At 37.0% G+C, this 69047-nt stretch overlaps 1 protein-coding gene and 1 pseudogene across 2 annotated transcripts; one reads left to right on the top strand and one right to left on the bottom strand.

Annotated features, from left to right (window-relative positions):
- The first annotated feature begins 41620 nt into the window (after positions 1–41620).
- Positions 41621–60331, top strand: Tra2a (transformer 2 alpha homolog). 2 transcript variants are annotated; one of them, XM_047560998.1, is made up of 9 exons: positions 41627–41828; positions 43987–44092; positions 51904–52037; positions 53900–54065; positions 55047–55235; positions 57295–57410; positions 58652–58780; positions 59868–59935; positions 60079–60331. In XM_047560998.1, the coding sequence occupies exons 2-9, from the start codon at positions 44036–44038 to the stop codon at positions 60087–60089; spliced, it is 870 nt and encodes a 289-aa protein (XP_047416954.1). In that variant the 5' UTR covers positions 41627–41828; positions 43987–44035; the 3' UTR covers positions 60090–60331. The 2 variants fall into 2 exon arrangements, with proteins under 2 accessions (XP_047416955.1, XP_047416954.1); XM_047560999.1 differs by lacking the exon at positions 43987–44092 and having other exon boundaries at positions 41621–41828.
- A 7691-nt stretch (positions 60332–68022) lies between these two features.
- On the bottom strand, positions 68023–68598 carry LOC124991645 (60S ribosomal protein L9-like; annotated as a pseudogene).
- Positions 68599–69047: the final 449 nt, after the last annotated feature.

Raw genomic sequence — 69047 nt, 5'->3', positions numbered from 1 at the left:
TATAAAAAAAAATTTGAACAGACTCCTCACTAAGGAAAAATCCAAATAATCATTAAACAGAAAAAAATGTCAACTTCATCTAAAAACAGGAAAATTCAAATCATAAAGAGAGAATACTACATCACCCACTAGAATGGCCAAAATGAAAAAGGCTGACAATTGCAAATGTTGACCTGAAGTAGAACAATGGGAATTCTCATACTTTAATACTTTACTACAGGAAGCGCAAATTAATAGAGCAGTTTGGAAAAAGGAACAAGCTACATACAACAATATAGATGAAGTCTTAAAACATAATGTTAAAAAATAAGCTATTTACAAGAGAATACATACTGTGTAATTCCATTTTATAAGGTTCAAAAAAGAAAAAAAGAATGCATACTTGGGTGTTAACCATAAAAGGGTGAGTAATGACTACCTCTGGAAACCCTAAGGGTAGGGAGTTGAGATTGGGAAGAGGCAGACAGGAAGTCTACAAATCTTCTATTTCTTGGTATAGGTGGTAGTTACACAGTTGTAAACTTTATAATTTGTTAGACTATAGTATATTTATTGTTTATACATTTTCCACATGTTTCCCAATTTAAAAATAAAAGAGCAGCTGGGTGTGGTGGTACACACCTGTAATCCCAGGGACTCAAGAGGCAAAGCTGGAGCTATAGCTCACTGGCAAGAGCGCTTACCTAGCATGTGTGAGGCACTGGGTTTGATCCTTAGTACAGCATAAAAATTAATTATTTAAATAATTATTTTTAAAATGGTTAATAGTCTACCCTGTTTAAAAAAAAGAGAGAGACTGAGGAAGGAGGATCACAAGTTCAATGACAGTCTGGGCAACTTAGCAAGACCCTGTCTTGAAATTTAAAAAGAAAAAAAAAAAGGGTTGGGGGATGTAGCTCAGCAGTAAACCCCTCAGTTTCACAGTGCTTGGCCCATGACAACTCCTCAGGAAGTGTTGATTGTTGTCATTTTGATCACACTGAAGTAGGTAAATCATGAGATAAACCTGTGTGGTAGAGAATATGGAGGAGAAAATAAATGTAAAAACAGCCTCAATAGAATGTGATATCTGCTATACATAGAGAAAAAAATACTTGTATCTGAACAGGGAAACTCTGCATGGTAGGCAGGCACAAAGAAAGAGAGAATAGTGGCCATGTGCCAGTAATCTGGGTACTGATTTCCCCCAGTACAGTAGTACTAACCACATGTGACTCTTGAAAACTGCAATGAAGCTAGTCTGACGAGTTGTGCTGTAAGTATAACGTACACACAAAAATATTGAAGATTTAGTATGAAAAAAATAATGCAAAATATTTAAGGGTTTTAAAATATTGAATATAGGTGTCAAATGATACTATTTTTATACAATCAGTTAAATAAATACATTATTAAAAGTAATTTATCGGGACTGGCCTGTAGCTTAGTGGCAGAGTGCTTGCCTAGCACACATGAGTACTGGCTTTGATCATTGGCACCACATAAAAGTAAAACAAATAAAATAAAGGCATGCTGTCCATCTACTAGTACAAATTTTTTTTTTAAGTAATTTATCTGCTGGGTGCAGTGGCATAAGCCTATAATCCCAGTGACCCAGGAGGGGAAGGCAGGAGGATTCCATGTTGAAGGCAAGTCTCAGCAATTTAGGGAGGCCCTAAGTAACTTAGCAAGACCCTGTCTTATATTAAAAAATAAAAAGAACTGTGGATATGGCTCAGTGGTTAAGCTTCCCTGGGTTCAATTCCCAGTACAAAAAAAAATTAATTTGTCTTTTTTTTTAAGTTTTTAAAATACAACTATAAGGAAAAATAAAATCACATTTGTGGCCTGCTATATGTATATGTACGTAGAAAGAAATGGGTAATGGGGATTGAACCCAGGGATGCTTAACCACTGAATCACATCCCTAGCTCCCCCCCTCTTTTTTTTTAATTCAGAGACAGAGTCTTGCTTGGTTGCTAAGTGCCTTGCTGAGTTACAAAGACTGGCTTTGGACTCGAGATCCTCCTGCCTCAGCCTCGAAAGCTGCTGGGATTACAGGCTTGTGCCACCTCAAAGACTTCTTTATTTTATTTTGAGACAGAGGCTCACTAAATTGCCCAGACTTGGAATCATCCTGTCCCAGCCTTCCAAGACCCTAGGATTACAAGCATGTGCTACCACATCCAGCTTGCATTATATTTCTATTGAACAATGCTGCTATAGAGATATTTGAGAAAACTAAAAAGGTAGAGAGAATAGGAGCTTGGAGTGCCTTAAATGCCACATCAAGGAATAAATTAAAGAACTTGATTTGAGAAGTCATGAAAAGTGTTAAGATGGGAAGTGACTTCTATATTTGATTACCTCATATTTATTTATATTAAACTGATTTTTTATGTTAGATTATAAATGCCTTGCTATCCACTCACTATTCCAGACACTGGCAGGAGCACTCAATAAATACATGGTGAATGAATGAATCTTTTTTTAGACCCTAGTACACAAACTTCTGGACACTCTGTTTAGTAGATGCTATTTGACTCTCTGACAGTTTCCCTCAATTTTAAGTGTTCGGTTAATTCTATTTTCAAGCTTCCTGTCACATACATTCTAACCTGCATCTTAGTAGACAAAGAGTAAACTAATTTGCAAGTCTCAAGAGATTTAAAAAATAATAATTGCTATATCTTTTATAGCACTTTCCAACTTAGAAATAATTTTCTTAGTAGGGAGAAGCATTGCCAAACTCCTCCCACTCATCTGTCAAAGAGAGACCTAGAATTTTTTTTTAAATATAATTATCTGCTCAAATGAATTTAATAAGAGTTGAAAGTATTACTTTCTGGAAAAAAAGAGAAAACCCACAGCCAACTAGGACCAGACTTCTGCTAGGAAACTGCCACCTTCCTAAGCAACATAATAGAGGAGAAAGTAATCTCTTCCTAAAAGGTAAGGCTAGTAATACGCTAACAAGAGAAATAGCCATTCCCAAGTTTAATCGTGCAGTCTCTGAGGAAAAGAGTTAACAACCTGAGGGATAAGGAAGTAGAATTAGAGTTTCTAGTTCCATTCTTATTTCTGAGGCAGAACATAATGCTCAGACCTACCTGAAGTATCTCAGATTTCCTAAAACCATGAAAAAAATCCTGCACTAAATATGTAGGGAAATGGTGATTCTTTCCTGTGGGCAGATTTGATTCTTTTCTGAATTTGAAGTGGGGAGTACAATGGTAGGAGAGACAGAAAAGTCAGAAGTGAAGGAAGCCTCCCTGGTAGAGGCCATTGTTGGTAAGGTCTAAATCAGGAAGTAACTTCCGTTAGGCTATAGGGCTGCCTGACTTCATGGACAGCTCTATTTTTCAGTATGATGATCCAAAATATTTTATCTGGAGGAGTCCAACAGGCTAGGGAAGGATGGGACTTGCCTTTCCCCTCTTCTTTGGGACTTCAGAATATAAAAGTAACCTGCTAACCACAATGAAAGTTTCTAAAATGGATTCAATTTTAATATTTTTTTTTGTAAATCCCAAGGATTAAGTCATTTACCTGGCTACGTTTTAGTTTATCCTCCCAATGCAACAAGGTTCAGAGGTGGGGCTTTTAGGTAATGATTGGATCATGAGGATTTGGACCTCATCAGTGGATTAATCCATTTGATGGATTAACACATGATAGCTGAATGGACTACAACTTGGAGATGGAACCTAGTTGGAGGAAATAGGTCACTAGGGGCATGACCTGAAAGGGTTTGTCTTGTCACTGGCCCCTTTCCTTCTCTTTTCTCTGCTTCCAAACTGCCATGAACTGAGCACCTTTCCTCCACCATGCCCTTCCATCATTATATTCTCCCTCACCTCACACCCAGAGCAACAGAGTCAATAAACCACGGACTAAAATCTCTGAAACCATGAGCCCAAAATAAATTTGTTAAACTCCTTTAACTTGTTCTTGTTAGGTATTTGGTCAGAGCAACACAAAGCAGCTGACTAACATAAGTATCTCTCTACTTACACATTCTCAAATGGATTATGAGATGTAATCAATCAAGATAGATGACACTGAGAATTTAAAGAAAGAAATGCAATATGGTGCTGAATTGTATTAATATTTTAGTCTAAGCATTATAACTTTATTACATTTAATTCTAATAATCCCAAGAGCTTTGTCTGTCATCTGTTCCACTTAAACACGTTCTATAAAATTCACGTATCCTGATACATTCCCCATTATACACGACTCAGATCAATCCTTTAGCGGAATAGATAGTCCTTTAGCAGAACAGATAGATGCAACATTGAAACTCTACTCCTGTCAGATCCATCTATTCCCACCCACATCCTGTCAGCCATCTCTCTCAGATTCCACAAAATGTGAGAGGGAGGAAAAGAAGGGGGGAAAAAAAAACAACCCACCAGGCATTTAACTACACTGTCTCCTCATTTGGCTCATGATAACAAGTAGGACACACACTTTCAGTTATCATACAAATAACTTCCTCTATTCAGTCACTTCATCAAGTATTTCTAGAATACCAACTGTCCAGGTTTACACCTGGTGCCTTAGAGAACACATGGCAAGAACAAACAGACCCACCCTTGGTGATTTTATAAGGAGGTTAAGAAAACAAGTCCAACAAGAAAAGCAATGAAAGAGCAATATAAGATGTTACTAAATGATATGGTAGTGATAAGTATTGTAGAAATTCAAGATTATACAATGTTTGTCATATAAGACCAGGTGGCAGATAGATGAAGTTCAATTATAAGAGGACATTGTTAAATTTGGAATCCTATTCTTCTATCAGTATGATTACTGGGAACTCATAATCACACTATTCTATAGAACCTGTAGGATCTATAGAAACAACATTATGACTGACTTGTATAATTTTCAAAGCATTTTTGTATGTCTCATCTAATTGTTTTAACACCCAGAGAAATAAACAGGAAAAAATCCTCTTAACTTGTTTTTGTTTTTTTTTTTTTTTGTGGTGCTGGGGATCGAACTCAGGGACTTATGCTTGCAAAGCAAGCACTCTACTGGCTGAGCTATCTCCCCAGCCCTTAACTTGGTTTTTGTCAAGGAAACTAGGGCTCAGAATAGTGAGATGACCTGCCCAAGAAGACAGCATGCAGGTGGCAAGAATAGAAACTAGAAATTTTGATATCTCATCTAGTATTCTTCTTTTTCAATAATACTACCAATCTGTTTTCTGGACACTTGTGAAATTGCATCGGTAAAATGAGGGAATTTCCCTCCCTTTTCCTGTGTATGGGATCAAGCACAGTATATCAGCTACATGAGATCAGGGACTTAATTTTTCCTCCCTACAGTCTCCCAGCACCTGCACCAGGGCTGGCTCATATGCCACGGTCCCAAAGAACATTTGTTGACAAAGTCAACCCCATGCAATATTTTGGGAAAAGTTTAATTTGTTTAAAGCAGAAGTTCTCAGAAACCTATATACAATTCAGTGCCTAGTTAGCTAAATATGAATTTCAAAACTAGAAATTCCAAAGCCTTATTCATGGAAATTTTGAGTCTTGAGCAAGGCTCAGGTATCAAAGTTTGAAATACAATCCTGCAGTGATTTTAAGCCACCACGTTTGGAAGCCTCAGGTTGAAAGTGTTTATTTCTCTCTATTCCTCCCTCTCCATTCTAGTCTGTAGATAGAAGTAAAAAGCAGATGAGAAAGTAGAGATGAACAAACATGTAGCCCTAGAAAGAAGCCCTGGGGAGAGAAGTTTGCCCCAGGTCCTGATGGCTTTCCAGTCCCTCCTGAGCTTTTGTTTTGTTTCTTCCTATGGATTCATTTCTTCATTCAATGTGGCCAATGCTGGGAGGGAAAAAAAAAACCACCAAAAGTCCCTGCATTCAAGGAGCTGATGGTCTAGTGAAAAGAGATAGGCTATAAACAAACAAATGGATGCTATGTCAAAACATGATAAATATTCTGAGAAAAAGTAAAACATGGTAAGAGGACAGAGACTGACAAAGGAGGGGGGAACTATTTTATATTTGGCAGTCAGGAAAATCTACTGAAATGAGTTCCTGAAAGAACTCTGCATCCCTATAATCTATTTGTATTGCCTGAAGCCACTTTGATTGACGGGATCAGTAGGAGTCCTTAATTGCAACCAACAGAAACTGACTCTAATTATTGGAAGGAAGGAAGGAAGGAAGGAAGGAAGGAAGGAAGGAAGGGAGCGAGAGAGGGAGGGAGGGAAGGGAGGGAGGGAGGGAGGGAAGGGAGGGGAAGGGAAGGGAAGAAGGGAGGAAGGAAGGGAGGAAGGGAGGGAGGAAGGGAGGAAGGGAGGGAGGAAGGGAGGAAGGGAGGAAGGAAGGAAAACATCAGGGGTTTCAATGAATGACTAAAAACCTACAGGACCAAATTGAGATGGATAGGAATTGAGACATCTCTAGAGAATCCACTGATCCAACTGTCTATTTTATTGTTATTTTTTGTGATGCTGGGGATCAAACCTAGGGCTTCCTACATGGTAGGTAAGCACTCTACCACTGTACTATACTCTCTAGCCCCCAAATGCCTTTTAACAAGGTAATCTGGTCAGAATACCTCTACCACTGCTGTGGATCACCACTAACCTGAGCAGAAGTATTTACTGAATCTAACTAGCTCCTCACCTTCCATCATTTGCTCTGGACTTAAAGCCCCAGGTAGGAGAGGCTAAATGGTCAAACCTCAGTCACCTACTAGTACCCTGGCTGCAAATGGCAGGCAGGAAAGAACTCCCTTCTGGGGTGGGGGGTACCCTGAACAGTCTCCCTAAAAAGCTGCCATCTAATGAAGAATTCCTCCAGGAAGGAAGAGCTTGAATGTGGACTACCAAAAGAGGAACAAATATAATGACAGCTTCAATTTCCTGTAACTAAATGAACACTAACGTAGCCTCCAGAGAAGGACTATAGCCTAAAATCAAGTCTGAACCCAGAGTGTAAGATTCTGTTCTATCTCATGAACTTTCTAGTGCACTAACATGTCACAATGGCAGGGTGTTAAATAGCTTAAATAGCCAAATGTGAGGCAAAACCAAAAGAAAACCAAAATATGATCCTTTGTGGGTGAGGGAGGACTTGGGGATGTAGCTCATTCACAAAGTGGTTACTGGGTTAAATCTCCAGTACCACCAAAAAGAAGAAGAGGAGAAGGAAAAGGAAAAGAAGTTGTTTAAGAGCTCAAATGCTGCAATTTTATTAACTGAAGGGACAAAAAGCAAGAGGCAATAACTTACACAGATGTTTGCAATGAATCATCTCTGTTGTTGTAAACTTTGGAGAAAACTGTTAAAATTATTACTATAGTGAACTTAAAAGAAAAACATTTTCAGTACTTCCAGGCCAAATATATACAGAAAAGTTTTCTCAGAATCCCAAAATTATAATTGTGGAGGGACCTATACAAGACATTCTACATCATCCCCAACCTGTAAACAGTATTCAGTCTATTCAAACAAACAAACAAATAAATGGGGGAAACTCCTCCAGTAAATAATAAGCTCATTACTTTGAAATGAAGTTTATTTCATCTTTAGAAAAATTCATTTAATGAAATTAAACCCCTATCTCTCACCATGTACAAAACTCAATTCAAAATGGATCAAGGATCTAGGAATTAGACCTAAGACCCTTTAACAAACAGAAGAAAAAGTAGGCCTGAATCTTCATCATGTTGGCTTAGGACCAGACTTTCTTAACAAGATGCCCAGAGCAAAAGAAATAAAAGCAAGAATCAATAAATGGGATGGATTCAAACTAAAAAGTTTTTTTCTCAGCAAAGGAAACAATAACGTGAAAAGAGAGCCTACAGAGTGGGAGAAAATCTTTTCCACACACACTTCAGACAGAGTACTAATCTCCAAAATTTATAAAGAACTTAAAAAACTTTACACCAAAAATACAAAGAACCCAATCAATAAATGAGCTAAGGAAATGAGCAGACACTTCACAGAAAAGATATACAGGTGATCAACAAATATATGAAAAAGTGCTCATCATCCCTAGTAATTAGAGAAATGCAAATCAAAACCACCTAATATTTCATCTTACTCCAATTAGAATGGCTATTATCAAGAATACAAGCAATAATAAGTATTGGCATGGATGTGAGGAAAAAGGCACACTCATACATTGCTGGTGGAGTTGCAAATTGGTGCAACCACTCTGGAAAGCAGTATGGAGATTCCTCAGAAAACTTGGAATGGACCCACCATTTGACCCAGCTATCCCACTCCTCAGTCTATACCCAAAGGACTTAAAATCAGCATAGTACAGTAAAGTAACCACATCAGTTCATAACTGCTGAATTCACAATAGCTAGCTTATAGAATCAATCTAGATGCCTTTCAACAGATGAATGGATAAAGAAACTGTGGTATATGTACACAATGGAATATTACTCAGTCATAAAGAAGAATAAAATTGGGGCTGGGGATATAGCTCAGTTGGTAGAGTGCCTGACTCGCAAGCACAAGGCCCTGGGTTCAATCCCCAGCACCGCAAAAAAAAAAAAAAAAAAGAATAAAATTATGGCATTTGCAGGTAAATGGATGGAGTTGGAGAATATCATGCTAAGTGAAATAGGCCAAGCACAAAAAAACCAAAGGCCGAATGTTTTCTCTGATAAGTGGATGATGATACATAAGGGAGATGGGGGACAAGAGAAGAATGGAAGAACTTTGGATTGTGTAGAGGGAAGTGGGGCAGGAGGGGTGGGTGAAGGAAAGATAGTGGACTGAGACAGATATCATTACCCTATGTACATGTATGATTACACAAATGGTGGGGAATCTACATTGTGTACAACCATAGAAATGAAAAGTTGTATCCCATCTGTGTATAATGAATCAAAATGCAGTCTGTAAAATATAAAAATAAAAAAAGAAAAATTTATTTAAAGATATTCCATATATTAAAAAGAAATCTTACATCCTGTTCCATCCACCTCTTAGCCTGAAGTCCCATCTTTTAGGATGATAACCTCAGGTACAATCATTCTTCATAACCCCTGTGTCTGACTTTTTCCAAGGTCTATCAGTTTCAAGGGCTGAGTCTGGAATGCTTTGGGCTAGGCTCAGCTATATGGTTTTTCTGCTGCTCTTCCTTGGAATCTCTTATGCAGCTGCAATCATCTGGAAGTGGACTGGGACTGAGATGGTCTGAGTGGTCCAAGGGCCTCACTCATATGTCTGGTGGCTATTGGTTGTCATTTTGACCTCCCTCTCCACATGGTTTCTCATCCCCAAGAAGTCTAGACTTTCTTACCAATAATGTGAGTGTTAGCACAAAAAGACCGGGCAGGACACAAACCTCATGCCTCATCGCGGCTCTTTATTCAGAGGGATGAAATGGTGCCCATGGACCCACTCTCTTGGTAGAAAATGAGCCACTGAACAAAGAAAGGGACTGGATTATATAGGTTATTTTGAGAGGTGGTCTAGTGAACACATATCAGTTTGCTTGGGCACCCAGGAATGTGGGCCTTTTTTTGGTCAAGGTCTGTGGAAGTGTCTGAAGAGGATTTACTTTGGAGGGAATTAATGCCTCCTAGAGACCGTTTCTTTTAAGGGTGATAAAACATTTCCTCTCTTCCTGCAATCAGTATCTGGAAAACATTTGTCTTGGGAGATGAAAGTTGTCAATGCATGGCCTTCATTTTTACTCCCTTTTCTTTTTCTCAGGCCTCATTATTATGGAATTTTTTTTATTATCCATATCCGTTAGTGAGAATAGAAGGAAAGAGAAGAAGATGCAACAATTTCTGAGATCCAAATTAAGAATTCCCACAGTTACAGCACTGCCACAGTCTATTAGTCAAAACTACAAACAAACCAGTGCGGATTAAAGATGGTAGAAAAATAGACTACCTCTTGGGAGGAGCAGCAGGGTCAGGAAGCAAAGGCAATGAATTCTGCAATAGAAGAAATCTATGGTCAGGACTGGGGATCTAAAGTAGTGGTATAGACCTTGTCTAGCATATATGAGGTTCTAGGTTCAACTACAAGCATGGAAAAAATTTTTGCAGTTATTTTTGTAACTAACACACAAATTAATAATCCTAATTTTCCCTTTGTGGGTATATTTTTTGGTCTACTCCCCAAATGTCCACTGCCTTTTCAATATACTCCAATTGTCTTTATTCCTGCTAAAAGTAAGAGGCAACCAGATTTGAAAATAAGATTTTCTCTAAATACCATTTTTCTCTTCAGAACTATTCACATTATAGGTTTTGTTAAAGTTAGAGTCAACTAAAATCTCTAAATGCCTTTAAATATATATACTACTATAATTAAGGAATACTGCCTCTTTTATTCATGCTGATAATTTTTTTGACTCAGTAATAGTAGTAGTAGTAGTAGTAGTAGTAGTAGTTAGCTACAACACTGAGAGTTAGTTAATGTATGTCTAGTATTTTACTTAAATTACCTCACTTTCCTCATCAACCTATGGAGTAGGTGCTATTATTATGTCATGTTAGATGTAGCTGATATACTGAATAGGTAGAACTCATAAGTTTTCATTGGAAAAACAACTGTGGTTCTTTTCTCCACTTTCCAATCAAACCTGTTCTTAGGCATAAAATCTAAAGCACATCCTACAAACTTATCTGCTCACTTGTAGATAATTAAAAGTCTGATTTTTAAGTTTCTGAAATAGTCTCAATTCATAAATTAAACATGTCCATCCCCATGTAATAAATTAACTTCCAACTTCTCATTTTGCATGGCTACAGATATAGTTCAGTGGTAGACTGCTTGCCTAGCATGTATGGGCCCATTCCCAACATTGCAAAATAAAAAAGAAATAAAAAGCCAATTTCTCACTTTGCAATCATTACAGTACCGATCGATTCAGGCAAGAAGCATCAGTGCATGCTAAAATTAGTGGGTGAAAGTTTGATATGCAGCAGGAAATTTAAATTGTTTCAAAGTATCTCCCTCCAAGATACTTATTAAATTTTTAATGATAAAATTGTAACTTCATGATAGAGAAACCTAGCAAACACCACCTTATCCAAATGATCAGTTAAAATGAGCAATTATGGCACAAACTGACACCAGGCATCTCCTGATGTAATGCATTCAAGAAACACAGTGTCAGTTATGAAATTCCCTGCTTAAAATGCAAAACTTGAATCTAGTCACCAGGAAACATTGATAAACTCAAATTGAGGGATGCTCCAAAATAAATTACCTCTACTTAAGCTTATGAAATATAAAGACAGACTGAGGAACTTTCAGATTAAAGAAGAAGAAAAAAAAAACATGAAAGTGAATGTAATGCATGAAAGGGACCCCCACTTTGGTGATAGGGTCTCATAGAATACTAACAATGACAGCTCTCTCCCAAACATTCTCTTCTTTCTTCTCTGGAAAGAGGGGTGTGGTCAGCTAAATGCTGACAAATCAACTATCAGCCACTTCCTCTTCAACTCCAGATTTAGTGATCTCACTTATCATTGGAATTTGGAAATGCTTAGTAATCATTTTTAGGGTGCTCATTTAAAGTGGGAACAGGAGTTCTATTTTAACATTTCATTATAAGAGGAAATTAAGGCTTTAAAAGTTTAAATAAGTTCTCCTAGGTCACAGACAATGAAAAGGAGAGTTGGGTAAAAAATTATTTTCTTACATTTATGCTTGGTAGAATTAATCTGTTGTTCTGGGCTATTGTATCATTTTAGATCCTGATTAAATCATTTAAGGAATTTACTCTGTCTCTTAATTATTTACAAAGTGCTTACCATAAGTGCTTTACATACATTGTCTCAGTTAACTTTTTTTAAAGTTTTTTTTTAATGTTTTGTATTTTTTAGACCTTTATTTTATTTTATTTTTTTAATGTGGTGCTGAGGATGGAACCCAGTGCCTCACACATACTAGCCTAGCGCTCTACCATTAAGTCACAACCCCAGCCCTCAGTTAACTTTTATAGCTGTATCATGTAGCTATTATTTACAATCAACAAATGAGAAAATTGAGTTTCAAAGAAGTTAAATGACATCCCCAAGAGCTCACAGCTAGAAAGGGTAACGCCAGGATTCACAACCACATCCCTTACCTTCAAACTCAAGTTCATTTCCACAATGCTATTCACGTTCCCATATTAACTTCTCCAGCTTTTACCTTATTTTTTTGCCAAAGGATTTTAAGCAATTTTTAATGAAATGTGTGGACACATATCAGTCTCAAAATACAATGGAGTGAAAGGTTCATCCCAGGATGGGGAGGACAGAGGCCATTTGAGTTGAAAGAGATTAAGGAGAGGACTATACCAAAGCAAAACAAACAAAAATTCAACAAAGAGAAGCTCAAAATGAATACAAAAGGGTTCTGAGTTTCCTGGAGATGACAGCTGAAAGGAAAATCACCATGATCAACAGCTTTCATGGTATGGAGAAGAAACGGCAGAATTCTTATCAGACCTTTAACGGTATGTCCCTTATGTATTGCTGCATTGCAAGCCACCCCAAAACTTAGCAGGTTTAAACAACCACTATTTATGCCTTTTGAGCAGATGGGTTAACTGGGCTGAGATGGGAGGTTCTAATGTTCTAGTCCAAATAAATCCTAGGGCTCCATTGGGCTGAAAAGATTTCAGATGATTCACAATTCTAGTATCTTGGTAGGTAGCTGGGAATATTGTTCAGCTGGGGTATTGGGAAGGTGGACTTTTTCTCTAGCCATGTAGTCTCAGGGCCTAGATCTGTACCTCTCCATGTAACCTCTCTACTAATCCCTTCATGTTACCTCTTAAACAGTAACTGGGCTGCTGATGGGGAGGCTCAGTGCTCTTCAAAGTGAGCATTCTAAGAAAGTGGAAGTAGAAGCTGCTAGTCTCCTTAAATGATTGGCTTGGAACTGGCACAGTGCCATTTTGTCACATTCTATTTGTTAACACAAGCTACAGACCAACTGGATTCATGTGGGAAGGGACTACACCAGGGAGTAGATAGTGGGAGGCATGGTTCATTGGAGGTTATCTTTGGAGAAAAGCTATCAGAAAGACAGAACAATTTTTTCTAGCACTTTAATATGAAATATTTATATGCATTTGTAAAGATACTTTATAGAAAATGCAAGGTACCATGACTTTTTATGTTGATTCTTAAGAAAATAACAATATAATGTAAGAGAAAGGCTCTCTTACATTTTATTGTTATATACATTTCAAATATGTAGCTTTATAATTTGAATTGATATCAAAATAAAACTTTGGAAATTTAAAGAAATGAGAGGTTAAGAATTTTCTCACTTGAATACTATTGTTTCAACAGGAACTTTTTTTGAGGTACAATATAACTAAAGATTCAAGAACTAAGATGACCATACCAATGCCTCCAAGTCAAAAATCATCAGAAACATTCCTATATTTTGAACAAGTATTAGATGATGGGAGGAAGCAAAGCTAATTATGTATTTTTGTGTGTTAACAAACCTTATGCAGAAGTGACTAAATAAGACTAGAGCTATAATTAGTATAAGACACAGTAATCACTGATATGTTCCATGATAGGGAGATGTTTGGTTATTTTTGTGGCTTTGGAATAGGTACATGTTTTCTCAGTGTTCATTTATGATAAAGGACTGATGATGTTTTGTCTTAATCCATCACAATCACAGAGTGGTTTATCTAATGTTGGCATTCTATGGACATATTTTTGTTCAGCAGGAGATCACCAAGGCCTAATTGTGAGTTCCAGGCCAGCACATAGCAAGAACAGTGCTGAAAGGAGAAAAATTACCAGCTGACAGTGCCAGCCTAGCTTCCTGATATCAGGTTTACTTCTCTCAACTGAAATAGCAAAACAAGAAAGAAAGAGAGAGAGAGAGAGAGAGGAGAGAGAGAGGAGAGAGAGAGAGAGAGAGAGGAGAGAGAGAGCAAGCGAGCTGCGGAGGGAGGAAGGGAAAGAAAGAAAGTCTAAGTATAAAGGACTAATAAAATACCTAAATTCATTGTGGTATTTTGCATCCATAAAATACTTGGCAGCCATTAAAACACAATGGAAGAACATTTTATCACACACACACATACAAACACACACATTCATGTACAAACATACTCAATATACTGTTAATTTAAAAGACTGATTGCAAAACAGTATAATATAATTATATTTTGGAAAATAATCCACATATATACATAAATACTAGAATATAAACAAAAATGTTAATATTGCTATAACTGGTTTCAGAGGTTTCTTCATTTTTAATTTTTTTGCAGTGCTGGGGGTCAAACCCAGGGTCTCTCACACATTCTAGGCAAGTGCTCTACCACTATGGACAAATTTTATTTTCTTTCTGCTCATCTATATTTCCCAAAGTTTCACAACATAGGTGTATTACATTTGTAAAGAGAAAGTCCAGGGTTGTTGTTCTTGTTGTCGTCATCTTAACAAGGTTTAGCACATGAGTGAAAAACCAGAAGCACAGGCTCACAATAAGACTGACTGAAAGAACATTCAAGGGCTTCAGACACTAGTATATAGGGAGCAAGATTTACATTCCGACATGTAAATTAAGGATGATGACTTGTATTTCTCTCCAAATGAGGGGTCAAAATAGTTTGAAATTTGCCCCCAAAAGATTGGCTCAAAGTTCTAGATTTCTGTATCATTAAGCAAGAAACAAGTGACCAAAGAAACAAGTGACCAATTTATTGTATGCCAATACCATTCTAAGCATTTCATATGCAGTAACGAAACAAATCTTCACAGTAACCCTAAGATACAAAGCTATATTATTCTTCCCATATTACACAGGAGAAAACTTAAACACTGAGATGAATCAAGTCACTTTTCCAAGGTCCTATTGTAACAAGTTGGTAGATGACAGGATTTAAACCCTGATCATCTGTTTCAAGCGTCTATATTCTTAATTTTTACTTGAAAGGTGATGAAGGCAGAATTTAAACATAAGCATCATAAAATAGTATAAATATTTCTGTGCTTTCCTTAGACTGCTAAAAATCTATATTGCATCTCAATGGACCAGACCTAAATTTCATAGACCAGGGGGCTGGGGAGATAGCTCAGTCGGTAGAGTGCTTGCCTTGTAAGCACAAGGCCCTGGGTTCGATCCCCAGCACCCAAAAAAAAAAAAAAAAAAAAAATTTCATAGACCAACTAACTAACAAAAATGTTAGGCAGCACCAAGGACAGAGCCTAGCAGATTTAGAGTGGAAGCATTTCTTTACCATTGAGCCACATTCCCAACCCTTTTTATTTTTCATTTTGAGACAGGGTCTTGCTAAGTTGTTTAGGGTCTCACTAAGTTGCTGAGACTGACCTCAAACTTGTGATCCTCTGCCTCAGCCTCCTTCTGAACCTCTGGGAATTTCAGGCATGCACCACCATACTCTGCTAGAAGCATTTCTTTCTTTTTTTCTTTTTCTTTTTAAAATTTCCTTTTCCTTTTATTTATTCATTTTTTCTTTAAAGGTACTGGGGAATGAACCCAGGTTCTTGCATATGATAGGCAAGCATTCTACTACCCTCAGCATTTTTTTCAATTTTTTAAAATTTTGGGACAGGTTCTCATTAAATTGATGAAGTTGGACTCAAATTTTGACTCTCCTGCCTCAGCTGGATTACAGGTATGAGCACCATGACCTGCAGAAAACCTTCTTTAGAGCATAGAAACTGAAACTCTCCCATAATTCTATTCTCCAAAACTGCTTTAGCAGTGTAAGTTTCACTTGGGGACATGTCTTTCTCCTATAACTGGTTAGTGCAAGGCTCTGCTTTTTGTTGTGCCATTTGTACTATTTATTATTTCATCACCATTCCTATTCCTTTCTTCTGATAGTAACCCACTCCAGTGGACTTAATTGGAGATTGTTACAATGTATTTTCCTGCATTTATTTAAATTAACTCTAAATCCAGTCTTCTTGAGTTCTATCACAGCTTTGCCACTTACCAGTTGTGTGACCATGGGCAAATTGTTTAGTTTCTGTGTGCCTTAGTTTTCTTTCTTTTTTTTTTTTTTAATTTTAATTGTTCTAATTAGTTATACATGACAGTAGAATTCACTTTGATACATCATACATAAATGGAGTATAACTTCTCATTCTTCTGGTTGTACCTGATGTAGAATCACACCGGGCATGGAGTCATATATGCACATAGGATAATAATGTTTCATTCATTCTACTACCCTTCCTACCCTCATGCCCCTTCCCTTCCCTTCATTGCCTTCTGCCTAATCCAAAGTAACTCTGTTCTTCCCTAGCCCCAATCCCTTTGCTGTGAATTAGCATCCACATATCAGAAAAAACATTCAGCCTTTGGTTTGTGGGGATTGTCCTATTTCACTTAGCATAATATTCTCCAGCTCCATTCATTTGAGCCTTAGTTTTGTCAAGAAGAAAGAAAGAAAGAAAAAAAGAAAGAAAGAAAGGAACTTCATAGGATTATTAGGAAGAGCTAATATTTAGTAAATGATTTAACATTGCCATCATGCCACCTAGTGATTTGGGAGGGTGAAGTGGGAGGATTACAAATTTGAAGCCAACCTCAGCAACTTAGGAGATTCTGTCTCAGAGTGAAAAATTTAAAAAAGAGTTGTAATGTAGCTAGTAATAAAGTATTGCTGGGTTAAATCCCCAACACACACACACACACACACACACACACACACACACACAGAATTAACATTTATTAAGTGCTTAGAATATAGTAAATGCTATATAGATGATAAATAAAAAATGTGTATTATTGAACTGAGCACAGTGGCGCATGCCTGTAATCCCAGGGGCTCAGGAGGCTGAGGCAGGAGGATTGTGAGTTCAAAGCCAGCCTCAGAAAAAGTGAGACAACAAGCAACTCAGTGAGACCCTGTCTATAAATAAAATACAAAATAGGGCTGGGATATTGCTCAGTGGTTGAGGGCCCCTGAGTTCAATCTCAGTAATCCCCACAAAAAAGTGTATTATTGAAAAATATAAATAATATTCAATTTCTTCTTTATATCTTTCAATTGTTTTAGATCAACCCAGATTTTGATATATAAATCTAATTCCATGACATATTTTACCAGTCCATTCCCTTGGGCCTGCCTTAAACATTTGTGGAGCTTGAGGTAAGAGACCAAAGGAGACCTATATATCATATATCTAAATATTTTTTAAAGTCATAACTAAAGATCATACACTGAAAAATTAGATATCCTGTCTTTTCCCTTGACAAACATTCCTTCATGAACACAAAATTGAAATGAATATGTAAAACTCTAATTTTCATATGACTGAGAATAGGTATATCATCCAAGAGGACTAAGTTTATTTTTGCTCATAAGTAGTTATTTTGTTGATGAACTGGTCTCATTTGGATGAGTAATAAAGATATATGTAATTTAAAAAATAGATATTGGTCCCAACACTTGATTTTTCTTGCCTTCATTTCAGCAAAATCACAGTCCAAGGAATATAAAAATGCCAATTTAGTCCTTAACTGGTGCCTAGAAACTAAAGCACATATGAAATAATTAAGTACCAGCCCTATTGCTATACTTTTAGGCTTCTTTTATAGTCTCAATGTTGCTCCTTTTATTATCTTCTGATTTAGTTCTCCATGTTTCTCCCTACATGTTTAATAGCGGTAGTATTAGCAAAACAAAACCCAAATATTTTCAGAAAAAAATCACTATGTTGTAATAATCAAAATTCTCCCCTATTTTATTGTCTACTGGCAGCTAGGCCAACATAGATAAACATGTTTTTGAGTGGTTATGGTTCTCACATAAGTTTTAAGACTAAATTAGAGAATGGCATTGGACTGATGCTATACTTAGATTAAAAAGGAACCATAAAGCTTTAAACTTTTCTGCTGAAGACTAACTTGTGTGCAGTAAAGCGCACCAAGCTGAAGTGTATGACTTAAGATCTTTCTACCTGTTTGTACCCAGGTAACCACCAAACAGATGAAGAAAACCCAGCTCCAGAGGAGGTTCCCGCATGTCTCTTTCTAGTCTGAATGCCCCAAAACTAATCACTATTCTTACTTCTACCATCATATTACATTATAAAAAATGATACCATCATGTCCAAAAGTTGTAATGCATATGATAAATTATCATTATAAACAAAAATATTAAAAGATTTTAATTTTATATACAACCATATTGACATATTATAAATGTCATCTTCTCTTAAAACAGTATAAATTCATAGAAAATGTTATATTCTTCTTTCAAATTTTCCAATGCTTGAGCATTACCAAAACTTTTTAAAAATCCAAAACAGGAAGGAAGCTAATCATTTTGCTTAAATGTCTCTTCAAGACTATATTTTGATCTATCATAACCAGAAAACATACTCTCTGGAAATTAGTTTATCAATAAATTTATGTAAAATATTTTGTTTCTTTGCTCTAATTTCCATATATTTTATTTGAATGCCATCTTGTTAAATATCTTTTGATTTACAGGAATATTCTTTCTAAAATTAACAAATATATACTCTTTCTAAAAGTGAAACTTAGGTATTGTATTAGCATCACATCACACCAATGAAATACTTGACCCAGGCTTCTTATAAAGAAGAGGTTCATTTAGCTCACATTTTGGAGGTTTAAAGTTCAAAGGGCATAATGTAGGCTTTCTGGTGAGGGCTGCCCCTTGCTGCATCTCTTCATGGCACAGATAGCTATGGTGGGAGCCCATGCAACAGCATGCAATTACATCTTGAATCAGGAGCAGAGAAAGACTGGGTGAGACCAAACACAAGTGTTTATGACAGTCTTAAGATGAGAACTACCAAGGGGTCCCATGAGAACTACCTTCTAAGAGCATGGTCCAAAGCCCTAAGGATCTCTCTCAGGCTTCATCTCCAAAAGGTTCCACCCGCTACTAACAACACCACCCTGGGGATTAACCCTTTAAACACAATGGACTCTGTGAGACACTCAGACCACATCCAAACCATAACAGACATGTAAGTTTTTTCAGAAAAGTTCTTGCTAACATTAATAATAGCAATTCAGAAATTATACCAAATAATTATGGATAGTGCAACTTTAAATTTCACTTTCCCAGGAAGATTGCAAACTGCTCTTTGTTTTTTTTTTTTGGGTGCTGGGGATCGAACCCAGGGCCTTGTGCTTACAAGGCAAGCACTCTACCGACTGAGCTATCTCCCCAGCCCCTGCTCTTTGTTTGAAGATCTTCCATTATTTGAATTTTTCTAATACTTTGTGTATCTTATCAAAGTTAAATTCAATTGCTTTCACAAAAGTTAAAAAGTATTTTCCTCATGTGTTTGAGTATGATTTTGTTAGCCAGGTGCATGCCTGTAGTCCCGACTCAGGAGGCTAAGTTAGGAGGATTACTTTAGCCCACAAGTTTGAGACCAGCCTGGGCAACACAGAAAGGACCCATCTCAAAATAAGTGGGATGGATTGCCTAGCATGCACTGAGGCCCTGGGTTTGATCCTCCACATTAAAAAAAAAAAGCAATCTTGGTTATACCTCATCAAGATGTTCGATGTTTAGGCAGATCCAAAATATTATATATAGTCTTTGATTATTCTGAAGAATATCATTACTATTGACATGATTGAGATCAATAGATTCAAAGTGACATAAATGATTTCAAGAATGTTTCTGGACTTTTAGCTAAAATTATGGCATGTACATTACTGTATTTTAGCAAGACCTTTAACACAGACTTTACTGTGTTGTATAGGGCAATCACAAAGTTATAGATACAACCACTGTTATTATACATCAAACTTTGGATTTACGAGTAGAGCACACACAATGCCCTGAACTCTCATTTTTCCATAACATAGATGAGATACAATGCTGTGTGTGTGTGTGTGTGTGTGTGTGTGTGTGTGTGTGGCACTGGGTATTGAACCCACAGCCCTGCATATGCTTAGGCAAGCACTCTGCCACTCAGCTACATCCCTGCCCCACAGACTTTATGTAGATGTTCTAAATGCACCTTGACCAAAAGTCGTGAGGTCAACTTAAGGCAAAGGACAAGACATGATGTAAACAGCAATTGAGTAAAAAGGACTCTACCCTTCTATATGTTATATATTTACCAGCTGAACTAAGAGGAAGTAGGAAAGACCTAGTTTCTCCAAGAAACAAAAAATATTTTCAGTGGTATCAGGTGCAGGAAGCACACTAAAGAGTATTCCTAAGGCTTATATCTTATTCCAAGGGTTTTGGGAACAGCCTGGAAGAATCCATACCTCCCAAAACACTGGTTTTCAGCCAGCAGCCAATCTCTACCTCTCTGCAGACAGGCTGGGTCCCAATGAGCCAGCTCCCTGCTAAGTCACCGAAGGAGGGAACGAATGGGCCTCACTACCTATCCAGATTTATTTCTTAGCAGAATTATAATCTTTTGAATCAATGCTTAAAATTGGAAAAAAATGTTTTTTGTTTTTTTTGTTTTTTTGTTTTTTGATACTGGAGAGTAGACCCAGGGTTACTCTCTACCACTGGGCTACCCCCGCATCCCTTCTTGGTTTTTATTTGAGACAGTCTCCTTCAGCTTCCCAGGATGGCCTCAAACTTGCAATTCTCTTGCCTCAGCCTTCCAAGTAGCTGGGATTACAGGCATGCACCTGTAATTCAGGAATTCTTGAGTTAAGACAAAAACCTGTGCTTACTTAGAACAGATGTAAAACCAAACAGGATGATCACTTCAAGTACCCAGGAGTTCCAGGCCAGCTAGTCAAGATAGCAAGCTCTTGAGGGGGAAAAAACGTTCTCAAATAGAAGACCGTGTTTCATTACCATTGATTTGTATTCATTTTCACTGGTCCAAATTTTAAGAAATAACCTGTTATACATTCACAGATAATACAACTTAAATATATTTCCATTTAAAAATAAAATAAATATAAGTAAATTAAATTTCATATACATTTTTCAAAATGCTTTTTCTTCTAAAATATTCAAAATCATTTATTAAATTAAAACACAACTGGGCACAGTGGTGCACCTGTAATCCCAGCGGGTCAGGAGGCTGAGGTAGGAGGATTGCAAGTTCAAAGGTTCCTTTAGCAATTTAGCAAGGCTGTAAGCAATTTAATGAGACCCTGTCTCAAAAGAAAAAATAAAAAAGGACTGGGAATGTGCTCAGTGGTTAAGTGCTCCTGGGTTCAATCCCTGGTACCAAAAAACAAACAAACAAACAAACAAACAAAAAAAGTCAATATACAATTAATGACTATCAGAATATCTAGTGGGGCTGGGGAGATAGCTCAGTCGTTAGAGTGCTTGCCTTATAAGCACAAGGCCCTGGGTTCGATCCCCAGTACCCAAAAAAAAAAAAAAAAAAAAAAAAAAAAAAAAAGAATATCTAGTAAAAATATTTAAAATAATGCCAACTTTTCCTGGAAATTAGTCAAAATCTTTTGGTATATTTTTATTCAAATAAAACTATTCACAATTCTAGCACTGTGTCCATTTAGTTGCCAGTGTAAATAATAAGTTCTTGGGATGAGGCTGTGGCTCAGTGTTAAAGCACTTGCCTAGCACATGTGAGGCACTGGGTTCAATTCTTAGCATCACTTTAAAGTTATTTTTAAAAAGTTATTTAAAAAATAAGCTTTCCGAGGGAGGCTGCGTTCCTTGTCGCTCAGTAACTCCGGTTTTAAGCAGAGGATATCTGTTTCTCGGAAAGGCAGTTTTTGCTGCTTATCAACTCCCTGGTGTTTACCCCATTTGTCTGCTGTGATGACCTGCAGTCTGCTAGCATATCAACACCTTTTTTGAGTGCAGATTGCTCACTGTCAGGCGCCAATCATCCGCCATTTGCCTGCCTCTGGCTGGTCCATCACCTGCTTTACACCTATCCATCACCGAACGCACAAGGTTCACCTCCCGATCGTCCAACAACAGTCAGCAAACTGATCACTGACCGCCAGTGGAGCACCAGCTGCCTGCTGTTGCCTGGAAGTTCACTGTTACAGTACCTGCAGGTTTGATTACACATGGCTGCTGCCATTTTGAGACAACAGCCAGGCCCTATAGGACCCCTGGCCGGACTGACTGAGCCCCATCTCGAGGATCCCTCAGCCTGACAGATCACTCCCTGCCTCTGTGGCCCTCACATCGACTGACTGCTCCCTGCTGCTAGGACCCCCAGACCAACTGACTGCACCCTATCACCGGGACCCCAGACCAACTGATTGCAACCGGCCTCCAGGATCCCGCAACCACACCAAACACACCCGACCTCCAGGACCCTGCCTGACCAACCGCACCCCGCCTTCAGGACCTCCAGCAGACCATGTCCACTCCCTGAGCTGCAGCTCCCCATTTGCCAACACATTTGGAAGCCAGAGCAGCCATCTTGGATAATCCTGGAAGCCCGAGCTCCCATCTTTAGGTGGGGCAAAACCCATCCTGAGACACCTGCTGGAGGCTTGAAGCTCATTGTCAGGTACCTCTCATGCATCAGGCTACTGAACACTGGGAGGTTTCATTACTATATGACTGTTATACTGTAGATTTTCTTTTTTCTCCTTATTGAAAAAATTTAAGTTTTTATTTCTTTACTTTTCTTGCTCTCTTTTCCTTTTGTTTACCTGTTCCCTCAGTCTCTTTCTCCTTTTTGGCATGCTAACATCCGATTTCTTTTGATTACACTCTCACCCTTTCTATTATCTAGAACTTCTGTATAATCTTTTCTTATCCCATTAACAGCCACATTGTACATCCCTCTGCATCCTCTTTGTCCTCCATTAGAAACTGCAGACCTTATTGCAAATCTGTTTGTTTTACTGAAGATAATATTTGAACTCATTCTGTTTATTATGACAATTTTGTTATTGTCCTCATAGGGGTTATTTGGTTTAGGATTTCATAGTGTCTGAATTGGGCACTGCTGATATTGATCTCCCCTTAAAGAAAGGGTTTTGGAAACCTATAGGGCCACTATAAGCCTATAGGGGGAAATCTGTAATACCCCAGATCTGCACTGCTAGAGGGGAAGATACATGAACAACATGAAAAAACAAGGGAAGAAAATGATCCAAACAAATCTAGATTCTATATTAGTAGAATCCAATGACAGTATGTTAGAAGAAATGTCAGAAAAGGACTTCAGATTATACATGATTAAGATGATTCACGAAGCAAAGGATGAGATAAGAGAGCAAATGCAGGCAATGAATGATAATACCAATAAGCTGAAAGAGCACCTGCAGGAAGCAAAAGATCATTTCAACAAAAACATAGAGATTCTCAAAAAAAAAAAAAAACAAACGGAAATCCTTGAAATGAAGGAAACAATAAACCAAATAAAAAACTCAATGGAAAGCATCACCAAAAGACTAGACCACTTGGAAGACAGAACCTCAGACAATGAAGACAAAATATTTAATCTTGAAAATAAAGTTGCCCAAACAGAGAAGATGGTAAGAAATCATGAACAGAACCTCCAAGAACTATGGGACATCATGAAAAGACCAAATTTAAGAATTATTGGGATTGTGGAAGGCACAGAGATACAAACCAAAGGACTGAACAACCTATTCAATGAAATAATATCAGAAAATTTCCCAAACCTGAAGAATGAAATGGAAAATCAAATACAAGAGGCTTACAAAACACCGAATACACAAAATCACAACAGATCCACACCAAGGCACATTATAATGAAAATGCCTAACATTCAAAATAAAGATAGGATTTTGAAGGCCGCGAGAGAAAAGCATCAGATTACATATAGGGGGAGACCAATACGGATAGCAGCTGACTTCTCAACCCAGACTCTAAAAGCTAGAAGGGCCTGGAACAATATATTTCAAACTCTGAAAGAACATGGATGCCAACCAAGAATCTTATACCCAGCAAAACTAACCTTCAGATTTGAAGATGAAATAAAATCCTTCCATGATAAACAAAAGTTAAAAGAATTTACAAATAGAAAGCCTGCGCTACAGAATGTTCTCAACAAAATATTCCATGAGGAGGAAAAGAAAAACAAAAATGGAGGTCAGCAAAGGGAGGAACTACCTTAGAGAAAAACCACTCCAAGGAGAAACCAAGCCAAATTAAAAACCAAAAACAAGCCAAATGACTGGGAATATAAATCCTATCTCAATGATAACCCTGAACGTTAATGGCCTAAACTCATCAATCAAAAGACATAGACTGGCAGAATGGATTAAATAGAAAGACCCAACGATATGCTGCCTGCAAGAGACTCATCTCATAGAAAAAGACATCCACAGACTAAAGGTGAAAGAATGGGAAAAGACCTACCATGCACATGGACTCAGTAAAAAAGCGGGGGTTTCCATCCTTATATCAAAGTGGACTTCAAGCCAAAGTTAGTCAGAAGGGATAAAGAAGGACATTTCATACTGCTTAAGGGAACCATAAATCAGGAAGACATAACGATAGTAAATATTTATGCCCCAAACAATGGTGCATCCCTGTACATCAAACAAATCCTTCTCAATTTCAGGAATCACATAGACTACAACACAATAATTCTGGGTGACTTTAATGCACCGCTGTCACCACTAGATAGATCTTCCAAACAAAAACCGAAAAAAGAAACCATAGAACTCAGTAACACAATCAATAACCTACACTTAATAGACATATATAGAATATTCCATCCATCAACGAGCAGATTCACTTTCTTTTCAGCAGCACATGGAACCTTCTCGAAAATAGACCATAGTTATGCCACAAAGCAGCCCTTAGGAAATGCAAAGAAATAGAAATACTGCCTTGTGTTCTATCAGATCATAATGGACTGAGAGTAGAAATCAATGACAAAACAAAAAACAGAAATTACTCCAACACCTGGAGACTAAATAATATGCTATTGAATGAAACATGGATTATAGAAAACATCAGGGAAGAGATAAAAAATTCTTAGAGGTCAATGAGAATGATGATACAACATATCAAAATCTCTGGGACACCATGAAAGCGGTACTAAGAGGAAAATTCATTGCATGGAGCGCATTCCAGAAAAGAATGAAAAGTCAACAACTAAATGACCTAACATTATAGCTCAAAGCCCTAGAAAAAGAAGAACAGAATAACAGCAAAAGTAGTAGAAGACAGGAAATCATTAACATCAGAGCTCAAATCAGTGAAATTGAAACAAAAGAAACAATTCAAAAAATTTACAAAATAAGAAGGTGGTTCTTTGAGAAAGTAAACAAAATAGACAAACCCTTAGCCACACTAACAAAGAGAAGGAGAGAGAAAACTCAAATTACTAAAATTTGTGATGAAAAAGGAAATATCATGAGAGACACCACTGAGATACATAACATAATTAGAAGCCACTTTGAAAATCTGTATTCCAACAAAATAGAATCTACCAAAGACATTGACAAATTTCTAGAGACATATGCTCCTCCCAAACTGAACCAGGAGGACATACACCATTTAAACAGATCAATATCAAGCAATGAAATAGAAGAAGCCATTAAAAATCTACCATCCAACAAAAGCCCAGGACCAGACAGATTCTCAGCCGAGTTCTACAAGACCTTCAAAGAAGATCTCATTCCAATACTTCTCAAAGTATTCCAGGATATAGAAAAAGAGGGTACCCTACCAAACTCATTCTATGAAGCTAATATCACCCTCATACCCAAACCAGGCAAAGAAACATCAAGGAAAGAAAATTTTAGACCAATATCCTTGATGAATATAGATGCAAAGATTCTTAACAAAATATTGGCAAACCGTATCCAAAAGCATATCAAGAAAATCGTGCACCACGATCAAGTGGGGTTCATCCCTGGAATGCAAGGATGGTTTAACATCCTTAAATCAATAAATGTAATCCATCATGTCAACAGACTTAAGGATAAGAATCATATGGTTATATCAGTTGATGCAGAAAAAGCGTTCGGCAAAATACATCACCCCTTCATGCTCAAAACACTAGAAAATATAGGGATAGTAGGAACATACCTGAACATTGTAAAGGCTATTTATGCTGAGCCCATGGCCAACATCAATCTTAATGGAGAAAAACTGAAACCATTCCCTTTAAAAACAGGAACAAGACAGGGATGTCCTCTTTCACCACTTCTTTTCAACATTGTCCTCAAAACTCTAGCCAGAGCAATTAGGCAGACTAAAGAAATTAAAGAGATACGAATAGGAAAAAAGGAACTTAAGCTGTCACTATTTGCTGATGACATGATTCTGTATTTAGAGGATCCAAAAACCTCCTCCAGGAAACTTCTAGACCTCATATCAATGAATTCAGCAAAATAGCAGGCTATAAAGTCAACATGCATAAATCTAAAGCATTTGTATACCAAGCGACAAAACAGCTGAAAGGGAAATGAGGAAAACAACTTCATTTCCAATAGCCTCAAAAAAAATAAAATACTTGGGAATCAATCTAACCAAAGAGGTAAAAGATCTCTACAATGAAAACTACAAAACATTGAAGAAAGAAATTGAGGAAGACCTTAGAAGATGGAAAGATCTCCCATGTTCTTGGATAGGCAGAATTAATATTGTCAAAATGGTCATACTACCAAAAGTGCTATACAGATTCAATGCAATTCCAATTAAAATCCCAATGATGTACCTTACAGAAATAGAGCAAGCAATCATGAAATTCATCTGGAAGAATAAGAAACTCAGAATAGCTAAAGCAATACTTACCAGGAAGAATGAAACAGGGTGTATCGCAATACCAGAACTTCAACTATACTACAAAGCAATAGTAACAAAAACGGCATGGTATTGGCACCAAAATAGACAGGTAGATCAATGGTACAGAATAGAGGACACAGACACAAACCCGAATAAATACAATTTTCTCATATAGACAAAGGGTCCAAAAATATGCAATGGAGAAAAGATAGCCTCTTCAACAAATGGTGCTGGGAAAACTGGAAATCCATATGCAACAGAATTAAATTAAACCCCTATCTCTCACCCTTCACAAAAATCAACTCACAATGGATCAAGGACCTCGAAATCAGACCAGAGACCTTGCATCTTATAGAAGAAAGAGTAGGTCCAAATCTTTACCTTGTTGGCTTAGGATCAGACTTCCTTAAGAGGACTCCCATAGCACAAGAAATAAAAGCAAGAATCAACAACTGGGATAGATTCATACTAAATAGCTTTCTCTCAGCAAAGGAAACTATCAGCAATGCGAAGAGAGAGCCTACAGAGTGGGAGAATATCTTTGCTACTCATACTTCAGATAGAGCACTAATTTCCAGAATCTATAAAGTACTCAAAAAACTCTACATGAAGAATACAAATAACCCAATCAACAAATGGACTAAGGATATGAACAGACACTTCACAGAAGAAGATCTACAAGCAATCAACAAACATATGAAAAAATGTTCACCATCTTTAGTAATAAGAGAAATGCAAATCAAAACTACACTAAGATTCCATCTCACCCCAATTAGAATGGCGATTATCAAGAACACAAGCAACAATAGGTGTTGGAGAGGATGTGGGGAAAAAGGTACACTCACACATTGCTGGTGGGGCTGCAAATTAGTGCAGCCACTCTGGAAAGCAGTGTGGAGATTCCTTAGAAAATTTGGAATGGACCCACCATTTGACCCAGCTATCCCACTTCTCCGCCTATACCCAAAGGACTTAAAATCAGCATACTACAGAGATACAGCCACATCAATGTTCATAGCTGCTCAATTCACAATAGCCAGACTGTGGAACCAACCTAGATGTCCTTCAGTTGATGAATAAATAAAGAAACTGTGATATATATATATACAATGGAATATTACTCAGTTATAAAGAATAATAAAATTATGGCATTTGCAGGCAAATGGATGAAATTGGAGACTATCATGCTAAGTGAGATAAGCCAATCTCAAAAATCCAAAAGGTGAATGATCTCACTGATAAGTGGATGATAACACAAAATGGCGGGTGGGAGGGGGGCAAGAATGGAGAAAGGAGGGACTGTATAGAGGGAAAAGAGGGGTGGGAGGGGTGGCGGGGAAGGAAAAAAAATAACAGAATGAGTCAAACATCATTACCCTATGTAAATGTATGATTATGCACATGGTATGCTGTTATTCCGTGTACAAACAGAAACAACATGTATCCCATTTGTTTACAATAAAAATAAATTTAAAAAAATAATCTTTCCATTTTAAGTCTGTTTTGTTTAAACTATACCTGTACACATTCAGTAATGTAAATTGCTCATTATTGCAAATGTTCCTCAGCTGCTAGGTTTATGTGTTGCAAGTATGGTGCTAATTCATGAATACAATGAATTGAAAACACCAAAAGAAGCAAAAAAATGGATGCCCAGCTCTCCTGGAAAAGGACACTGAATTATGCAAGACTATATTTAGAATCTGAGAAGGACTTGCCAAGTAATTAGTTTTCTCCCTTATCTAAGCAGTTTTACTACTTAAGTGCTCTGTTTGCTCCAAAGTAGTGTCCATATTCAAGGTTAGTAGCAGTATAACCTAAAGACCTTCACAGTAATTCTAAATCAGCTGTGCCAGTCCTAAGTGCCAAGTCAGTGACCAAGACACCCATGTGTACTTTAAGAAATACACTTTTTGTGTCACTGTGATATGGAAAGACTTGTAAAGTGCAGGTCTAGAGCAAAGGTTCTTCTTGCTCAGGTCTAATGTGCTGCTCTTGTGTTGCTTCTTGTTCTTTGCCACAAACAAAACCACAATGAACAACCTCATTTCTGTCTCATGAGGATCTGTGAAGAATTTCTCCAGGATATATGCTCAGGAGTTAAATTGTTGATTTATGGAGTATACACATTATCAATATTACTGAGTATTGCTCTCCATAACAGCTAAATTAATTGATCCTCCTGCCAGTAATATGGAAAGTTTTCCCTATTTTGCATGCAAATATATCATTTTTCAAAATCAAAACATTGTTCCACAATCTACTGTTTCTCACTTTAAATGTCTCATTCATCTAGTTTCATACCCATCCGCTAATTAAACCCTTTAGGCAAAGTTGTCTAACCAGTAACCACTGAATTAGACTAGCACCTGAGTCATATTTCTGCATCCTTCATTCAATATGTGTATTTGTTTGTTCTGAGCAAAGACTTCAGCAAAAAATGTGTTCCAGGCATTGGAATGACCCAAAAACAAAAGTAGCACAATCCTCTACACTCAACCTTGGAGTCTGAAAACCTATTCTACAGCCTCAGGGAAGTCAAAATTTGCTCTTGGGCTGGGTTTGTGGCTCAGTGGTAGAGTTCCTGCCTGGCACACATGAGGCATTGGGTTTTATCCTCAGCACCACATAATAAATAAAATGAAGTTAAAAAAATATAGATTTGCTCTCATATACATTTCTTTTTCAAATTTATTAATCCTGTCAAAAGATGTTGATTACAACCACAAGAATGGGAAGTTATAGTCCATACATGTATAATATGTCAAAATACTCTCTACTGTCATGTATTCTAAAAAGAATTTGAAAAAAGTAAAGAAGTTGAAGCCGGACGTGGTGGCACATGTCTGTAATCCCAGTGGCTCAGGAGGCTGAGACAGGAGATTGCAAATTCAAAGCCAACTTCAGCAACTTAGAGAGGCTCTGAGCAACTTAGCAAATGCTGTCTCAAACTTTAAAAAAGGGGGGGATGTGGCTCAGTTGTTAAGCACCCCTGAGTTTAGTTCCTGTTACAAAAAAAAAAAAAAAGGAAAAAAATAAGTTGATCTGAAAATATATATCCCTAGCAAACTTTCACTCCCCCCGGCACCCCCAATCCTGGTACTGGCAATTAAACCCAGGGATGCTTCACCACACCAAGCTACATCCCCACCAGTTTTTGGTTTTTATTTTGAGACAGGGTCTCTCTAAGTTGTTCAGGCTGGCCTAAGACTTGGAATTCTCCTGCCTCAGACTCCCAAGTCACTGGGATAACAGGTGTACAACATTGTGCCCAACACAAACTCTCCATTTAATCATGTGCTTTCAGTTTAAGAACACATTAATAACACTTTGAATAATCCTTTCTTGAATCTAGCCCAGGATCGAAATCAATTTCACCAGTATATACTTTGGGTGCTTCACCTTCTTCTCTTGGAAAGCTGCCACTGTACTTGCCATATTGCCATATACAATTTTGCTTTCATTCTTTTTGATTTTCAGAATAAAGGAACATCTGTTCAACTACACATTTGGGGGCTAAGTAAGCTAGATTATAATTCATGTAGGCTAGATGATTGAAAATTACTTAAATCTCTGCACAATTCAGAGTCTCACTCATCTTGGGCTCCAGTGCCTTCTAGCCCACCTTTGTTTTATATTTTTCAGTATAGAGGCCATTTTTTTGGGGGGGGGGAGGTGGGGATGGAGGGAGGAGGGTGGTACCGGGGATTGAACTCAGGAGCACATAACCACTGAGCCACATCCCCAGCCCTATTTTGTATTTTTTTGAGACAGGGTCTCACTGAGTTGCTTAGTGCCTCACTTTCGCTGAGGCTGGCTTTGGACTCACAATCCTGCCTCAGCCTCCTGAGTTGCTGGGATTACAGGCGTGAACCACTGTGCCTGGAATGAAGGCCATTTTCTTTAACAAAGAAGATTCAAAGTGTTCTGCTTACTCTTTTTTTTTTTTTTTTTTTCTGTATTACATAGTCATCCCAAAGCTAATTTTTTTTATTTTTCTTGCTCTAATATGATATATAAAATTCTTGTTTTTAGCGTCTTTGTAATTCTCCACTCATTTGGGCTTAGTTTCTGATGCCATTGTTACAGATTTATGGCACTCTATTCATCCTTAGTCACATTTTTTTATGTCCATCATGCCTATGTTATCTACTAAAATCTGAACTAACCAGAAAATGTCCCATTCTATTACGATTACATCTTCAGACCTTTTTTTTTTTTTTTTTTTGGTACCAGGGATTGAACTCAGGGGCACTTGACCACTGAGCCACATCCCCAACCCTATTTTGTATTTTATTTAGAGACAGGTTCTCACTGAGTTGCTTAGTTTCTTGCCATTGCTGAGGCTGGCTTTGAACTTGGAATCCTCCTGCCTCAGCCTCCCTAGCCTCTGATTTAGACCTTTTCTTCTTCACTGAGGTTATTTTAAATTTATGTAATCATAATTGAACATTTGAGGTCAATTGAGTCATCTTAGCATGATACATCTAGTTCAGTAGACAGCAAAAAATAGGCACTTAATAAATATTTAATGAATGATAATAAAAGAGTGAATAAAAATCTCATTCTGATGAATTATGCCTGCTTTTTAACTTTTAAAAATCTATTTTTTTGTAATCTTCAAGACATACCTGGGTATTCCTATTGCTATAAAAATGACAACTTTAGATAAGAGTTATTTCTCCTTGTTTGTTACTTCAGTGCTTTCAATCTTAAAGCACATGCATCTTTCTGTGTTTGTAATTTGATGAAGACATTACTTCAATGCTGAGGGAGACTCTCAAACTTTTTGAAGTGATGATCCTCACACCTATTTATAAAGATTTTCTGATTCATGTGCAGCAGAGGGATTAACAACCAGGCACATTTGTTTTGAGGAAAAGCCTCTGCTCTTTCCAAAATGGTATTGGAATGTATTCTTTCCCAAAACAAAAGAGGAGAGATCTTTTGTACTGGAAAAGAATTTTAAATACTCAAACCTCCTGTTTATCTTCCCTTGCTTAGAAATTCTGTTTGCTTTTGTTCCAGACACTATTGCTTACGGATAAGCAATATGAGAAAATCTATTTTCTATGTATCCCAAATATGATGAAGAAAGTTGTGAATAAATGTTGCTGTGAACTCACAATTTCTATGTTTAGGAAAGTTATAAAGGTAGAAAAACCCCTCTTTGTGCTTCCCCCAACATTTGCTGAACAATAGCCCAGCTGTCCCCAAGAGGTATCTGTGCTATGTGGGCAAAATCCATCAGGGACACCTGAAGACAGGTCTGGGCCCAGAGACAAAAAGACTATGAAAGAATCTTGCCTTCAGCAGAAGCCCGAAAAGACTGGGTAAAGCCTGGATATTGCTTTACTTTTTGTTAAGAAGTTAATCAGTCTTTATTACTTCCATCCTTCAGTCTCTATCTCAAAGCAATTAAAAGACCAAAATATATTCCTGTCCAGGAGGGTAGTTAAACCAAATTCAGATTTTCATTAAAACTCTGGTATGAACTAATAAAGCAAGTTAGGGTTACTAGCTTTTCCAAATTGGTGTGTTTTTCTATCTTGCATCTAATTTCGGTATTATAAATGAAACTCTTAAAAACATAGCATCATATGTTTACCTCAAGTTAAATCTTGCTGTTCAAAATCTGACTGACAGGGCCGGGGATGTAATTCAGTGGCAGAGCATTTGCCTAGCATGTACAAGGCACTGGGTTCAATCCCTAGTACTAGGGGAAAAATCTTGCCAATATATTGTATAATTCCATTTCTGTGAAATGCTCTAAATAGGCAAGTCTACAGAGACAAAAAGTAGATTAGTGGTTATTAGAAGATGAGGGGAAGGAAGACTGGGGAGTGACTACTTAAAATGATTAAATGATGATTTTTATATGAATTTTATCTCAATAAATTTTTAAAAATCTATTCTGCTCCAACATCTTAAATTTAGTATTGTTAAATATAAGAGAAAAAGTATAACTTATATAAAGAGAGAAGACAAATTGTAATAAAAGATCAGTTGAGTCCAGCACCATGGTACAAACCTATAATCCCAGAAATTTGGGAGACTGATGCTGAAGGCTCACAAGTTCAAGGCCAATTTAGTAAGACCCTGTCTCAAAATAAAAATAAACTGGGGATATAGCTCAGTTGGTAGAGTGCTTCCCTTGCAAATACATGGCCCTAGGTTCAGTTCTACCAAAAAATAAATAAATAAAAATAAAAAATAAAAAAGCCTGGGGTATATAGCTCAGTGGTAGAGCATTTCCCTGTATGTGTAAGGCCCTGGGCTTAATCCCCAGTACAAAGAAAGAAAGAGAAAGGAAAGGAAGGAAGGAATAAAAGAAAGAAAGGAAGAAAGATGATTTGACCAAAATTAAAATTAAAGTGAGAAATGTGTATGTGTCTGCATTCAGAATTCCCTGCCATTTGGATGCCTCACCTTGGGTTTCCATGTGTTCAGACTGCCACCTGGTGCTTTCGATCCCCAAACCACTCAGGGTTCTACACTGAGGATGTTTCCAACGCTTTCTAGTTTCTTCTCTTCAAGATTGCCCTCTTCTGGTTAGAAAGGATATGCCAAAATTAATTCCGTGATACAATTGGAAAACGCAATGTGTTCAGTGTGTTAAAAGTCTACTAATCACCAAAAAACAAAACAATGTTTTACCTCAGAGTGGCAGAAGTAGAATTTTAGGTACACACCTCTTTTACTCCATCGAATAAATATGTATTGAGTTTGTTTTGTCCAGACACTGTATCAAGCCCTAGGAATTACAGCAAGAGATAAACAAAAATCTGTGTCTTCATGGAGTTATATTCTTTCAGAGTCCGGTAGGACCGTGAAAATAAATAAACCAAAAGTTACAAATATCAACCTTAATGTATCTCAGAATCACAAGGTTGTAAGGAAAAGTTATATCAGAAAATACACTATCTTAAATCAGTTACATAAGTGTTTCAATGTATAAAACATTATATATGTGGCATATAACAACTAGCTCTCTGGTCTGGCATTGTAATATCTACCTGTAATCCCAGCTACTCAGGAGACTGAGGCAGGAGGATCACAAGTTTAATACCAATTTCAGTAACTTAGTGAAACCCTGTCTCAAAATAAAAAATTAAAAGGGCTGGAGATGTAGCTTATTGGTAAAATACCCCTGGGGTCAATCCCCATTACAAAATCAAACAAACAAACCAACAAAATAAACACAAAGCAAAACAAACAACAATAAAACTCTATGAAAGAGAAACACACTGATTGACCCTGATTAGTAGCATTTGTTTATTTCCATAATATAATACTCTTCAGTGACTGATTCCAAGCTACCAATAGTTTATAAGTATCTCATAAAACTTCTGAAATTTTAACAATTGGCCTTTGTGAGCTTTGTGAGTGGGCTCCAGCATACCACAGATGGATAAGTTAGCCTTGTCTGGGAACATGGGGCAATTCATTCACAGTGACAGGAGGGAAAATGTCAGTAGTTGGATAGAGTTACTGACTGGTGTGTGAGTTGACCGGGTAGGGAAAGCTGATGGAAATTCTCTTCTGATTTCCTAGTGAAATAGGAAGCAAGGTCAGCAGCTGAGAATAAGTTTAAGGGAAGGAAAGTTTGAAATTTAAAAGAAGAGGAGGAGTAAAATAGTTCTCTAAAAGAGTAAATATACAAATACATTGTTGGGCAACACTAAGGGCCCACTTGAGGGTGGCAAACTTAAACACAGAGAAAGCATACCATAATTGAATGTTTTTTTTTTTTTTCTGCCACATTTAGCTGTATGAGAATAAGCACTGTGTACATGAAAATTTAATTTCACTAGGGACAGGGGAAAATTATAAGGTCATTAAATCGAGAGTCCTAAATCAGATCAAAGATTTGTTGAAATCACACTGCTAGAGGAAATGGGCTAAAAACACGAGAAAGTGGTGGTCAGAAAATGAATGCTTGAATTGAGATATTGGTAGGGTTGCAATTCATGGTGATGATAAGGGAGAGAGTGTAGAGTCATATTCCTTGAAGGAGAGGAGTACTGAGAGTTCAAGATATTGAAAGGGTCATCTGTCTGGATAATGAAATCACCAGCATCTAACATAGTCATAATATTGGAGAGAATGAGAGTTGAAAGAGGAGGTAAAAACCTCTCCATGACAACAATAGGGAGAAGTAGTGAGTAGTAACATCTAAGGATGTGATTAAAAGCCAAGCAGTTTTATTGTTTAAGAAGTTAGGGAAGCAGCAATAAAAAGGGAGGAAGGCCTCTACCCTACCCTCACGCCCAGTGGTGTAAAAAAAGAGACATTTGTGAATGCTACTGGGGAAGTAGTGTCTTCAGGGCAGAGTCAGGGTTTCTCAACTCAGTGTCATAGATATTGCGTTTTGAGAGTTCTTTGATGTGGAGGGCTACCCTATATGTTGCAGGATGCTTATCAGCATCCCTGCCAGTAACAACAACTCCACTGTGACAATTACAAATACCTCCAAGCCCAGCTCAGTGACGCACAACTGTAATCCCAGAGACTCAGGAGGCTGAGGCAGGCGATGGCAAGTTTGAGACCAGCATAGGCAATTAGTAAAACCCTGTCTAAAACAAGAAAAAATAAATAAATAAATAAATAAAAGCTGGGGATATAGCTAAGTGGTGGAGCACCCTGGATTCAATCCTCAGAACCAGAAATAATAAAAACAAAAAATAAGCACTCCAGACATTGCCAAGTGTCCTCTGAGGAGAGGGACAAAATAACCTCTAGTCTGACTGTGGACTAGAGCAAGAAGGTGAAAGAAATATTCAAGAAGGAATTTAGCAGGTATGCACAATGGGGCAGGCCTATAATCCCAGTGGCCTAGAAGGCTGAAACAAGAGGATTTCAAGAATCTACATCTTGTACAACCATAGAAATGAAAAGTCGTACCCCACTTGTGTACAATGAATCAAAATGCAGTCTGTAGAAAAAAATAAAAGTTCTAGGCCAGTTTCAGCAACTTAGTGAGACCCTGTCTCAAAATAAAAAACAAAAAGGACTGGGGATGTAACTCAATGATAAAGTACCCCTGGGTTCAATCCCCAGTAACAGGGGGGAAAAGAAAAAAAGGAATTTAGGATACAGGTTTTTCAGATGGTTAACCATGAGTCTCAGAAGGCAAAGTGGAGAAGATGGAGGTAAATCTAAACTAAGAGGTCTTCTCTGTACAATTAAATTTGTATCATTTTGCAGCAAACAGATCAATGTCAGTATCACCAAGGTGTTCAAAGGTGCTGTGAACTTTCTGTTTTCTGCAAGGGTGTATCTGGTCCTAAACTTGCTTAGTTTTTTTTTTTTTTTTTTTTCTCTCTCTTCTTCCCTTTCTTCCACCTTCTATTTTGATTCCACATATAAGTGAAATCATGTAGTGTTTTTCATTCTTTTTTTTTTTCCCATTTGTAGCGCTGGGGATTGAACCCAGGGCCTTGTGCTTGCGAGGTAGGCACTCTACCAACGGAGCTATATCCCCAGCCCTTAGTGTTTTTCATTCTGTGTATTGATTTCATTTAGCTTATTATTCTCCAGGTGCATCTATGTTGTAACAAATGGCGGAATCTCCTTTTAAAGGCTGAATAATATTTCTCCTCTCTCTCTCTCTCTCTCTCTCTCTCTCTCTCTCTCTCTCTCTCTCTGTGTCTTTACCCATTAATCTGTTGATGGACACATGTTGATTCCATATCTTGGTTAAGGATTAAAAGTATAGTAAATAAATAATCCAATAACATAATTATTACCAAGTATTTGGTCCTGTACATAATTGTATGTGTTGTATTTTCATATGACTGGCAGCAGAGGATGTTTATTTACCAGCATCACCACAAACCAGTGAGTAATGTATTACAGCATGACATTATAATTCCTACAATGTCACTAGGCTTGGGAATTTTTCAGTTCCAATATAAACTTATGGGACCACTGTCATACATGTGGTTTGTTACTGAAATAAAATGTAGTTATGCAGCACATGACTTTATATTTTACATGTCATACAACCATTAGTACTATATAATTTCAGAACATTTCCATCGCCCTGAAAAAAAACCCTGTGCACATTGGCTTTTAGTCTCAATCCTGTCCCCACACTTATCCACTGAAAATTCTAATCTACTTTCTTTATCTATGGATTTGTGTATTCTTGAAATTTCACATAATAGAATGGGATTTTTTGTATCTGGCTTCTTTCACTTAGCATGCTTTCAAAGTTCATCCATATTTCACCATGAACAATATCTCCTCCTCCTCCTCTTTCTCCTCCTGCTTTTTTACTAAGGATTGAACCCATGAATGCTTCTATCACTGAATAATTCCCCAGTCCATTTTTTTATTTGGAGACAGGGTCTCACTAATTTTCCCAGGTTGGCCTTGAACTTGTGATCCTCCTGCCTCAGCCTCCTGAGTAAATGAAATTACCAACATGTATCACAATACCCAGCAACTTCGTTCTTTTTTACGACTAAATAATATACCTCAGCTGATGGACATTTGGGTTGTTTTCACTTTCTGGCTATTATAAACAATGGTGCTACAAACATTGATGTAAGAGTTTTTGTGTGAACATGTTCTCAATTTTCTTCACTATAAACCTAGGAGCAGAATTTCTGGATCAGATGATAATTTTTTTTTTAATTTTTTTTTTTTTTTTTTTTTTTTTTTTTTTGTTGTTGTTGTTGTTGTTGTTGTACTGGGGATAGAACTCAGGGCCCTGTGCTTGTAAGGTAAGCACTCTACCAGCTGAGCTATCTCCCCAGTCCTGTTTTTAATTTTTTAAGGAACTGCCAAACTCTTTTCCCATAACAGTTGTACCAGTTTACATTCCCACCAGCAGTATACAAGAGTTCCAATTTCTCCACATCCCTGCCAACATTTGTTATTTCTGCTTTTAAAAAAACATTATTATAGCCATCCTGGCAGATGTGAAATACAATCTCATTGTGATATTGATTCTCATGTCATTATGTCGAGCATCTTTTTATGTATTTATTAGTAGTCCCCTTTATTCTCACATAGTACATTCCAAAACTTCCCAGTGGTTGCATGAAACATATATATTTTTTCCTATACATACAAACTTAAGATAAAGTTTATAAATTAAGCACAGTAAGAGATTAACAATAACTAACAATTACATCAATATACTATAATAAAAAAATGAATGAATGTGAGCTCTCTCAAAATATCTTTTTTAAATGATGTAAGGCAAAGTCCATATGGTAAGATGAAGCACAGTGAATGATATAGGCATCATGACGTAACATTGGGCTACTTCTTAAGGGTTACATAAACGTAAGTAGTGTAATACCATGTTAATAGGTCTGGGGGGTTTTGAGGGGGGAGAAGAATGAAGGAACTTTTGATGGTGCAGAGAAAAATGGGGTGGGAGAGGGTGGGGGAAGGAAAGATAGTAGAATGAGACAGACAGGATCAGCCTATGTATATGTATGATTACATGAATGGTGTGAATCTACATCGTGTACAACCATAAAAATGAAAAGTTGTACCCCATTTACAGTGAATCAAAATGTAGTCTGTAAAAGTAAAAACTAAATAAAAAAGAAAAAGAAAAAAATAGATCTGGTAACTAAGAGAACTACTAAATGACTAACAGGCAGGTAGTTTATACAGGACAGATAAACTGGAAAAAGGCAAGATTCATATTTGGGCAGGACTACTCAAAATGGCACACATTTAAAATCATGTATTGTTTACTCCTGCAATCATCCATTTAATATTTTCAGAACTTGATCAAACATAACTAAAACTGTGGAATAAAGAACTGCAGGTAAGAGGGGACAACTGTATGCAATTTCCTGATTTATTTTTGTTTTCATTTTTTTGCTTTTGCAAAAAACAAGTCCTGATGATGCAACCCACAGCTTTGCACATGCTGGTAAGCACTCTACTGTTCAGATATATCTCCAACCCTAATTTCTTGCTTAATAATTATGTGCTTATGTAAGGTATTAATACTTGGGGAAGTTGGGTGAAGGAATTCTATTTCCAATAAAATTTTTAAAATTTTCAAAAATAACAATGAAATTATTTAAAAATAAAAAAAACAGAACTTTGTTCAAATAACTATTGTACTTCAAAGTGTTATATCTTAAATGTTAACTACTCATTGTAAAGTAGTGACTATTTTTTTACCCTTTTTCTCTGAATCAGTACCAGTTTAATGTTACACAAGAAAAGTGGTGGGTTTTTTTTTTTTTTTTTTTTTTTTTTTTTTGGTACTGGGATTGAACTCAGGGGCACATGACCACTGAGCCACATCCCCTGCCCTTTTTTGTATTTTACTTAGAAACAGGGTCTCACTGAATTGGTTAGCACCTCACTTTTGCTGAGCCTGGCTTTGGTCTCAAAATCCTCCTGCCTCAGCCTCCTGAACCACTGGGATTACAGACGTGTGCCACCGTGCCCAGCAAGAAAAGCAGTTTCTTGATTCAGCGTTTAAAAAAAAAAAATTATGAAAACCTTCAAAAGTGCAAAAATAAAACATAATATAATGAACCCTTGTACTCACTACACAATTTTAACAATTACCATCCCCATATTCATGGTGTTTATTTGTTTTCTGGTCTTTTTTTTTCCTCTGGAATAATTTAAAGCAAATCTTAGATAAGCAGAGTCATGGTTAAGGTTTTTCTCTAAATAAATTCACTATACTATTATCACACCTAATAAAATTAACAATTCCTAAATATCATTGAATTCCCAGTTCTTTCAATTTTGGTCTTTGTCTCAAAGTTGGTTTGTTTGAATCAAGATCATATGGTACTTATTTAATTATGTATCTTGTAACTCTCTTAGTCCATAAGAGTCCATTGTACTCCCACCCTGGTTTTATTCTGTTGGAGAAATTAGGTTATCTGTCTTACAGAAGCTGATTACTTTCTCTTTTTTAAAAAAATATTTTTTTAGTTGTCAATGGATCTTTGTTTTATTTAAAGTGGTGCTGAGAATCAGACTCTGCCTCACGCATGCTAGGTAAGCACTCTACCACTGAGCTACAACCCTAGCCCTGATTACTTCCTTTTGATGTCTGAGTTTTAAAAATTTTGTTCTGTGGTACTGAGGATTGAACCCAGGGTCTCATGCATTGCTAGGCAAGCATTCTATCACTGAATTATATCCCCAGTCCTGGTGTTTGTTTCTGTTAACTTATTTTTCAATTCCCTGTAATTCCTATAAACTGTTGGTGAGATCTAAGACTTCCTTACCTTTGATATCAATTTGAGGTATCAAGAATACTTCATAGGAACACCTGTAATCCCAGTTACTCTCTAGACTGAGACAGGAAAAGTTCAAGGTGGAGGCAAGCTTCAGCAACTTAGGGAGTAACTGTCTCAAGAGAAAAGTGGGAGAAGGTGGGTACTAGGGATGCAACTCAGTGATAGAGCCTCCCTGAGTTCCACCTGCAGTAAAAACAAATAGGGCTGGGACTGCAACTCAGTGACAGCTCTTGCCTAGCATGTGTGAGGCACTGGATTGAATCCTTAGCACCACATAAAAGTAAACAAATAAAATAAAGGCATTCTGTCCATCTGCAACTACAAAAAAATTTGAAAAAAAAAAATTGTTTTCTACAAACAAACAAGCAAACCCTTCATAGGAGGCCCTGTGTATTTTCAACTGCTTCACATCATGAGATATTTCATAACTGGTTGTCTTATCCCCCCACCTCAACCCCCACAGTACCAGGTATTGAACCCAGGAGGTTGTAACCTCTGACCTCTGAGCTACATACCCAGTCCTTTTCATTTTATTTTGAGCCAGCTTAACCTCAAACTTGCCATCCTCCTGCCTCAGCCTCCTGACTAGCTGGAACTACAGGTATATGCCATCACACCTAAATGGTTGTCTCACTTTTTTTTTTTTTTTTTTTTTTTTTTTTTGCAGTACTGGGGATCAAACTCAGGGCCTTGTGCTTGCAAAGCAAGCACTCCACCAGCTGAGCTATCTCCCCAGCCCAGTTGTCTCACTTTTAATGGTACTAATATTGATCAGATATTCAAAAGAATTAGCCTGTCCCCTTATTATAAATTTCACCATCTTTCTTTTTAAAGGTAGATATCATATATATGTATCAACAATGGACACAGTCTAATGTGGACATCTTGCCCAGGGATAGAAATCTTTACAATCATATTCCATTATCCTAACACAGAACTATGGTTGAAGATCCATGTCAGCCCTGTTATCGCAAAGCATCATAGGGAAAAAAGATTTTTAAGAGGAGACTAATTTTTTAAATTGAATTACACAGGTAAAGCTCAAAGACATTTCAGAAATTATGACTGGGAACCAAGTACATAATTTGGGAGGTCTTGATTATGAAGCTTTAAAGAAATATCTAAGTCACTTGAGAGCTGGGGGTGTAGTGCAGTGTCAGAGTGCTTGCCTAGCAATTGTAAGGCTCTGGGTTTTATCCCCAGCACTGCAAAAATAAATAAATAAGTAAATAAACAAATAAGACAAATCGGGGATTAAACATTATAACAAATAAAATTGATTAGGAGAGACTGGAGGCGGGAGGAATGAGACAGGGAACTGTTGACTTATAACCCCATTACAGCAAGTATGACTTCGACAGCACTACAAAGGACAAATGATGAAGAAAAGTAACAGTCAGCTGAAAACATCCAAAAAAAACCTATTAATTACATACATTATCTATGTGTGTGTGTGGGTGTGTGTGTGTGTGTTCATATATATATTCTTATGTTCAGCATCCACGTGGACAATATTTAAAGGAAATTAGGTCAAAAGTTCATCTGTTGACTGAAAATCTTCTAAGGGGTAGAGGCCTTAAGAGCCCAGGCTGGAGTTTGGAGGTCAGCGCCACACAGGCGGTTCCAAGGCGCCCAGGCTGGGAACACACACCAACCCCGCGCGCTAGGCCGGCGGGGCAAACACAAAGCCTCGCGGGAGGCGGGGCTCGTGACGTCACGGAGGCGCCCGCCCCCTTACGTCGCGCACTAGAGAGGCTAGGTTTCTGGCGGCGCGGGCGCCATTTTGCCGGAGCCTGCGACCGAGTGGGAGTGGAGTCGAGCGGCCGTTGTTGCCGACTCTTTCCTCCTCCCCACGGTCCAGTCAGCGGGTTGATCAGGCTATTGGCCCTCGAGCCGAGACTTGTCTCTTATTTAGTTCTGGGGAGCGTCTGGCCGACATGAGTGATGTAGAGGAGAACAACTTCGAGGGCAGAGTGAGTACAAAGCCGCGGGAGCCGTCTTCGGCGGCGGCCCGATGCTCGGGGTTTTACCGGGACAAGCGCGGTCGGGCCGGGTTGCGGGGAGTTCTGCGGGGCCCGCGGGGAGCAATCTGGAGCCATCGCGAGTGCTTTCTCACATCCCAAGATGGCTTCTGGATTCCACTCCTTCCCCAAACACTATGAATTACCTCCCTCCCCCCTTTTTGGAGACTGACTGGTACCTGGACTCCTGTCCTGTCCCCACCTCCACCCCGCACCCTCCCTCCTCCCCGCCCCGAGGCTTCCTTATCTCCTTCTGAGGTGTGGGTCCCCGTCGCGTTGGGATGGGAGGCGGCGGCAGGGAGTTCCCCTCCGGCCGGATAGTGGTAGGTGCTTCCAGCGGTGGCATTTCTGGAGACTCCCGAGCATCGTAGAGGGTCTCGGGGTCGAAAGTGCGCGGGGCTGTTGTCCGGGCGGGGAGAAGCTGGCGTGGGACTAGCTGGGGCCTGTGTCTCCTTGGCTCTCTATTGCAGTGAGCGGCCGCGTCTCTGTTGGAACCGGCGGCGTTGCGTCTATAAAGGCGAAAGCCTTGAGGTTGAAGGTGGGACGAGCCTAATGAAGTGGTTAGTCAACGACCGCACCGACCCTTAAGCGTTCTTAAGACGAGAGCTGTGAGGGGAAAACTACGCAAGGAGCCCTTTTCCCTTCATGTCCCTTTTTAACTTTGCTTTCACTTCAAAATTAATGTGGAAATGCTATAACGACTTATTTTTTCTAATTCCTTGATGTTGGTTTTTTTTCTCTTCTTATATCTCAGCTTCTAATGCTTTTCTTCCTTTGACCTTTCATCTAAAAATTGACCACTCCTTTGCAGGTTTTTATGGTTAAAAATAATTTTTTAGGAAGGAAACTTCTGTCTTACCTTAATCTTACATAACGAATTTCTGGCTCAGTATTTTAAAAATAACTAGTCAATTTATACTGTTCTCTTACTCAAAAGGTTACCTGAAACTACAGGCCCACTTCCCATTTCTCTTCTCACCCCTTCCCCAGGAAAGAGAGGGCTCAGAAGAAGGTTTTCATTATTTGGGGTCGGATGAATATAAACATCACAAAGAATGCATTATCCTTAGCTTAAATATACTAGAACATTAATCGGTTTTTGAGTTTTATTTCGGAAGTTATCTTAGTGAAAATTGGTGGAAATGAGTTAGTGTGAAATCCTGAAAAGAAAACAAAAGCCCAGGCAACACGTTCCTGCTGTTGTGTTGGTATTTATTCTAGTCACTAGAGGAAACACGTAAAAAACACTTGAGGACTGTGCTGGATAGAATGAATTTGTCCTTTTTGTGGAAGTTCAATATAGAAACACCTGGAATCACTCAAAGTTGATTTAGGCTTTTGTTCTTTTTGAGTTAAGATATTTAAAGCAATAGGACAGAAACAAAGCTACATTTGAGATTGCTTGGGGGGGGATGAAATTTGGAGCACGGATATAATTGAACCTGCTCATTTTTTAGGGTGATAATTTATTGTCGCATCAGAAATGCTTAAGATCATGCAATAAAAACATTGGTGGTAGTTGTGTTCCTTGTTTGAAAATGTTAGTTGTGGAGAAAAGTTTTTAATGTGTGTTTTGTTTTGGCTGTGGTATGGGGCCTTGATTTCTTTAGTTCTTTTTAATATGTCATATAGTGGAGGGGAGTAGTTCTAGAACTCTTATGTTACCCACCTAGAAAAGTAACATGTAAGACTCCACCCACTTTTAACTAAAATGTATATTGACATTAACAATTTCTTTAATAGAAAGTGTGTTTACCTTCCCCCCTCCCTTCTGGCCATTTGTAGTGATAGAAAGCATCCCCACTACCCTGCTCAGGGTACAGTGGTACATGCCTGTAAACCCAGCAACTTAGGAGGCTGAGGCAGGAGGAATTGCTGGTTCAAAGTCAACCTTAGAAATTTAGCAAGATGCTGTCTCAAAATAATAAGTGAAAAGGGCTGGGTATGTAGCTCAGTGGTAAAAGCACCCCTGGGTTCAATCCCTAGTACCGAAAAAGATTTTTTTTTTCTCACAGATGAATCCAAGTGTATTTTAATGTAAATTAAATTAGTAGATTGAATAATTGCCGTGTTCACCTTTTGTTTTTGTTTTTACATTTTGTTTTTTAAGCTTTTTAGGTTGAGGCAATTTATTTGTAATCGTTTGAAGAATTAGAAGAATGGGTGTGGTGGTGCATGCCAGGAGACTTGGGAGACTGAGACAGGAGGATCCCAAGGTTAGCCTCAGCAACTTAGCAAAATCACATCTCAAATGCTACCATTACTAATAGAAGAGTGCTAGAAGCTTTTCTGGAGGATACTTTGTTTTGGTTTGTTTCTTACAGCAGTTCAGTGTTCACTAGTGAATTTTATATATAATAAACTATTGTGTCCTTGTGTTTGTAGCTAAAAATGTCTAATGGTAACAGCATCCTGGGCCAGAAAAGAATTAAGTGAGGTGTGTAAGTAGTTGTCATCCTTCAAAAAAAATACTTTTAACTAAACCATATTAGTGAAAACATTGAAAGGTGGTGTTTTAGGGTTATTAGAGTTGTTTGTGGAGATTATGTCTAGTTTTTAATTAATGTTTTCCCCTCTTTAGGAGTTCTTTAGCACTAATAAAGTGCATTTTAATTTAGTTTATCAACCTTATTTATAGGATACGTATTCTGTTTCAGTAAAAAGATACTTAGAATTGGATAGAAACTTTCTAGCTAGTTGTGTTCTATGGAACATACTGAAGAAGCAAGACTGATACTGTTTTGCTTACTTTTATAGCATTTTAGAATTTACCACCCCCAAAATCTTTAATGCAGTTTCTGTTTTACTGCTCATGATAATCTTGCAAGGACTGGTGTAGTGTTAGCATTTTAGAAATTAAAAACTGAGATTCAGAAGACCACAGAGCCAGGAATCTAAGGCAGGTCCCAGTCCACTGCTCATGTAAACACACTATACCGTGTATATTTTGATTAAATTTTGTGAAGAGCACACCATGTTTCAGTATATCAGAGCTATTGATGGAGTTTGCCAAAAGCAGTTACTGCAGCTTAATTTTCCATTTTAAAGAATGAAGTAAAAGAACTTTAGGAAGGAAAAGATAATTGAATTCCATTTTAAGTGACCCAAGGTAAAACTTGTTCAGAGCACCTGCTGCCTTTATAATTAGGGCTAGCTAGGTGTTCTTGAGGAAAAGAGAACTTGCAGTCTATTTTGAGATGATTGACCATTCAAATCTGCATAAAAGTAGTTTTGTCTAATAGAAATAATAAGGAATTCAGAAAATTGAGTCAAATGGTTTTTGAGCTGAGAGATAGGAAAGATTTACATTGAGATATAAAGCTCTTGCTAGATCTTAAGATTAGAGAAATGAACTTTGGTTGTATAGGTATGGGAAGATTGTGCTAAAATAGTGAAAAATAGATTTGAATAAACATACAATCAAAAAGGTCCCTGAAGGAATTTCCTTGTGAGATGTGGTTCAAATTAATATTTAATTGGATGTCCTTTGGAGTTTTGGGTATAAGATTGGCATTTAAGCTGTGGTTTAAAGACTCCTGGAGGGGCTGGAGAGATAGCTCAGTTGGTAGAGTGCTTGCAGGCCCTGGGTTCGATCCCCAGCACCAATTTAAAAAAAAAAAATAAAAAAATAAAGACTCCTGGAGACTGCCCACCCCCACCTTTTCAAAACCCAACTATTAGTGACATTCTGGTACAGTTAACAACATAGTCACATGAACCAGTCCCAGAATGCCAACCAGCTGTCTACAGCTGGGGTAGAGAGAATCCCTTCTGGATATTGAATGATAAAAGTGAAAAGAAAAACACAAATTCATTTGTACTCATGAGAAAAGTTGTATGGGGGACTGGGGAGATAGCTCAGTTGGTAGAGTGCTTGCCTCGTAAGCACAAGGCCCTGGGTTCGATCCCCAGCACCAAAAAAGAAAAGTTGTATGTATGATATTTCATTAAAAGAATTGAAGAAATAAGGGGGATTTTTTTCCCCACTCCTGAAATTGGATTCTTTATGATTGGGGTGATGTCTTAAAGACCCTTTTTAAAAACCCAGCTTGGTGCCTGGGTCTTTTTTTCTTCTTCTTGTTTTTTAATATATATCTTAAATTGGGATTTTAAATTTTAGTGGAAAATTAAAATAACAAATGTGAGTTACCATAGCACTTTATATCTGAAAAGACTGTTCAGGGCTGGGGCTAAAGCTCAGTAGTAAAGTGCTTGCCTAGAATGCACAAAGCCCTGGGTACAGTTCCCAGCCACGAAATAAGGGGGTGGAAGGGAAATGTCAGCTTCAGCAATTTACTTCCATATATCTTATCCTATCAACCTGTTGCAAACAGGTAAAATATCTTTTCTTGTAATAGGGATATTATTAAACTGAGTTTATGTCCTGGGTTTATTTTTATAAAGTTGAGTACTGTCATTTATCCAATGATAAGTTCTTTCATCTTTAATGCTTATTTTTATTGTTCTTTCTCCCCTTCTTCACTCTTAATTTAAGCAAAGATTTTACAAACTTAAGGAAACATCTTAAAGCTCAAAATTTTACATTTGAGATTCTTTAACTGAAGGGTGCTAACTTGCTCAATGTAAGTAAAAGGATTTTTGTAAAGGAATTGTAGGAAATTATACCCAAAGTGCATAATTATAATTTTACAGATATGCCATAGATTGTCCCATTCGTAAAATGAGAATAGAGAGCCTTGAGATTTGAAAGAATATCAAGGGATTTAAATATTTAGGAATGAGTCATATTTTAAAGAAAAACTTTGTGGGCTTAATTTGTAAATGAAGCAAACTTATTTACCTGTGGTATCAATTGTAGTATAAGTGTAAAATGGCATGAATAGCAGCATAGTTTTCCTAAAACTTGACTGACTGAAAACCTTTTATATTATCACTGGGTACTCAGGAATCCAATAACTAGCCCTGAGGCCTTTGTAAAACATGTATATTCCCATGTTAATTGGTTGTTATTTGATCATATATTGTAACAGAAGATTTAGCTGGACAGAAGTGGAAGCAAGACAATGGTATCAGATGAGGAAGAGATTATAAATGCTGTACAAAGTTGAAAGGAAAATAATGAAGGGATATGTAGTTCTTCTTTCTTCCTTTTAAGTTACAACCCTACAGTTATGAATAATGCTTATTTTGTTGATATTCACCCAAAGTGTGAGTGACTAGAACTGATGTGGAAAGAAGTTAGTTTTTCCTTGAAACCAGGGCCCTGTCGTCTCAGTTACTAAAGATTCATAAGTATTCCATGACATCAAAAGATGAGAGCATAAGTAGAGAATGTTGTAACTGGTTTTTAGTAGTTTGATTTTTGTTGCTATTTATTGGCTTTTAATATAGCTAAATCATTTTAGTCCATATAAGTTTTTCTCTATCTTTGAAATTGTCGCTTATACACCAGCTGTTTAAAAATTACAGTTTATTGTGAAAAATAAACTGGCAGATTTTATGAGCTACATTTAAGATTTGTGCAGAGGGTACATTTTACAGGTAAAATTCACAGTAGATGAGTTTAAATTGATTATAAGTGGCAATTACTAAATGATTTATGATTAAAAAAAATTCCCCAAATTATTCCAAACTTTAGAGAATATATAGACATGCAGTTTTAGAATGTATGTAAGCCTTTGTGATGGAGGCATCAACCTCAGAATGCAGTAGACAGGTATGATCTTAAAGGGAGGGAAATTACTATTTGAGCAATCCATTTTCTTTTTAAGAGATTGCTCTAATATCAGTTAGGTTTAACTAACAGAACTAACAAGTATTTTATCAGCCTGATGGTCTGTAAAAGAAAATCATTATCATAGAGAACTGTTATTTCTATAGGCTGACAAAAACAGAATTGAGCAAATACAAAGATTTTTTACAAGTTCTAATGAATAAAGTGTTAATGTAGGGCTGGGGATATAGCTCAGTTAGTAGAGTGCCTGCCTTGCAAGCACAAGGCACTGGGTTCAATCCCCAGCACCGCAAAAAAAAAAAAAAAAGTTGTTAGTATAATATTGTAAGGTATTTGGGTAATTAAAGAATATTCTCACCTGCAAGGAGACATAATTTAAATTCATCAGTGTATGTCTATGGAAACCTCCAATTTTATAAAGTAGAGAAATATGTTTTTAGAAAGTTTGTTTTACCCCATCAGGCATGCATTTGTGTAAATTTGGCACTATTACCTGGCATAATAATAATAGGAATGAGTTACAGTGTAATGTTTTCATTAGTTTATTTTTAATGAGTATTAAGCACTAAGCATGTGGATTTTTTCTTTCATCTATAATATACTGGGTTCTGTTAAAGACTCCAGTTGTTTGCAGTAGGAATTATCCTTGCTCTGGTGATAATTTGTGCATTTAACAAACACCAAAACAAAAACCTATTCAAGTGGAATGTTTATAGTATGTAAGGTAGACCAGATGACCTATTTAAGATGTCTGTTAAAATTTGTGATATTCAACAAAAAATTGTTGATTGATTCAGTGATTGTTGGATAAGCCAGATTACTGAGGAATTCGATGAATTCCTTGACCAGGCAACTGTAAGAACATGTAAGTCTAGTGAAAGAGGGAAAATACTACTACTTCCCAGTATTTGTTTATTTATTTATTTATTTGTTTATTTATTTATTTATTTTTGTGTTTGCAGCCCTTAAGTTTAGCTTCCAAATTCTAAATCATTTATGTTTCTTTCTTTTTTTTTTTTTTCTTTTTTTCTTTTTAAGTTGAAATAGCAGGGCATAATGGCACCCACTTCAAGTCCCAGCACTTTGGGAGGCTGAGATGAAAGGATCTCTTGGGGCCACAAATTTGAGACCGGCAGGGCCAACATAGTGAGACCCTATTCTCAAAAACAAATAATAAATAAATATTGAAATCATTTTATAATGAAGACAGATTTTTGTCTTCTATAAAGGACTTAAAATTTGATTACTAATTCAGAGTTTAGTGAAAAGGGCATTTTATTTGGTAACAGTAGTTGAGAAGTGTTAAATTTAAATGATTAAATACTAATATGACCATCTTTCTGTGAATACTGAACTACCAGTTGTTATAATGAGCCATACTTTGGTACACCAAAAGTATTTCTTAAGCATCTTTATTTTGAACACAGTAGTTTATGTTATAAGTTAAGTTTACTAATAGTTAAAGGGTGTAGGAGTTAGAGCTAAGAGGGTGACTGTTTCTTAACCTTGAGTGAGGTCCATGTGGAAGCCCATACATATTTAGATTTTGTGGAGCTAGAAAGGTAGACAACAAAGGAGGTTAGGTATTGGTGATAATCCTGAATGATAAACTGCAAAACTGCTTTTAAAATTTGTTGATGTCTTTTTAAAAAGCATCCTGTCGGGCCAGGTATGGTGAGACACACCAATAATCCCAGCTACTGGATATACTGAGGCAGACACACTTTAAGACCAGCCTGGCTACCTTGAACAACTTAGCAAGATCCTTTCTCAAATTTAAAAAGGACTGGGAGTTATTTTGGAGCACTTGAGGTAACTCTGAGTTACCGTATTTTTTATTTTTTTAATTTATTTTAGTTATAGGTAGACACAACACCTTTATTTTATTTATGTGTGGTGCTAAGGATCGAACCCAATGCCTCACATGCTAGGCAAGTGCTCTATTGCCGAGCCACAACCTCAGCCCTACTGAGTTACCTTAATTACATTAATTCCTGAGAAATAATTTCAGCAACTTTTAAGATTGTTTATGAGAGGAGACTTGAAAATCATAAATGTACATATTTGGACCATTGTTTTGTCTTGTTCTGGAGAGCTTCAAATAACCTTTGGTTTTGATATAAGAATTTTTGTTATATTGTAGCAAAGTTATAAGTTTATAGTGTCTTTCAGTGTAAAGCCTTCTAATATACCTGTATGTATGATAAAAGCTGTGGTGATGTTTGTAGATACTATTCCAGCCACTGCTATTCAACAATACATAAATGAATGTTATGCCAGAGAGTGCTTTATAGAAGGGAAAGCCAAAGGAAGATTTTTTTTTCCCAAAGGAAGATATTCTTATCAGTTTAATTATTGAACCTGCCTGTGAAACTTCAATTAAGAGCAAATTAGCCACGCCCACACACCCCCCTTTTAAAATTACTGAATATGCTGCTCCAAGCATCTGTCTGGGAATACAGAGAGTTTCTAAAATATGGTGAGGGACTTACTGTAGGTAGTTAAATGGGAAAGATTGATACTAAACAAAAAAGTAGATAATGTTAGTTTTGTTTTTATATGAAAAAATAGATAGGCCTATCAGCATTGTTACAGTTCTGGATAAATGTCTTTTGACATTAAACTTGAAGTAAAAAATTTTAAGAAAGCTTTTCAAAGAAAGTTGTGTGATAGTCACTATGGTATAAATGAAAATTGGTGTGAAATTGGAATGATTATTTACATTAAGAATCAAGGCATTGGGCAGAGAAACCAAATTGTTCATTCTGCTTTGACCTTAAATGCCTAATATCTGTCAGATAAACTTTTAATCAGTTATAAATTTATTTGGAAAGTTTTGATTTATACCCAGTTTTTTTGCAATATAGGAGATATAGTCACTAAAGGAACTACAAGTACATATAAATACATAAAATACATAAATGCCGAGCAAAAAAGGTGGGATTAAAAATAGAAACCTATGATAGAAATTTTGTAACTTATGGTAAATTTTGATATTTCCTGAAGAATATAACATTTTAAAGTGATACAGTTGCAAAAGATATGTATTTTAGGAGTTTTTCAAACCAAAGAGGAAAATTAAAATTTTTGTGCTTCCTCTTTTCCCTTAGTTTTTGCCATATATGTTGTCTGTCTTCATAACCAGTCTTTCTGGTTAAAGCAAAATAAGCAAGATAGTAAAACAAATTTGGAGGTCTTAGTAATTTTGCTGACTTTTTGATTCCTTTGATAATTTGGCCTGTGTGCTATAATGTATGAGTTTAGATAGTTGTGTACAGCTGTTTCAGCCGGGATGCGTTATTTTAACAATATCTCAATTTCTTAGCATGACTTAGTGAAAGCTTATTCTAAAGTCAGTAAGAATCTTCAGGTTAAAATAGTGGAAACTTAACACTTAGGTGGGGGGGAATTACACTTTATGTTAGATTTGTTTGAATTAAGTATTTATATTAAAATTGTTCGCATTTTAGGAACTAGAATGAAACATGAAAGGGGAGGAGGGTAAAGAGATGGTTAAAAAACATTAGAGAAATTCAGTAAATTCTCTTTGTTAGAAACTACACTTTTGAACAATTTTAAAGACTATAAAATTGCCTTTTTTTTTTTTTTTTTTTTTAAATAAACTAGTTATTTGCACTTTACCTGCTGGCTTTTCCATTTGGTAGATAACATTCTGAACTCCAGCAGAGTTTTATAATCCCCACGTGCTTAAATATACTAAATGTTCTTTTTCCATTAAGGTTAATGTTCGTGAAGAAATTGAAGAGTTTTTTCCAAGAATGTGGAAGATAAATCAAGATAAAAGAAGGCTAATGAAAAGTATTAAAGATCAGAAAATTAAAATTGAATGGGGGAAAAAATTGAACAGAAGATTGGTCAGATAGAAGCACTTGAATATTTTTTTAAGGCTATTTTGAATTGTTTGAATTGGGGAAGAATACACGAAGTATGAAAAATGAAAAACTCAATGAAGAATGAAGAGAAGTAGAAAGCAAGAGTGAAGTAGAATTAAAAGAATCTGGAAGAATGAATGGGTCCTAGGTTAAGTAAATGTATGGTTTATGTTCCAGTGTCTGTATGATCAAGTTGTAGATGAATTTGCATGATTACTTAGTTAATAGAGAATTGGTGATCTGGTTCAAGTAGGGAATTATTGAGGACAGTTAGCAGTATTAACAATGGGTTATTAATGAGCTGAAATTTTTTCTGGAGGGTGTTGCCTAACCATTTGTTTTTCAGGAGCAATCAATATAAAAAATTACGCTACATTAAATGTTAGGTGTTAGGCATCTACGGGACCAGTGCCATTTGTAATACTGTCTTCTTTGTTAGGAGTCTCGCTCTCAGTCAAAATCTCCAACGGGAACTCCTGCTCGTGTAAAATCGGAGAGCAGGTCAGGATCTCGTAGTCCATCAAGGGTTTCCAAACACTCTGAATCCCATTCTCGGTCAAGATCAAAATCCAGGTAAGTGTGTTTAAAATAAAATTTCAAATGTTTTCCATGGGTTTGGTTTAGTTTTACAGCAAAGGGATTCTATAAAATCCTTCCTTGTGGCTGCATTTTGTATAGAAATTTCACCAAAGGCTCATAAAATAATTTACTTTCTCAGACTCTAGGATTTAGAAATTAATATTTTCTAGATAAAGACATAGATAAGAATTTCTCTGTCCCATTAATCTATTGGATACTAGCTATTAAAACTTGATTGACTCAAATGAACTTGGCATATGGGAATCAGTGTGGTTTTATGTTGATTAACTCCTTAGGCTTAGGCAGGAGAATCACAGGTTTGAGGCCAGCCTTGACAATTTAGTGAGACCCTGTCTGAATTTTTTTAAATAAATAAATAAATAAGACTCTGGTAGAGCATCTTTGGGTTCAGTCTCCAGTACCAAAAAGAAGAGAGTCATACTCCAGGTATATACTTTACCTAAAGATTATGTATGACTCCTATGTCCAGGTTGAAACTGGTCCATTATGATTGGAGGGGGAAAAAACTCCAGATAATCAGAGACTCACCACTGACAACAAAAACTAGCTGACCACCACAAAGTTCACTATTCCACATAAAAGGCCTTTAGAAGCCTGTACACGTGGACTGGGGTTGTAGCTCAGTAGTAGAGCACTAGCCTAGCATGTGTGAGGCACTGGGTTCGAGTCTCAGCGTCACATACAAAATAAATGAATAAAATAAAAACCTTCCTTGAATAGAGACATAGAATGTCTTTTAATAGAATCTTCTTGCAAAGGGTTATGAGACAAAACAGTCACTAAAAAGGCTGCACTTTTCATGAGGTCCACAGCTGTGGTGATTTCTCAGAAGTTTCATGCTTTTTAGAATATTGTATTATTTTCCTTTTCTCTAAACACATCTCCATGTCTTTGTTGTTAGTAGTGGTGGTGGTACTAGGCTCTGATCCCAGGGGCACTTGAGGGGTAGGGTCTTGCTAAGTTGTTGAGGCTGGCCTTCAACTTGGGTTCCTTCTGCCTCAGCCCCCCAGATAGCTGGGGTTACAGGCATGTGCCGTGGTGCCAAGTTTCTCCATGTCTTTTTGCTGAAGAACCTTTGTTCTTGCTATTCTCAGAATACTTTTCCCCTATCTACATAGGCAGATTCTATTAAGTCTTCCAGCTTTATTGCTTGCTTTCTTAGTTCTATAAAATCTTCCCACATTAGTTTTATTCCCTTCTCCTTATGCTGTGTTGGGGATTGAACCCAGAGCCTCATACATGCTAGGCAAGACCTTTACCACTGAGCTACATCCCTAACCCTTTTCAAAAAATCTATTTTGAGACAGGTTCTCACTAAGTTGCTCAGGTTGACCTTAAACTTGTGATCTTCCTGTCTCAGCCTTCCAAGTAGCTGGGATTACAGGCATGCACCACCATACTCAGCCTGACCTTATACCATTTTTAACTTTCTGGCCCTTAGCATTTGTAACATTTTTTAAATATGTTTTAGAAGCTATTTTGTATGACTGTTACCACAGCTGGAAAGAAGGTATACCTTTAACCTGTTTGTAAGGTAAGGTGAAAGGGGTGAATCTAGAAGGGATAGACCAAGGAAAGGGAGGAGGTTGCAGTAATAGAACAAGAATACCTTCTTCTTAGAAAGGACACAGGAGGAGAGGGGCTAAGGGTGTAGCTCAGTGGTAGAACAATTGTTTGATCCCCCATCCCATCCCACCCCCCACCCCCACTCCCTAAGGAAAAAAAAAAAAAAGGACAAAGGAGCCGAGAACAGGCAGGGATATATGTATACCTCCTTGGACGAAGGTGTTGGCCATTTGTTCCAATATTTTTACCTACATTTATTTCTCTCAAAGGTCAAGGTCAAGAAGGCATTCTCATAGACGTTACACTCGATCCAGATCCCACTCTCACTCTCATAGGAGAAGATCTCGAAGTAGGTCATATACACCAGAATACCGCCGGCGAAGGAGCCGAAGTCACTCTCCAATGTCTAACCGGAGAAGACATACAGGCAGCAGGGTATGTGGATATAAAAGTTAATGAAAACTTGTTTATCTCTTCCCTGAGTATAGTCAGGGCATAATGTCTTCATTTTATGAGAGGTAGGCATTGTTTTAGAAATTGGCACTCCAGAAACATCCTTAATAAATTTAACTTTGGAAGTAAAAAGGAATACCTTTTATGTCATGAATATGCTAATAAAAGAAATGCCACCATCATAGCAAGCCTACATATTTCATGATAGCTTCTATAATGGGAGTGTAGTTTCTTGATTTTTTTTCCCCCTGAATAGTTTAAAAGAAGAAATGAAATTTGGAGATAAATATGCTCCAAGAATTAAAATGAAAAGCATAAACAGGTGAGATAATTGATGTAGTAGTAAGAGCCAACACTTTTATTATCTTGTTAGGAAATAAGTAAATCTTGCCTGTGTGACATTGAGGTGTTTTTGTTTTTGTTTGCTAGTTGACCAAAGTCAGGTTTCAGTCAGTCTACTTGACTCTACTGTTCTTGTGTTTATCTGTTATGGAATGCTATCCTGTGTGTGCTTCTACCACGTGATATTGAAACTGCTTAACTATAGTAGCGTATGTCAGTATTTAATGATTAGAAATCTGTACTTTTAATTTTAAAATGTGAATCATGGAAATATTCAAAGTATATCCTTGTTATCTACAGAAAATGGAGACTTCTAAATTAGTAATTCCAAGTCAAATTAAGTACTAACCTATTGATATATAGGATAAATTCTTGGTATATGTACTGAAAACTATTGGGCTAGAAAGTGGAACCATTTTTTATTCAGACATGACTAGAAAGTATATTCCATAGAAAGTCTGAATGCTCTATGAACTGTAAAATATGGTTCATCTGCTTTAGTTCACTTTAAATTTCATTTCCAAATAACTAGAAGCAGTATATTCTATGTGTACTAGGTGAGGTATTCTGAACAAAATTTTTACTTCTGTTTTAATTAAAGCTTAATAACATCTTTAATAGGCGAATCCAGATCCCAACACTTGTCTTGGAGTGTTTGGCCTCAGTTTATACACAACAGAGAGAGATCTTCGTGAAGTATTTTCTAGATATGGACCATTGAGTGGTGTCAATGTGGTTTATGATCAACGAACTGGACGCTCACGGGGATTTGCTTTTGTGTATTTTGAGAGAATAGATGACTCAAAGGAGGTAAACTTGTTTTTATGATTTTCATTTTGAAAAAAAGTTATATGCATGATAATTGAGTTACTATTGAAAGTTAACTAATTCATATCTCTGTAAACGTCATATCCTCTCATGCTCTGATCTGATTCAAACTCAGCCTTTCAAGTGTTAAAATTAGAATAGCCAAAGTTTGACTCTTCAGCTCGTTTTCTGGTTTAGAGATATCCTGTTTGAAATCAGGCTTTGTAAGCTGAGATATGTGTAAGAAAAAAAAAATCTATAATTCTTGAAATGGTCCCCTTCAGCATAGAATCAGTAGGCCCAAAGTATTAATAGAGACCTTGGATAATTTTAACAAAGTAATACTGTAGTTTGTGTTATTTATGTAACAGACACTCATCTAAATTTATCATCATGGCAACTTTTTATTCTTACGTATTTGTGATATGTTTATTCCTGTTCTCAAACAATACAAGTATAAATTATTTTTTTCCTGTGATAATTTTTTTTTCTTAGCTTTTTCTCCCTGTAGTTTATTTCTGAATAAAGTTAGAATGACAGTGTTTCTTAGGCTTCAAATACTACAAATTATTTTCATTTGCTGAAGTATTTAAAATATCGTTGTAGGGCTGGGGAGAGATAGCTCGGTTGGTAGAGTGCTTGCCTTGCAAGCACAAGGCCCTGGGTTCAATCCCCAGCACCGCAAAATAAATAAATAAATAAAATATTGTTGCAATTATTACCTGTAGTGCCTCGGGCAAAGTGATGGAAGTGTGAGGTCAGGTATCTGACTTCAGGAACATTGTTGGCAGGTTGAGTACCTTTATATTTGGAGGTCACTAGGTGGCAGTGTGTTGCCTAAGTAGTGGCTTGACTAATTTAGGCTTGCTAGCTAAACTGCATTTTCTATTTTGAGTTGCACAGACTGAAACCAGTTACTGCTAACATTAGTTATATAGACTTCCCTAGATTGTGTGGTTCCTACTGTGTGGCTGTAGATTTATCTACTTCTGCTCATGCCTTCTGAAATTATTTAGATGAAGTATATATATGCTACAAAATTTCTTTTATTTGTTTGTTTTGTACCAGGAAATGAACTCAGGGGCACTGGACCACTGAGCCACTTCCCCAGCCCTATTTTGTATTTTATTTAGAGACAGCAGGGTCTCATTGAGTTGCTTAGCCCCTCACTTTGCTGAGACTGGCTTTGAACTCTTGATCCTCCTGCCTCAGCCTCCCTAGCTTCTGGGATTCTAGGCATGCGCCACAGTGCCTGACTGAGATCTTGATTTTCTAAGATAATAGCTCTCATCAGAGTGTATAGATTTTTTTTATAAGTAGGAAGAATGAGCTCTTTGAGTCAAAGTAAAATATTTGTGAATTACATTAAAAATCATGTTTCCTTTTTGGTTCCTCTCAGCAAGAGACTGAGGGGTATTAGCATAAATGTGTGTGCTTTTATACCTTTAAATCTTCTTGGCTATCTTGTCAGCATATTGGACTTCGAACTGAAGAACAAGAAAAAAGACATGGGGCGCACGCCTATAAACCAGTGACTTGTGAGGCTAGGGTAGGAGGATCAGAAGTCATGCCAACCTCAGCAACTTAGTGAGACCCTCAAAATAAAAAAAAAAAAAGGACTAGGGATGTAGCACCCCTGGGTTCAGTTCCCCAGTTCAATAAAGAATAAAGTCAGGTTACTGATAGAATCTATTTAAAACTTAGCTCACTCTTGTTAGTGTTTTGAAGTCAGTCTTTGTAAATGAAATGGCTAAAGACTAAGAAAGTATGAAATGCAGCCTACCTGAGCAAGTTATAGAAAGTTGTGATTAAAGAGATGGACAGGGAGTGGAAACTCAGACACAAATTTATTTAGGGGAACGTTTATTAACTTCTTTTTGAGTATATTTAAATTTATTCTGGACAGTTTTGAGGTCTAGAAATGTTAGTAGAATCCCCTGCACTGCTGTGTCATTTTCAAAATTAGATGAGTTTGAATTTCAGATATGTACTTAATTTTAAGTAATTATTACTTCAAGGCCAGTGAATTATGCCTGACTTTCTGTGCTTATTCTCCTTATAGGCTATGGAAAGGGCAAACGGAATGGAGCTGGATGGTAGAAGAATTCGTGTGGATTATTCTATCACAAAGAGAGCACACACACCTACACCAGGCATCTACATGGGCAGACCAACTCAGTAAGATCTCATATTGCCTAGGGCTGGGATCGGGGCTTAGTAGTAGAGCATCACTTACCTAGCATTTGTGACACCCTGGGTTTAATCCCTAGTACAGCAAAAAAAAAAAAAGAAAAAAAGAAAAAAGAAAAGATATCATAAACTAAACTGTAAGAGCCAGAAATCTACAAGAAATGTATGGTTTTTTGTTTTGTTTTGTTTTGTTTTGTTTTCTTTTCTTTTCTTTTCTTTTCGGGTGCTGGGGATCGAACCCAGGGCCTTGTGCTTGCAAGGCAAGCACTCTACCAACTGAACTATCTCCCCAGCCCCTGCAATTTTTTAAAAATGTTTATTTTTAGATGTTGATGAACCTTTTTTATTCATTTACTTATATGTGCTGAGAATTGAAACCAGTGCCTCAACATGCTAGGCAATACTCTACCACTGAGCCACAACCCCAGTCCCATGCAATTCTTGATTAATGAGAAGATAAAATATTTTTCCTGTCATTTAGTGTATATATATTCTCAGGGTTTATTAATATATTTTTAATATTTACATAAATGTTTAAGTAAAATATTTATAAGTATATAAGTAAAATATGCTGTTTATGTATACATTTGAGTAGGAGGACAAATTGAAACTACTGCAAGTACATTTTTGTTTCTTCTCCTGGTCCTGTACAAATAAGAAAGATTTTAAATATTAGAAAAATATTACATGCTACTTAATTATTTTTCTCTCCTTTGTTTCTATGTGACCTGGGAAGCCTCTGTGTATAAAGTATATTTATTGATATTAATGTTTATTTAAGAAGAAAATATGATATAATCATAAATGATATATAATTTATATTTTCTAGATGTTTGATATTTACATTAAGGTACATTGGCATAGATTGAATTCAATAGTAAATGAGCTGGGTGCAGTGTAATCCTACCAGCTCAGGAGGCTGAGGCTGAGGCTGAGACAGGAGGATCACAATTTCAAACCAGCCTCCGCAAAAGCGAGGTGCTAAACAACTCGGGTGAGACGCTGTCTCTAAAATACAAAATATGACTCTGGGGGTGTGGTCAAGTGCCCCTGAGTTCAATCCCCAGTACCAAAAAAGTAGAAGAAGAAGAAATATAGAAGCTTTTGACCTCAAAGATTGTTCTTAGCTGTTTTAACCCTCCCCCCCTTTTTAAGATAATGATTTTTAATAAATGGTCCCAGAAAAGGATCTTTGATACTGAAGCAAAATTTTTTATATGTTTCTGTAGTAGTGGCGGCGGCGGTGGTGGCGGCGGTGGTGGTGGAGGTGGAGGTGGTGGCAGACGTCGAGATTCTTACTATGATAGAGGATATGATCGTGGATATGACAGATATGAAGACTATGATTACCGGTACAGGTAATGTTTTTAACTTGAGATTTCTGTTCTAAATTGGAGAGCAACTGTATTATTTGGCACTTACATGTTTGATCTGTATGAATAAAAACTGTATGTTTGAGCTTATGTGGTAGTGGCTCTAACTGCATGGGAGGCTCAGGGATTCCAGGCCAGACTGGGCAGCGTAGTAAGACTTTTTTTTTTTTTTTTTTTTTTTTTTTTGCGGTGCTGGGGATCGAACCCAGGGCCTTGTGCTTGCAAGGTGAGCTCTCTACCAACTGAGCTACCTCCCCAGCTCAAGACCTTGTTTTTAAAAAGAAAAAACAAGCTAGATGAAGTGGCACACACTATAATCTCAGCAATGAGCAATGTAGCAAGATCCTATATCAAAATAAAAAAGAACTAGGGAATGTAACTCTGTAGTGGGTAGGGGGCAACCACCCCTGGGTTCAATCCCCAGTACTTTAAAATAAAAAAATTTTAAAAAGCTACGCATGGCAGCATACTCCTACTCCCAAGGAGGCTAAAATAGTAAGGTCACAAGTTCAAGGCCAGCCTCAGAAACTTAGCAAGACCCTGTCTCAAAATAAAAAGGATTGTTTATGTAGCTCAGTGGTAGAGGACCCCCCAGTTCAGTCCCCAGTGCCACCAAAAAAAAAAAAAAAAAAAAAAAAATTTTTTTTGATGTGTAAAATAAATCATATATGATAACTTTGAGAATAGAAATTAGATTGACCATCTGTATTTGCCAGTATCCTGTTGTGCAGTTTCGCTTACTGGTATTATTGGTGCACTGAGGAACTCCTAATAGGTTTTCTTCTTGGGTACTTTTTTTGGAAGGGTACTAGGAATTGAACCCAGAGGTGCTTAATCACTGAGGCACATCCCTGGCCCTTTTTAAAATTTTTATTTTGAGACAGGGCCTGGTTAAGTGCTGGGGCTGTAATCCTCCTGCCTCAGCCTCCTGAGTCACTAGGAATACGGATATGTGCCACTGCTCCTGGTGTGGGTACATTATTATTTTGAGTGATGAGGAATTTTTAAAAATTTTCATCTCCCTCAGTAGAGTGACTCTATGGTATAGTAAGTAATCTTTTATTTCTTACAGAAGGAGGTCACCTTCTCCTTATTATAGTCGATACAGATCACGATCAAGATCTCGCTCCTACAGCCCAAGTATGTAAACTTTGCTTTTGAAGCATTACAACCTTATTTCTAATGAGTGGCTTATTATAGGATATTAGGGTCTGTTAATAGTTGGGGAAAGTATTAGGCAAGTCAAATATAATTGTTAACATTTTTGTTGTTTTCTTTTTCAGGACGCTATTGATAATGGAATTGGTTGCAGTTGAGGATTTTTTCCCCCCCTCCTCCTTCCCCTCTCTTTTTTTAATTCTGAAGTTTCCCAAGCTTCTAATTCTTCCTACTTCTTTAAAAAAAAAAAAAAAAAAAAAAAATCCTTGATTTATTTAGCTTCTACACTTTGTCAGTTGCGTTGCTGTTTACCACCCCTTTTGTTGTATTCTTAAGGATGTAATTGTTGTCATTTTGAGTAAACACCTTGAGTAAAAAGAAAAGGAACTCAGTGTTAAGCTTTTGTAAATCATTTTTCTTTGACTTTATAGAGGATTAACTCTTAGCTAATTATATGAGTAAAGAAATGATCTTTTTAAAGCTTTCGTGTCAGATATTGTATTAGACATTGTATTAGAGGTCAGCATTTATGAGGACTCCTTTTTTAACTTTTGGGGGGAAGATAGTAACATGAAGTAGTTCAGTCATGTCACATTTGTCTGAGGTGGCATGGAACAAATAGTTGTGTGTAAAAAGTTTGAAACTATAGAAGAAAACACTTGGACGTTTCTTTTGAAGAATGTAATTTTTGAACCCTAAAAATTAAGTCACTTTTTTAGAGATGAAAAGCTTGTGGACTTCTACAAAAACATGTTGTATTTGAAATACATGTTAAACTTTACAAACTTAAAGTGTGATTTTTTTTTGTGTGTGTGTGTGTGTTAAACTCATTGAGTTAGGTATATCCTTAATCAGTGAAGGACAACCCTTATTTATTGTCTAGAGCAATTGTATAATTTACTGTTAGAAATTTTGGTATTAGGACATTGGTTAAGCAAACTGTTATGTAGTATAGAGTCCCTAGAAAATACATGTGGGGAGAAGTAGTTTTCTTTCAAATAAAAGTTACTTCTTGGCAAATGGGATTTTGTCTTTATTTTGACAACTGTGAAAAAATAAAAACTGGATTGATTTGGAACCAGTTCTTCCTTTTCTCTGCATTCCCCTAATAGGTATCCATATACAAAGAGTTAATTTCCTAATATTTCCTCATTATTCAGAATATTTTTTCTTAACACTTAAATGTGCCATACTTATCTCCTCTGTAATATTTAAAAACCCCTTGTTTGTTCGTTCATTCTTTTTTCTTTTAGTGAACCTGGTAGCAAATACTGAGTATTCAGTATCAATACCATGCTATAGGAAAGATAAATAGGTAGTTTATGTCTTTAAAGTTTTTTTTTTTTTTTGCCAATAAAGGATATCCCAATAGGTTTTAGTTAAATGAGGTTATCAAAGACTGGAGAGTCTTTGCCTTAAAGAGAACATCAGTTTGTTAGAATGGCTATTACCAAAAAGAAGGGCCAAGCATGGTGGTGCACTTCTGTAATCCCAGCCACTTGGGAGGCTGAGGCAGAACAATCACAAGTTCAAAGCCATCCTTAGCAACTTGGTGATACCCTGTCTCAAAAAATAAAAAGGGCTGGGCATGTGGCTTATTAGTAAAACCATCTTTGGGTTCTATGACCTGTACCCAAAAATAAAAGAATCTGTTGACTATAGAAATACAAGACTTACATAGAATATCAACAACAGTGAAAACACGTGAAGAGAATAAAGACTGGTATTTGTTAACATTTCATGTTATGGAGAATAAAGGAATAGAGAGGGATACAAGGGGTTTTTTTGTTTGTTTTTTTTACAGGGGGAGGTCTACCCCTGATCTATATCCCCAGCCCCTTTTTTGTTTTTCTTCCACATTTACCTTTTTTCTTTTTATTTTGAGATGGTCTTGCTAGGTTGCCCAGACTGGCCTTGAGTTTAGAATCCTGCCTTTACTGAGTTAAGGATGCAAGTTAAATAAGTGTAGTGTAGTTTTAGACCAGGCATGGTGGCACACACCTGTAATCTTACCAGTTTTTGAGAAGCTGGGGTAGGATGATCCTGAGTTCAAAGCCAACCTCTGCAATTTAGTGAGGCCTTAAGCAACTCAGTGAGACCCTGTCTCTAAAATAGAAAAAGAGCTGGGGATGTGACTCAGTTAAGGTAATAGCATACCTGGAATGTTGGAGAAGAAAGGACAGAGGGCTGGGTGCTGCTGGAGAGAGCACCCAAACACCCGTTTGTTTTTTTCCTCAAGAATGCAGAGCTAATATTTAGAGCTAAATAGTAGTTTGTCTCTACCTGGGATTTGACCAAGGGGCACTGAACCACTGTGTCCCCAGCCCATTTGAGACATGGTCTTGCTAAGTTGCTTAGGGCCTTGCCAAATTGCTGAAGCTGGCTTTGAACTTGTGATCCTCTTGTCTCAGTTTCCCAAGCTGCTGGGATTACAGGAGTGTACCACTGCACTCACTCTTTAGAAAGTGGGAACTGACTGGGCATGGTGGCACATGCCTGTAATCCTAGCAATGGGGAGACTAAGGCAAGAGAGTCACAAATTCTAGGCCAGCCTAGAAGCTGAGATGGGAGCATTGCAAGTTCAAGACCAACCTCAGCAAATAAGGAAGACCCTAAGCAACTTAACATGGACAAAAAGAAAAAGGATTGGGAGTATAATTCAGTGTAAAGCACCCCTGGTTTCAATCAATCTCTGGTTCAAAAACCAAAAATGCTGTTAGTAGTAGTAGGTACATATATATGTACATATGTAGATATTTGGAATTTGGTGGGGGGAGAGATTGGTACCAGGGATTGAATTTAGGGACCACTCAACCACTGAGCCACATCCCCAGCCCTATTTTGTATTTCATTTAGAGACAGGTTGCCAAGCGCCTCGTCCATTGCTGAGGCTAGCTTTGAACTTGTGATCCTCCTGCCTCAGCCTCCCAAGCCTCTGGGATTACAGGCATGGCACCACCTCACCCGGATAGATTAGGTTTAAAGACTAGATATATTAGGTTTATGACTACTTGTTATATAGAAACAAGGTAATTCTGGACCTTTATTTGTTACCTGTAGTATTAAAACTTGCTGGAGAGCGAGAAAGACTTGTTTCATTTAGTTCTCTTAACTACTTTGAACAGTAGTTCTTACCTAATCCTTATTTGAATCATGGAGTCCTTAAAAATCTGGAAAAGCTGCAGTCTGTTTTCCAGGAGAAAAAGTTCACATGTTAAAACAATTTTTTGTATATGAGTCATTTGGATTTTAAATTTTCTTGTGCAGAGAATAAGATCGATAAAAATATACACCAACTAATAATGGTTATGCTACCAGCATGGCACACGCCTGTAATCCCAGCAGCTTGGAAGGCTTAGGCAGGAGGGTAGCAAGTTCAAAACCAGCCTCCGCAAAAGTGAGGAACTAAACAACTCAGACCCTGTTTCTAAATACAAACAGGGCTGAGGATGTGGTTGAGTGCTGCTGAGTTCAATCCCGGGTACCAAAAAAAAAAAAGCAAACAAAAAACAAACAAAAAACTCCTACCATATAAATAATAGACAGACCCAGTGGATTCTAGAAAAGTCATTTATTTTGTACAGGGTACTGAACTGGTGAGGGTGTGGGGTGCTTTACCGCTGAGCTACAGCCCTTGTTCTTTTTGAGACAGGGTCTCACTGAGTTGCTGAGACTGGCTATAGATTTGAAATCCTGCTTCTGTCACTGGTACTACAGATGTACCACCACACCTGGCAACAACTTAAGAAGTATTATGCACAAATACATTTTCCTTTGTTGTGGCAGTTAAAAGTAACAGCATTGTAGTATGAAATAAAGTTTAATTTGACATATGCTGACCTCTGATATCAAACATTGCTTTGGGTTAATTTAGTGTATGAATTTGTTTTTTCTTACCCAACTGGTTTGAAATTAAATGGTCAAAATTGGTGCATTTTTCTAAACTTTGAATTCAGATATGGACATTAAAAGGTCCATGAAAGATGATTCCATCAATTGGAGTAATTAATATGGACAGAAAAGAAGGGTCTAAATAGCTTCCAAAAATTGCACACAACACAAAAGGAATTACAGACTGCCAGTTTATATTAAAGAGATGGAAGCTATTTTTTTTTTAAACAACAGATGAAGTTAACTTAAAAAGACACATATAACTTAAATATTCTGAATTAGTACCACAAAATGATTTCAAAAGGATTTAAGGTAATTTCAAAACATGACTACACAGTAAATACTACTCAGGAAACAAGGAAAATAGATGACTGGTTAGTACAAAGCTTTATAAGTACCCACAGGTGATGTGTAGTCCAAGTACACATCTCCCTTATGGTCTAACCTAGGAATAAGCAAGCATTCATGTATGCAGTATTCACAATAAACTAATATTGCTGCTTTATGCATAAATTTGAGAAGAAACTCCTTTGATTTAAACTAATATTGCTGCTTTATGCATAAATTTGAGAAGAAACTCCTTTGATTCCGGGAGAGTAGTATATGTTACCTATTAAATGGCAACATGGTAAATTGACATACCTTTGTGAAAATGATCAGAGAGGGCCTAAGTAGACCTATCCTTTCCCTCAAGGAAAAGTAGGATAGGTCTTCTACACAGGTAGAAGCCACCAGGTTGAGAATAGAGACAATATGGCTATAATTACTGCTTACTATAATTTGGAAAAGATTTTACAGTATGAATACAAGGGGAAATGGGAAGTTAGTGTTTAAAGGATATAGAATTTCAGTTGGAGATGATAAAGTGCTAGAGATTGATGGTGGTGATGATTGCGCAATAATATGAATATACTTAATTCCATAGAACTATATTACAAACGATTTCAGTGGTATATTGTATCATGATATCTTAAATGTATGTAGCCCAAAAATAAAACGTCAACACATAACTAGTTTGGTACCATGTAACTATTTCTCTGATGTATTCTGCAATGTGGAAGCTGGAAAATGAATACTCAACCATGTAACGTGCTTGCCTTGTGACTTCAGTCTGTGAGGTCTAGAAGAGTGCCTGACATAGAGTAGGTAATTGTATAAATCAGTAAATGAATAAGGATACTACCACAGGGAAATGATTAGTAGGACCCACTCACACACATTCCCAGTGAGGAAGTTCCAGCCTATTAAAGTAACCAGGTAAGCTGAGTATAAAGTGAGTATGACAAAAGCAACCTAGTCTGAAAATATATTCAATCTTGACCCTAAGAAAGGGTTAAGGATCATTTTCAATAATCTAATAATTAAGGGAAGAGAGCAATTTAACATAATTGTAAAAGTTAAGTTTTTAAATCACCTTGAATATTTCATTTATATGGAGAACTAGGATCCCTTATAATGTCAGGTAAGTGAAGCATTCTGTTTTTCACAAGAGAATCTTGTGCAGAGAGGTCACAATGGAAAAATGTTCTTTCTCTGAAATCTAAAAAGGAACATGAATTTATTTTCAAGTACTGGATAACAATTACCAATATATTAAAATTCATTATTTTTCACCACTAACAAATTTAGCATTTTAATAAAGATATCTTTGTGAAGGTATATTTGTAATTAATAAAATTTTCAATTATGGTGTGTATGCTCTGGTTTCTCTGAATTTATTCAAAGTCAATCCTCTTCCCCCACCCTATTTTGTTTTTTTGTTGTTGTTTTTCTTTTTGGTACTGAGTATAGAACCCAGGGCTTGACACATTCTAGCATTCAGCTATATCTCCAACCCCTAAATGTTTGTTTTTCCTTGAAACAGTGTCTTGTTATGTTACACTGTCTTTGAACTTACGGGCTCAAGTGGTAAATACTATTTTTTAATGCAATAAATTTTAAAAATGCAAGACTAAAAACTTTTTTTGACTTGTAAACATGGATCCCAAATCCATTTGGGAGAGGGATACTGGGGCTTGAACTCAGGAACATTTTACCACTGAGCTATATTCCTAACCCTTTTTTATTTTCAGAAGGGGTCTCAATTGCTGAGGCTAGCATCAAATATGTGATCTTCCTGCCTCAAGTGTGTAGCCAAGATTACATAGCCACCACACTCAGCTTATGTGTATATTTGATGAGTTCCAGTGAGAATGCTGTTTATCACGGTGTGTAACCTAACCTTCAAAAAAGTTTCAAACTTAGAAAACTATCTTGGTCCACATTTGGCATATTCACTTAGGAAAATATAGGAGGCCAGAGCCAGGTATTCCCCACAGCAATATAACAGATATAGAGAGATGAGACCCATAGGAACAAGGACAGGAGTCCCCTGTTTTTGAAAGAGGCCCTATACCAACCAATAAGCCTATCTTCCAAAGTTCTGGGAAGACATGGCTAATTATTTGACTACATTTGGAAGCTTCAAAGTACGGTGTCTCCTTCAAATATTCCAGTTTCTCCTAGTTAAGATGCAATTTACCAAAAAAAATTTTTTTGAGGGGTTGGGTACCTGAATTGAACTTGGGGATACTCAACCACTGAGCCACATCAGCAGCCCGATTTTGTGTTTTACTTAGAGCCAGAATCTCACTGAGTTGCTTAGTGCCTTGCTTTTGCTGAGGCTGGCTTTGAACTTGCAATCTTCCTGCATCAGCCTCCCAAGCTGCTGGGATTATAGACGTGCGCCACTGTGCCCAGTTTACCAAATATTTTTTGTTATCCTAAGCAGTGTTGTAACAGTTGACATCATCAGGGTGCCAGAGAACTAGCTAGAAAATTTGGTGAAATGCCAAATTCTCATGCAGAAGGGGAAAGGTCTTGTTAACTGCTTATACTAATCCTTACAAAAGTGGATTTTAACGTGAGTTGGATGAAATTGTTCCAAAGATTACATGGAAGAATGTATGTAGGAATTAATAAGGAAGCACGTCTATAGGAATAAAAAATGTAAGAGGAATAGGATAGAGTAGAATTAACAAGTGTCTATGAAAATTTAAATGATAAAGATGGCAATAACCCAATCAACAAATGGGCTAAGGATATGAATAGACGCTTCACATAAGAAGACTACACTAAGATTCCATCTCACCCCAATTAGAATGGCGATTATCAAGAATACAAGCAAGAACAGGTGTTGGCGAGGATGTGGGGAGAAAGGTACACTCATACGTTGCTGGTAGGGCTGCAAATTAGTGCAGCCACTCTGGAAAGCAGTGTGGAGATTCCTTAGAAAACTTGGAATGGAACCACCATTTGACCCAGCTATCCCACTTCTCGGCCTATACCCAAAAGACTTAAAATCAGCATACTACAGAGATACAGCCACATCAATGTTCATAGCTGCTCAGTTCACAATAGCCAGACTGGAACCAACCTAGATGTCCTTCAATTGATGAATGGATAAAGAAACTGTGGTATATATATACAATGGAATATTACTCAGTTATAAAGAATAATAAAATTATGGCATTTGCAGGCAAATGGATGAAATTGGAGAACATCATGCTAAGTGAGATAAGCCAATCTCAAAAAACCAAAGGACGAATAATCTCATAAGCGGATGATGACACATAATGGGGGGTGGGAAGGGGGCAAGAATGAAGGAAGGAGGGACTCTATAGAGGGAAAAGAGGGGTGGGAGGGGTGGGGGGAAGGAAACAATAACAATGAATCAAACATCATTACCCTATGTAAATGTATGATTACGCAAATGGTGTGCTGTTACTCCATGTACAAACAGAAACAACATGTATCCCATTTGTTTACAATAAAAATAAATTAAAAAAAAAAGATGGCATTTTTGTTTTGGTGGGAAAAGGACAAACCAATAAAATATATTTGTACAACTGATTTATAGTCAATACAATAGAACAATAAAAATTACAAATGGATTAAATACCTAAGTGTAAAAATACCTATAAGTCATCATTTTGCAACACTGAGAGTTAATTAAGGCAAGACTGATGGGTCGGTACAAAACTATAGGTTATTTTTTTTTCCTTTGAAAGGACACTAAAGTTTATTCAACCTGTTGGAAAGGATTAAGTACAAAGTCAACAGAGATCTTTTATTGCATCACTGAAATGTCAAATTGACTCTCCAGGACTGTGTTTCTGTGGCTGAATAACTCTTAGATCTTATTCATCAGCATGCTGAACTGTTCCTTTTTCAGAAACATAAATACCATCCAAAAATTTTCTGAAATCTTTGTTTTTCACTGTTGTGGCTTGCTGAATTAAGCTGAATTTGAAACAAGTTCAATATCATTTCCTTCAAGAACTAATTCATCTTTCTGAGCTTGAGACACTGAGCAAGCAACACACCTGTCCTCATCCGAACCCTGCGGATATATTTCTCACCCAAGAAATCTTGGATTTCAACAAAAGACCCATTCTCCTGAATAACAACGTTGTGGGGAAGTGAGCGTACACAAACCTCATCTTGTAACGAAAGCCCAGGATAATAACCTTGATCATGTTCTGTACATGACTACAGATCGTGTGAACAGTGACCAATTCCTTCCTATTTCCCCACCATCTGTCAACCCATAGCCTCTTCTTTTCCTTTCCAAGGAGGCTGAGTTCTACATTGATATGATTGAAATCCCTCCGGAGGATTTCTCTTGGGCCCTTCACAATAACTGTGCGTCCCTTCAGAGTAATGTGGACATTTTCTGGTATGTTGACAGTCTGACCACTGAGAATGGTCTTCATTCTCGAAGTAGATGCGGCCAAAACTATAGGTTATCTTTTTAAAAAAATATTTTATTAGTTGTTGATGAACCTTTTTATATTTATTTGTATGTGATACTGAGAACAGAACCCAGTGTTTCACACATGCTAGGGAAGTGATCCACCACTGAGCCACAATCCCAGTCCCACAAAACTATAAAGTTTCAGAATAACAAGACAAACTAAAAATCTCTCTTCAGAAGGTATTTATTAATTATAAAAGGAAAAATCTTTTAAATTTTACACTAAAGAAACCTGGCAGACATTTAACCAAGTGATCAAAGTTATCAGTATTGGAACTAATGGACATAATGTTTCCTGACAATGCACTAAGGATAACACTTTGTGTGATAATCCATTAAAACATTATATATAACATACAAAAATCATGGGAAAAATCAGATTACCTAGTTGAGAGGCATTGTATAAAA

The sequence above is a fragment of the Sciurus carolinensis genome, chromosome 8 (genome assembly GCF_902686445.1).
Source record: "Sciurus carolinensis chromosome 8, mSciCar1.2, whole genome shotgun sequence".
NCBI lineage: Eukaryota > Metazoa > Chordata > Mammalia > Rodentia > Sciuridae > Sciurus > Sciurus carolinensis.
This window is presented reverse-complemented; position numbering and strand designations above follow the sequence as displayed.

Bases quoted from the DNA above. Each gene is read 5' to 3' on its own strand.
- Tra2a (XM_047560998.1), top strand. From the start codon at position 44,036: ATGGGTGTGGTGGTGCATGCCAGGAGACTTGGGAGACTGAGACAGGAG. The intron at 44,093-51,903 runs GTTAGCCTCAGC...CTTCTTTGTTAG, and splicing joins TGAGACAGGAGGATCCCAAG to GAGTCTCGCTCTCAGTCAAA. The intron at 58,781-59,867 runs GTAATGTTTTTA...TATTTCTTACAG, and splicing joins GACTATGATTACCGGTACAG to AAGGAGGTCACCTTCTCCTT.